The sequence below is a fragment of the Triticum urartu genome, chromosome 1A (assembly GCF_056163025.1).
Source record: "Triticum urartu cultivar PI428250 chromosome 1A, HENAU_Tu73, whole genome shotgun sequence".
Lineage (NCBI taxonomy): Eukaryota > Viridiplantae > Streptophyta > Magnoliopsida > Poales > Poaceae > Triticum > Triticum urartu.
The window spans coordinates 155,580,908-155,652,996 of record NC_141873.1 but is presented as its reverse complement, the minus strand read 5'-3'; the positions used below and the strand labels follow the sequence as shown (position 1 = coordinate 155,652,996).

The 72,089-nt window shown below is 47.4% G+C and overlaps 1 protein-coding gene, 1 long non-coding RNA gene and 1 pseudogene across 2 annotated transcripts; 2 read left to right on the top strand and 1 right to left on the bottom strand.

Moving 5' to 3' along the window:
* Positions 1-1,469: 1,469 nt before the first annotated feature.
* On the top strand, positions 1,470-3,414 carry LOC125552560 (uncharacterized). Its single transcript, XR_007303669.2, has 3 exons — positions 1,470-2,126; positions 2,770-3,007; positions 3,107-3,414. It is a non-coding gene; the product is annotated as an uncharacterized LOC125552560 (long non-coding RNA).
* Positions 3,415-36,314: 32,900 nt separating this feature from the next.
* On the bottom strand, positions 36,315-44,397 carry LOC125552549 (Protein kinase superfamily protein). The gene is made up of 5 exons (XM_048716153.2): positions 43,780-44,397; positions 43,095-43,230; positions 38,936-39,194; positions 38,623-38,755; positions 36,315-36,925 (listed from the first exon to the last, which is right to left on the bottom strand). The coding sequence occupies exons 1-5, from the start codon at positions 44,254-44,256 to the stop codon at positions 36,683-36,685; spliced, it is 1,248 nt and encodes a 415-aa protein (XP_048572110.1). The 5' UTR covers positions 44,257-44,397; the 3' UTR covers positions 36,315-36,682.
* Positions 37,014-38,616, top strand: LOC147990436 (uncharacterized; annotated as a pseudogene).
* Positions 44,398-72,089: the final 27,692 nt, after the last annotated feature.

Genomic DNA, 72,089 nt, shown 5'->3' with positions numbered 1-72,089 from the left:
GTACATCTGTTAGGGTATTTATTTCCCATAGCTTAACCATGTGCGGGGTCTGAGCTCCCATGCCTTTGACAGGACTGGGTGGAGACATCGGAGCAGATTAACTGCCCAGCCCCTCTGCCCGAAGACCCCGCAGACGCTCTCCTGACGGAGATGCGGACTCTGACTCCTTATGAGGTGCCGGAGAAGACCAAGAAGAAGGCCACGGGAACCCGAAAGAGTTCCCGGTGCCAGGTGGTATCGGACTCATCGTCCGATAACTCCGAGACGCACTCCTCCCGTGAAAACGAGGAGGAGGAAGATGAAGATTCTCCCCCTCCAGCCGGGGGAGACAAGAAAAGGAAGGCCGCCCCAACCGGGGAGGCCGAAGGGTCCAAGAAGGAAAGGACTCTCCTTCCGGACTGTTCCACCGCCGCCGCCGACGGCGAAGACGAGTGGTTACTCAGGGCCAAGCCCCTGGCGAAGTCGTAAGTATTCGGATACCAGAGTAACTCATAGCATACTTTTGTTGCACTGCTTCTCCTAACGTCGAATATGATTATGCAGTCCGCCCCAAGCCCATATCGACGTATCCTCGTCGGACGGTTCCTTGGACTCGTCGAATACGAATAGTGATACACTTCCAACCGCCTCCTCTCCTCGCCCTACGGACAATGTCGAGGTACTGTCTCAAGGGGCACCGAGCCGGGGGAGATAGTCCCGGAGGCGCCTCAAGGCGAACTTCCAGACTCCAGGCGCGAAGGGAGCAAGACTCCCAAGGGCTCCAAGTTTGGCCCCCAGCCGAACGCCGCACCGGAACCTCCAGTGGTTATGGACTCCGGCAGGCGGCCCCCTTCCAAGAGGGGCAAGCCGCCCGTGCCGGTGACATCTGTCCATCCAGAGGCACCGGACAACCTGCTGGGAGCACTTCGCGGCGCTTCCATCGACGAAGAGCACCGCACTATTATGAGTGCGGTGATCAACAGGTTCAGTCCGCCAAGAGCGGACTGACTAAAGCCTGTGACAGCCTTCTAACAGGCTTTGAGGTAAGTATTTAAAATATAGGAAAATATTACCGCATAGACAGTAGCCCCTGATGCTTTGTTTGGTGTTCACAAAGAAAAGCCGAATAGAGGATCAAATAATATCTGCAGGAGTCTAATATAAGTATGTCTAGATGCGTATGGAGACTTCGCTGCTGACCTCTGTCACACTGACTGCGGAGGTCGCTGCACTGAAGCAGAACCTCGAGCGGTCCGAGAAAGAGCTCGGTCTTGCCAAGAGGCAGCTCGAGGAGAACAAAGGTAAGTAAATGCCTTGTCTATATATATATAGAAAGAGCGAGAATAGCATTACTCTGATCCTGGAATCAAAATAGTTATTTGGATCACGGTAGCCCTAGGGCTCGATGGACTTGTTCCCGAACTCCCGAACCTACCGGTAACAGGAAAAAGCCCACCCTCCCTCGATCCCCCACCTCACGTCCAAAAAAAACCACCCCACCCCACCCGCTGCCCCGATCCCCACCTTGACCTCCCTCGATCCCCTCCCCCGAGCGCCGCCACCCTCGCTCGATCTCGCCGCCCTGCGCGCCTCCTCCAGCTGGCCGACCTATCCAAGGCGCCCCCCCGGACCTACCAGCGCGGGGTCGCTGGGCGCCGCCCACGCCACCGGGAACCTGTTGCCGCACTTCCGCCATGGCCGCACGCTCCTCCGTGGCCCAATCGTCGCCGCCGCCGGGGATCCTCGAGCACCATCATCCTGGCACGCAGTCCATGGCCGCCTCCCCATGCAGTCCCTTTCTTGCTGCCGGCAGAAATCCTGTCAATCCCTTCCTCTTGTCCTTCTCTTCCTCCAGTGATCTTTGTTGGATCCTGCTGCCGTCAACACCAGGCATCGGAACCCCGGCCCTGCACTCCATCACCGCGCCCTGTCTTCTTCTTGCTGCAGCTGCTCCACATCACGTCCGTCCACCGTCGTGATGCCCCCAACTCGTCTGCTTTCCCCAACCGCTGCTGGGTGACCTTCTCGCAAAGGCCAGCTCGACCTTCTCAAGGAAGGTTACTTCCCGAGGATCCGGCTCGCAAGGTGCACACCATCTCGTCCTAGTTGCTGCTGTGTGAAGATCCGCTGGCCTGAAGACGCAAGAGGTAGTCTTTCTAGCTAATGCTAATGCTATTTTCTTCCTCCTAATGAAGTCGACGCCTTGATTTTGATGGATAAGCAAGAACAGAGGAAGATACAGAGCATGAGTAGAACATGGACTGCTCGCACGCGCCGCCATGGACTGCTCCGCTGCCATCCCTACTGACTGAACTCATCTTAAGACTTTTATTCACAGATATAACGGACTGGTTCGTACAAGTTACCAGTATTATTACAATTATAAAACAACAAGTTGCAGGTGTCATCAGTTTGATAGTTTAATAGGCTTTTTTCTGGACAAGAATCACCCATCCCCGCGCATATCCGAATCTCTCGATCCACAACTAGCTAGTCATTAGATCTTATAGCAAGATGCCAACTTTTCTATTGTTTACCAAAAGGAAAAATAACTATGTTTAAGTGTTCCGCTGATGATCAGGGGATTGGGAGACAGACATATAAACTTGTCTTCAGAAACAGATCACAAGCAAACAAACTGAAATCTGTTTTTCTCACAGGTTAATTGGTAGTAGTCCTATTTTCAATCCCAGAGCACCTGCCTGCCTGGGTTTGGGGGACTGAGTAGTCCTGCTTCTCACAGGTTTTGTTTTGTTTATTTGTCACTTCATTTTCTCGCTATTTTTTCAGACCTATTTGCCCAGCAAAATGCTGCACTTTCGGTGCAAAACCGTCAAAGATGAACTCAACAATCTTCGAGGCGACGGCACAACCAAAAGGTACGAGGAGTGGGACCGTGTGTACCGCTATGACTACTACAACGACCTCGGTGAGCCGGACAAGGGCTATCCGCGCCCGGTTCTCGGCGGCACCCAAGAACTACCCTATCCCCGTCTTGGCAGAACTGGCCGACCCCCAACAAAAACAGGTGAGTCAAGTGCAGTGTATATGTTTGTTCTTTTTCACATGTTGACAACCATGTCACCTTGCAATTGGACTCATATCGGGGATTTGATCTTTTCGCCAGACCCTAGATTGGAGAGCAGAATTCCTCAGTACAAGATATAGGAGGCCCTCAACATCACTGTCCCGCGTGATGGTATTTATGCATCTTCCTAGTTGCTACGGCAATGCTGGATTTAATCATCCTAGGAGAGAAGAAGCAAAAAGACAATCAAAGTGTGAGAGAACACGTACAATGATGAGAGGACAAAAAATGTGTGGTGGTGAATAGCTCCACCGCATTGCCATTTGGCCCCATTTTACCCATTTAGCCAGTGTCCTCTTCAAAGTGTTAATCTTTAAAGATAATGGAACCAATTTCTTTAGTATGTACTTACAATTGCAACTCTGGGCGTCTGTGTAATGTTTGTAAACTTGTAAAGAAAATGGAAGTTCAGGGCGAAACCAGCTAGTCCATTGAACAAAAATCCAAACTTTTGAAACAAAGAGTGAGTAAAATTTGGAAAAAGTAGAACACTTACAAAACAAAAAAAATAAAATTCTTTTATGTGAGAGAGAAGTCTGAACCTTCGCTGTTAAAAGTTGACGTAAATAACTATATGGTATTTTCACACGAAGAAACTCAAGTGAAAAAAATAAAAAGAAGTAACTCAATGTTTAAAGGAATTTTTAACATTTCTAAAAACATTATAAAAATATAGAAGTCCAAATTTTATTTTAAAAAATGGCTTTTCCCCATCTTTAAGAAATCCTAGAGGTTCAAATTTATCTAACTCAGAAGTTCAATGTTTATTAAAAAAACCAAGAAGGTCAAATTGAAAACACTTACAAGTTTAAATATAAAATAATAGAGAAGGTCAAAAAACCAAGAAGTTCAAATTTAAATAGCGGAGCGGTTCGATGTTTAATATGAAACATGGATTCCTCGTTACTAAAGAATATACTAAGAAGTTCAAAATTTATAAAAATACTATAGTTCAAAATTTATAAAAAATGGATTTTCCTCTTTTCTAAAAAACCATAGAGGTTCAAATTTAAATAACGGAGATGTTGAATCTTTATTACAATACCAAGAAGGTTAAATTAAATAAACCAAGCAGTTTTAAAAGTTTATAAAAATAAATTTTCACTCTTTTCAAAAAGACCTAGAAGTTCAAATTTAAATAATTGAGCGGTTCGATATTTGTTACATAACTAGGACATTTCCCATTACCTAACTAGAAGGTCATGTATTGGAAGTATCCAGTACGTCAAGAAATGGAGACCACAATTTTTTGCGGTAATTAGTATGGCTGTGTTGATCTTCTTCATTCTGTGTTCAAGTCCATTGTGTTCTGTCTGTTTCCGCAACTCTTCCTTATGTGAATCCCATCCGCTTTGGAGAAAAATGTACTTATAATTCGGGTAGAAGCTCACGTTTTGTTAAATAATGGCACACAAAAAGGTAGCTTTTGGCAAAAACAAACACAATACACATAAAGCGTAGAAGTTCAAATGAAAAGCAAAAGCGAAAAAATTCTTACAAGCAGGGTAGTTTTTCAACACGCGTGAAAAAGTACGCAAAAAATGAAAATAGAAAACTCTTGAAATTAATAGCACGCGAAGTTCTTGTTTCAAAAATTCCGAAGTTCACGTGTACCACGTGTAGAAGAAAAATCATCATATGAAAAAAGGGAACACCTGGGCCATTTCGCCGAAAAGCAAAAAATGCATAAAATATCGTGAAAAATAAAAGCTTAAAAGGTTTGTTGAAAGAAGTTCAAGTGCTCAGTCCGGTGAAGTTCAAAAATTCTTGTCAGAGAGGTTCACCTTGTATTTCCGTATAAAAATTGAATACTATTCTTTACTCAAAATATAAAAAGGTGAAGTTCAAATTGAAATAACAGAGAAGTTCGGAGTTTATTAAAACCTAGGATTTACTTGTTCAAAAAATAAAAAACACAACACCATTTTTGCACTTTTAAAAACAACCCATAAACGAAAAAAAAAGTTGCTAGAAGTTCAAGTGCTCGGCGAGGAAAAGTTCAAAAAATTCTTGTGAGAGAGGTTCGCCGTGTATTTAGATGTCCAAAATACAAAAAAAATGTTGTTTTTTGTGTTTTAAAATAATTATCTCAAACCAGAGAGAAGTTCAAAGTGATAATAACCAGAAGTTCACGTAGTACATGGTGTGTATTTCATATAAGAAAAAAAACAATTAAAGTGAAACAAAGTGAAGTTCCAACAGACATGCCCGAGAAGTTCAACTACTTCACGCACTGCAAAAAATAGCACGTCAAAAACAGAGTGAGGTTCAAACAGACATGCTCCAGAAGTTCAACTACTTCATGCAGTGCGTTTCCGTTCGCGATGAAGGTAGAAATCATGATCTCGTCATTTTCTAATTTACTTCAAAACGACAAGAATATCATTTGTGTAAGTTCAAGTCCTCGGTCGGAGAAAGTTAAAAAATATGTTGTGAGAGAGGTTTGCACAAAGAGAATATCATTTGTGTAACACTGACGAAATTGATGGGAAAATTAAAAACAAAAATACGTCACAGAAGTTCAACGCGAAAACAGCACGAAGTTCGACTACTATAGTGAATGATTTTGAGATGAAAAACTTTTAAAATTGTCACGAGTATGAAAAAACGATCAACACGGGAAAGTTGCGTGTTTACAGCAGTTTTCCATCGTTATATCACTTGCTCAATTCCGGTGAGTGGATGGAGAACTACGAGTAGTGGATGGAGAGCTATGAGCAAAAAAATCACGTGAAAAACAGAGTGAAGTTCAGGTACACGCGCCGAGAAGCTCGAGTTCTTCACGCGGTGCATTTTCGAAGAATCTGTTTCGCGATAAAGGCAAAACGCATGATCCCGCCATTTTCGAAATTACTTGAAAACGGCTAGGAATCAGAGAAAACCATCAACATGAAAAAGTTTTGCATTTTCCGTAGCTTTTCAGCGGTATATTATTTGCCCCATTCCGATAAAGTTTGTAGAAATTACGGCGAAAATACCTTTTTCGCCATTTTCGAAACTGACTTAAAACCATAAAGAATTGGGAGAAACAATACATACCAAAAAGTTTCGCATTTGTTCAAGCTTTCCAATGCCATATCATTTGCTGCATTGGGATGAATGATTAAAAAATTAGCTTGAAAATACGAACTCAGTAGGACTTGGGCCATTTTCTAAATTACTCTTAAACCATTCAAAATTAGAAAAAAAACATTCAAGATGAAAAAGTAGCGCATTTTCATAAGCTTTCTAACGCTGTATCATATGCCTCCATTGGATTAGCCGTTTAGAAATGACATCGAAAAAACGAACTCAGCTGTTCGGTTTACGAAATTTTACGTTTTTTCAAATTACTCTTTAACCATAGGGAATTAGAGAATACTTTCAACATGTAGAAGGAGAGGTTTTGCAGCAGCTTTCCAATGCCATATTATATGCCTCATTCCGATAAACGGTTTAGAAATGCGATCAAAAATACGATTCACGTTTTTTGTGTGAAAAAAAACGGTTTTCAAAACTGCTCTTAAACCGCTTGTATTTTGCCAAAAATTTAAGTTGGGTCATGATATTGGTGTTCATAGCTTTCCAACGGTATATCGCAAGCCCCATTTGGGCAATGTTGGCGGAAGTTCAACCTAGTTCACAGGGAAGTTCAACGTACTACTAGCGGGGCAGGTCGGGTTGTGATCAGAATATTATTCTGATCCCGTGATCAGAATAGTGTTTATGTATAAAGATGCGGTTGCAAAATGATAGGATCATCATGGATGTGCCAGGGGCCACGACCGAAGTGGCGACCCTGAAGCAAGCGCTGTCCGAGGCCGAAAACAAAGCGGCCAAGAAGCGCACCGAGCGGGAAAAACAAGAGGCACGGGTGGGCGAGGTGCAGCAAGAGCTCCAGGCTCTCGTGAAGAAGCACGAGGCTTTGGAGCTTGACTCGAAGACGCAAGAGTCCGAGCTTGTCGCGGCCCTCGAGAGCACAAAGCATGCCAAGGCTAAAGCCCAAAAGGCCCTCCAGGAAATTGAGGTGATGAGGAAGATAGCAGCGGGTAAGGCATTAAATATGCAAAGCAAGCATGTGAAAGTAAATTACTTGTTACTTACCCGAGTCCGGAGCTCTCCAAGAGCATTCGCAGATTTGCCCGGCAACGTGTCGGATGCCGCGAAGTATTACCAGGCCGAGGAGGGAAGCTCGACGGAGAGGTTGTTCTGGTCTCAGTATACTGGGACCGAACACCTGATGCCTGTGAGCGACTAGCTGAAGCAACTGGTCGAGCTGCACAAGGCGGCCGAACAGGCCATGAGGGGCCTTATAGTCCAGATCTGGCCTGGCGACTCCCTTCCAAACAGCTACTTCGGCCTGGTGAGGCGGCTTGTGGATGCCTGCCCACGGCTGGAAGTCATAAAGCAGTCCGTCTGCATCGAAGGTGCACGCCGGGCTTTTGCCCGTGCGAAGGTGCACTGGGCCAAGATGGACGCCGAGAACCTGGTGAAGGAGGGGCCGCCGCAGGGCAAGGAGCATTGCCACCCCGAAATGTATTATGAGGGTGTCCTGAAGGGTTCCCGTCTTGTGGCGGACAAGTGTGCGAAGGATGTAATTTTTGAATGAACTTGCTCGTGTGATCCTGTATTATGAAAACTTGTTCATATGCGCTATGCAACGCTTGTTTGAATTTAAAATATTACCTTATGTGCGGCTGTTTATTAGATCTGAGAGATGGCCAGTCGTCAGCTTCTGCCCCCATGCCACGAGTGCTGGGGTGTTCAGGATAAATCTGAGTACTCGTTTTCCCATTGTTGGGTCCTTCGAGGGAGGTGCTCAGCACAACGAACAAGGAAATCGGACTATAATGCTTTATCACTCTCACTTAGCCATAGAAGTCTACAATTTTAAATTTTGGCGAAGCCCCTAGTATTCGGAAGGCCGAATTCAGGGCGCTATACACGCCTTAAGCCGGACAAAGCCGACTCCTCGCTCTAAGCGGCATAAGTCTTTAGGGACTCGAGACCTCTCGAACAGCGATCAGCTCTCGCCTTATCATGACAGTAAGTTTTAGCTTTCTCTACTGAGGTGCTTGCCCAGATGAACCGGGGCACAATTGCAGTAGTTCTCCCAGTGCTACCTCAGCCGATATAGCGAACGTAAGGTACCAAAACATGGGAGCCGGGCAAACCCAACTATTGACCCAAGACATGATTCGGAGCTGATGCATATAATGCTATAAGTTCGGAGTGCCGCACTGTCGAAAGTGTTCGGACTTCTCACGCCGTATTATGGGGTACGCTTAAGCCCCTGGCGTACTGGTCGTACCAGAGTGTACGGGTGCTGAATGTCATGAATGAACATATATATAAAAAGGAATAGAGAATGCGGTAATAGTCTAGTGCTATGCATTGTTTATTCAAAAAGGTGCGTCAAAGCAGAATGATACAAGTAGTGCGATAAGCAAAAAGTAGGACTATTTGACATGTCCCCTCCAAGGGCAAGCTGAGGAATGGTATTTAAAGCAAGTATTTCACTCGTTATCAGAGACCACCTGGGAGTTCCATGGTGCGACGTAGCTTTCTGCCTCCTTGGTTGTTGTATTGTGTGTCCGGCAATCGTACTGCCGGACGGGGTTTCCGGAGAGTAAAGTCCTGAAAGAGAGAAAAGAATAACAAAGCGGGAAGCCCCTAGTGCGGTTGAGCCGCTTTTTGGGGCGTGCCGTACTCGTGCCCCCCCCCACCTATGCCCATGGTATTTTTAATGCGTAATTATGTACGCGTGGCACAGATTTCGCCGTTTGGCTGGGACTGGGGTGGGGGACGCATTGCTATGCGAGCTTGGAACGTGCCAGGCGGTCTTGTTGCAGATTACTCTGGGCGCGCTTGACGGTGTCCGGGTGTTTAATCACCGGACTGGTGGATTGCCTGAAGAGACTGCTTTGTGCTTCTGCTGCGAGGGCCGCAGTGTGCTCCTCCGTGCGAAGAGAGCGCTTTGTGTTTCCATTGACTATGATGACCCCCCGAGGTCCTGGCATCTTGAGCTTGACGTAAGCATAATGCGGTACCGCATTGAATCTCGCAAATGCGGTTCGCCCGAGCAATGCATGATAGCCACTGCGGAACGGGACTATATCGAAGATTAACTCCTCGCTTCGGAAGTTATCCGGGGATCTGAAGACCAATTCCAGTGTGACTAGGCCTATGCAATGGGCCTCTACACCTGGTATGACGCCTTTGAAGGTCGTTTTTGTGGGTTTGCTCCTTGAGGGGTCTATACCCATTTTGCGCACTGTGTCCTGATAAAGCAGGTTCAGGCTGCTGCCTCCGTCCATAAGGACTCAATTGAGGTGAAATCTGTCGATGATTGGGTCTAGGACCAGTGCGGCGTATCCACCATGACGGATACTAGTGGGGTGGTCTCTGCGATCAAAGGTGATCGGACAGGAGGACCATGGGTTGAACTTTGGGGCGACTGGCTCCAACGCATATACGTCCCTTAGCGTACGCTTCCACTCCCTCTTGGGATGTGGGTTGCGTATATCATGTTCACCGTCCGCACTTGTGGGGGGAACCTCTTCTGTCCTCTGGTGTTTGGCGGCCGGGGCTCCTCCTCGTCATCGCTATGTAGCCCCTTATCTTTGTTTTCGGCATTTAACTTGCCGGCCTGCTTGAACACCCAACATTCCCTGTTGGTGTGGTTGGCTGGCTTGTCGGGGTGCCATGTATTTGGCACGAGCGATCGAGTATATGGTCCAAACTGGACGGGCCCGGAGTGCTTCTTTTGAATGGCTTTTTCCGCTGACCGGGTTTAGAGCCTCTGAATCCGGCATTGACTGTCGTATCCTCGGTATTGTCGTTGTTGATACGGCGCTTGTGTTTGTTACGACGTCACCTGCCATTGCCATCCTTGGTATCCGAAGTACCATGGTTCTTTGATATATTATTTCTGCGAGCCAGCCAGCTGTCCTCTCCCGCGCAAAAGCGGGTCATGAGTGTCGTGAGGGCTACCATAGATTTCGGCTTTTCCTGGCCAAGGTGTCGGGCGAGCCACTCGTCGCGGATGTTGTGCTTAAAAGCTGCTAGGGCCTCTGCATCCAGATAGTCGACGATTTGATTTTTCTTTGTCAGGAACCGTGTCCAGAATTGCCTGGCCGATTCCTCTGCCTACTGAATTATGTGGCTCAAGTCATCGGCATCTGGTGGTCGCACATAAGTGCCCTGGAAGTTGTCGAGGAATGCGGCTTCAAGATCTTCCCAACAGCCAATGGATTCTGCTGGCAGGCTGTTGAGCCAATGCCGAGCTGGTCCTTTGAGCTTGAGTGGGAGGTATTTGATGGTGTGTAGATCGTCACCGCGGGCCATGTGGATGTGCAGGAGGAAGTCCTCAATCCATACCGCAGGATCTATTGTGCCGTCGTATGATTCTATATTTGCGAGTTTGAAACCCTCTGGGATTTGGTGATCCATTACTTCATCTGTGAAGCATAGGGGGTGTGCGGCGCCTCTGTACTGGGCTATGTCGCGACGCAGCTTAAATGAGTCTTGTCCGCTGTGTTCGGCCCGGCCGGATTTACTTTTACTGTATCCGGTGTGACGGTTATCGTCTCGCGTAGTGGCGCGCCCTCGTGATCCGTAGATCGATCTTGCATGTTTTGCTTTGTCCTCCAATACGTCTCGCAGGTCTAGCGCGTTTCCCCGTGCCTTGACATTTTTATTTGAGTGGCGTCGGGATGCCGGCTGAGCTTTTGGCTGAAATGCCTCTTTGTCGCGGCCACGAGGTGGCCGATCGGTCGCGTCATACGCTGGAGATGTGGGTTTTAGTGCTTCCTCCTCCAGTCGGGGTAGCAACCTGCGCTTTGGGTAACTCTTGGAGGGGCGTTCGAGTTCATATTCCTCGGCCGCAAGGACTTCAGTCCATCTGTCAGCTAGCAAATCTTGATCAGCTTGAAGTTGATGTTGCTTTTTCTTAAGGCTATTTGTCGTGGCTATAAGTCGGTGCTTGAAGCGCTCTTGCTCGACGGGATCCTCAGGCACGACAAATTTGTCATCATCGAGGCTTGCCTCGTCTTCGGAGGGAGGCATGTAATTATCATCCTCCGCCTCTCCATCTGCCGCTCTCTCAGGAGGGCTGGCTTCTCCATCCTCCTGCTCTAAATCTTGCTAGAGGGGATTGTTGTCATCTTCGGCACTGTCCGAAGTGCTATTATCTCCTGTGCCGGTATCACCGCTTTTTCTTTGGCGAGACTTAGAGCGACGCCGCTGACGTCGGCGCTTGGGTTGCTTATTGGAGGGTGATACGTCCATTTTGCATCATGCTTTTATATCAATATTTATTGCATTATGGGCTGTTATTTCACTTTATGTCACAATACTTATGGCTATTATCTCTTATTTTATAAGGTTTACATGAAGAGGGAGAATGCCGGCAGCTGGAATTCTGGGCTGGAAAAGGAGCAAATATTAGAGACCTATTCTGCGCAACTCCAAAAGTCCTGAAACTCCACGGAACATCTTAAAATAAATAAAGAAAAATCCTCGCCAAAGATGAAGGCCAGGGGGCCCACACCTGCTCACGAGGGTGGGGGGCGCCCCCCCTATAGGGCGCGCCCTCCTACCTCGTGGGCCCCCTGGTGGCTCTCCGACATCCATCTTCTCCTATATGAAGTCTTTCGATGAGAAAAAAATAAGAAGGAACTTTTCGGGACGAGACTCCGCCGCCACGAGGCGGAACCTTGGCGGATCCAATCTAGAGCTCCGGTAGAGCTGTTCTGCCGGGGATACTTCCCTCCGGGAGGGGGAAATCATCACCATCGTCATCACCAACGCTCCTCTCATCGGGAGAGGGCAATCTCCATCAACATATTCACCAGCACCATCTCATATCCAAACCCTAGTTCATCTCTTGTATCCAATTCTTGTCTCAAAGTCCGGGATTGGTGCTAGTAGGTTGCTAGTAGTGTTGATTACTCCTTGTAGTTGATGCTAGTTGGTTTATTTGGTGGAAGATCATATGTTCAGATCCTATATGTATATTATTACCCCTCTGATTATGAACATGAATATGCTTTGTGAGTAATTACGTTTGTTCCTGAGGACAAGGGAGAAGTCTTGCTATTAGCAGTCATGTGAATTTGGTATTCGTTTGATATTTTGATAAGATGTATGTTGTCTAGCCTCTAGTGGTGTTATGTGAACGTCGACTACATAACACTTCACCATTATTTGGGCCTAGAGGAAGGCATTGGAAAGTAATAAGTAGATGATGGTTTGCTAGAGTGACAGAAGCTTAAACCCTAGTTTATGCGTTGCTTCATAAGGGGCTGATTTGGATCCATATGTTTCATGCTATGGTTAGGTTTACCTTAATACTTTTATTGTAGTTGTGGATGCTTGCAATAGAGGTTAATCATAAGTGGGATGCTTGTTCAAGTAAGAACAGCACCCAAGCACCGGTCCACCCACATATCAAATTATCAAAGTATCAAACGCGAATCATATGAACGTGATGAAAACTAGCTTGATGATATTCCCATGTGTCCTCGGGAGCGCTTTTCCTATTATAAGAGTTTGTTCCGGCTTGTCCTTTGCTACAAAAAGGATTGGGCCACCTTGCTGCACTTTCTTTACTTTTGTTACTTGTTGCTCGTTACAATTTATCTTATCACAAAACTATCTGTTACCACTTATTTCAGTACTTGCAGAGAATACCTTGCTGAAAACCGCTTATCATTTCCTTCTGCTCCTCGTTGGGTTCGACACTCTTACTTATCCAAAGGACTAAGATAGATCCCCTATACTTGTGGGTCATCAAGACTCTTTTCTGGCGTCGTTGCCGGAGAGTGTAGCGCCTTTGGTAGGTGGAATTTGGTAAGAAAAAATTTATATAGTGTGCTGAAATTTACTGTCACTTGTTACTATGGAAAGTAATTCTATGAGGGGCTTGTTCGGGGTATCTTCACCCCGTCCAGTAGAGCAAAGAGTTGCTCCTCAACCTACTGAACCTATTGAAAATGAAACTCCTTTTGAATTTCCTTCGAGTATGATGGAAAGACTGCTAGCTAACCCTTTTACAGGAGATGGAACAAAGCATCCTGATGAGCACTTAATATATGTGGATGAAGTTTGTGGATTATTTAAGCTTGCAGGTATACCCGATGATGTTGCTAAGAAGAAGGTCTTCCCTTTATCTTTGAAGGGAGACGCATTGATATGGTATAGGCTATGTGATGATATGAGATCGTGGGACTATAAAAGATTGAAATTGGAATTTCATCAAAAGTATTACCCTATGCATCTTGTTCACTGTGATCGCAATTATATATATAATTTCTGGCCTTGCGAAGGAGAAAGCATCGCTCAAGCTTGGGGGAGGCTTAAATCAATGTTATATTCATGCCCCAATCATGAGCTTTCAAGAGAAATGATTATTCAAAATTTATATGCTCGGCTTTCTGAAAACGATCGCACCATGCTCGATACTTCTTGTGCTGGCTCTTTTATGATGAAGACTATTGAATTCAGATGGAATTTATTGGATAGAATTAAACGCAACTCTGAAGATTGGGACCTCGACGAAGGTAAAGAGTCAGGTATGACACCTAAGTTTGATTGTGTTAAATATTTTATGGACACCGATATTTTCCGTAAGTTTAGCACTAAATATGGACTTGACTCTGAGATAGTAGCTTCTTTCTGTGAATCTTTTGCTACTTATGTTGATCTCCCTAAGGAGAAGTGGTTTAAATATCATCCTCCCATAGAAGTAAAAGTAGCTGCACCTATTAAAGTTGAATAAAAGACTGTCACTTATAATGATCCTATTGTTCCTACTTCTTATGTTGAGAAACCACCTTTCCCTGTTAGAGTAAAGGATCATGCTAAAGCTTCAACTGCAGTTCGTAAAAGCAATATTAGAACTTATACACCTCCTGAGCAAGTTAAAGTAGAACCTAATATTGCTATTGTTAAAGATCTCTTGTCTGATAGTATTGATGGGCATGTTATTCAGTTCGAAGGTGAGACTGCTAGAATTGCTAAACCTTGTGCTAAAGATAAACATAGACATGTGGTAGGCGTGCCTGTTATTTCTGTTAAAATAGGAGATCATTGTTATCATGGCTTATGTGATATGGGTGCTAGTGCTAGTGTTATACCTCATGACTTATACAAAGAAATTATGCATGATATTGCACCTGCAGAGATAGAAGATATTTATGTCACAATTAAACTTGCCAATAGAGATACTATTTCACCAATTGGAATTGTTAGATATGTTGAAGTCTTGTGTGGGAAAACTAAATATCCTGCTGATTTTCTTGTTCTTACTTCTCCGCAAGATAGCTTTTGTCCCATTATATTTGGTAGACCCTTCTTGAACACTGTTAATGCTAGGATAGACTGCGAAAAGAATGTTGTTACTATTGGCTTGGATGATATGGTTCATGAGTTTAATTTCTCTAAATTTAGTAAACAACATCGTGAGGAAGAATTACCTAGTAAGGATGAAATTATTGGTCTTGCTTCTATTGCCGTACCTCCTAGTAATCCTTTAGAACACTATTTGCTAGACCATGAAAATAATATGTTCATGAATGAAAGAAGGGAAATAGATGAAGTATTCTTTAAACGGGAACCTATTCTGCAACACAACTTGCTTGTTGAAATTTTAGGGGATCCTCCTCCACCCAAGGGTGATCCCGTGTTTGAACATAAACCTTTGCCTGATAATCTTAAATATGCTTATCTTGATGAAAAGAAGATATATCCTGTTATTATTAGTGCTAACCTTTCAGAGCATGAAGAAGAAAGATTATTGAAAACTCTGAAGAAGCATCGTGATGCTATTGGATATACTCTTGATGATCTTAAGGGCATTAGTCCCACTCTGTGTCAACATAAAATAAATTTGGAAGCAGATGCCAAACCAGTTTGTGATCCTCAACGACGTCTGAATCCTAAAATGAAAGAAGTGGTAAGAAAAGAAATACTTAAGCTTCTGGAGGCGGGTATAATCTATCTCGTTGCTGATAGTGAGTGGGTAAGTCATGTCCATTGTGTCCCTAAGAAGGGAGGTACTACTGTTGTTCCTAATGATAAAGATGAATTGATTCCACAAAGAATTATCACAGGTTATAGGATGGTAATTGATTTTCTCAAATTAAATAAAGCTACTAAGAAAGATCATTACCCCTTAACTTTTATTGATCAAATGCTAGAAATATTATGCAAACATACACACTATTGCTTTCTGGATGGTTATTCTGATTTCTCTCAAATACCTGTGTCGGCTAGAGATCAATCTAAGACTACTTTTACATGCCCTTTTGGTACTTTTGCTTATAGACGTATGCCTTTTGGTTTATGTAATGCACCTGCTACCTTTCAAAGATGCATGATGGCTATATTCTCTGACTTTTGTGAAAAGATTTGTGAGGTTTTCATGGATGACTTTTCCGTCTATGGTTCTTCTTTTGATGATTGCTTGATCAATCTTGATCGAGTTTTGCAGAGATGTGAAGAAACTAATCTTGTCTTGAATTGGGAAAAGTGCCACTTTATGGTTAATGAAGGTATTGTCTTGGGGCACAAAGTTTCTGAAAGAGGTATTGAAGTTGATAAAGCCAAGGTTGATGCTATTGAAAAGATGCCATGTCCCAAGGACATTAAAGGTATAAGAAGTTTCCTTGGTCATGCTGGATTTTATAGGAGGTTCATTAAAGACTTCTCAAAAATCTCTCGGCCTCTGACTAATTTATTGCAAAAAGATATACCATTTATCTTTGATGATGATTGTGTAGAAGCATTTGAAATACTTAAGAAAGCATTAGTCTCTGCACCTGTTGTTCAGCCACCTGATTGGAATTTACCCTTTGAAATTATGTGTGATGCTAGTGACTATGCTGTAAGTGCTGTTTTAGGGCAAAGAGTTGATAAGAAATTAAATGTTATTCATTATGCTAGTAAGACTCTAGACAATGCTCAAAGAAATTATGCTACTACTGAAAAAGAGCTTTTAGCAGTTGTATTTGCTTGTGATAAGTTCAGATCTTATATTTTTGATTCTAAAGTAACTATTCAAACTGATCATGCTGCTATTAAATACCTTATGGAAAAGAAAGATGCTAAACCTAGACTTATTAGATGGGTTCTCTTGCTACAAGAATTTGATTTGCATATTGTTGATAGAAAGGGAGCTGAGAACCCCGTTGCAGACAACTTGTCTAGGTTAGAAAATATTCTTGATGACCCACTGCCTATTAATGATAACTTTCCTGATGAAAAACTAAATGTTATAAGTACTTCTCGTAGTACTCCATGGTATGCTGATTATGCTAATTATATTGTTGCTAAGTTTATACCACCTAGCTTCACATACCAGCAAAAGAAAAAGTTTTTCTATGACTTGAGACATTACTTCTAGGATGACCCACATCTTTATAAAGACACATCTTTATAAATAAGGAGTAGATGGTGTTATTAGACGTTGTGTACCTGAGCATGAACAGGAACAGATCCTACGCAAGTGTCATTCCGAGTCTTATGGAGGACACCACGCTGGAGATAGAACCGCACATAAGGTACTGCAATCAGGTTTTTATTGGCCTACTCTCTTCAAGGATGCCTGTAAGTTTGTCTTGTCTTGTGATGAATGTCAAAGAATTGGTAATATTAGTAGACGTCAAGAAATGCCTGTGAATTATTCTCTTGTTATTGAACCGTTTGATGTTTGGGGCTTTGATTATATGGGACCTTTTCCTGCCTCTAATGGATACACACATATTCTAGTTGCTGTTGATTACGTTACTAAGTGGGTAGAAGCTATTCCAACTAGTAGTGTTGATCATAACACTTCTATTAAAATGCTTAAAGAAGTTATTTTTCCGAGGTTTGGAGTCCCTAGATATTTAATGACTGATGGTGGTTCACACTTTATTCATGGTGCCTTCCGTAAAATGCTTGCTAAATATGATGTTAATCATAGAATTGCATATCCTTATCACCCACAGTCTAGTGGTCAAATAGAGTTGAGCAATAGAGAGCTCAAATTAATTTTGCAAAAGATTGTTAATAGGTCTAGAAAGAATTGGTCTAAGAAACTTGATGATGCATTATGGGCAGATAGAACTGCATACAAAAATCCTATGGGTATGTCTCCGTATAAAATGGTTTATGGAAAAGCATGCCACTTACCTCTCGAACTAGAACATAAGGCATATTGGGATATTAAAGAGCTTAACTATGATTTCAAACTTGCCGGTGAGAAGAGGTTATTTGATATTAGCTCACTTGATGAATGGACAACCCAAGCTTATGAAAATGCCAAGTTGTTTAAAGAAAAAGTTAAAAGATGGCATGAAAAAAGGATACAAAAGTGTGAGTTTAATGTAGGTGATTATGTATTGCTATACAACTCTCGTTTAAGATTTTTTGCAGGAAAACTTCTCTCTAAATGGGAAGGCCCCTATGTTATCGAGGAGGTCTATCATTCCGGTGCCATAAAAATCAACAACTTCGAGGGCACAAATCCGAAGGTGGTAAACGGTCAAAGAATTAAACATTATATCTCAGGTAATCCCATAAATGTTGAAACCAATATTATTGAAACCGTAACCCCGGAGGAATACATAAGGGATACTTTCCGGAACGTTTCAGACTCCGAAACGGAATAGGTATGTGGTACGGTAAGTAAACCGACTCCAAAACAATTTTTAAGGCAATATTTCTCCGTTTTGGAATATTTAGAAAAATAGAAAAATAAGTAGCAGTCCAGGAAGGACACGAGGGCCCCACGAGAGTGGTGGGCGCGCCCCCTACCTCGTGAGCACCTCGTGTGCCTTCCGAACTCCGTTTTCTTGCACGATACGTATTTTGGTCGGTAAAAATTCATTATATATTCTCCCAAAGGTTTTGACTCCTGTATCACGCAAAAATCTCCTATTTTTGTTTCGAGCTGTTTTTCTGACAGATCTAGATTATCATGACGTCCCCAAGTGCTTCCAAGGACAAGTTCTTCGAGAAGGTCATCAACCCTTACCTCGCGGAGGTGCTGCGACACCCTCAAACCATTGAGATGCGTGATGGGTTGCTGCACATCCGCGATGTTGAGGGACCAAAGGGAACCAGAAGCGTGGAGACGAGGCTCGAAGCAATGGAGCAACAAATTTTCAAGTGCCAGGGGATGGTGGAGCGTGGAATCAACGCTAGCCACACGATGCTCGCGGAGTTCACTAACAACTACAAGCTGGATGCCAAGAACACTGAGGAGGCATCTTCAAGCTATATGAGAAGATCGAGCACCTCCAAGCCCAAATCTATGACCTGCAAAACCAAAATTGTGAGTATGAATATAGATTCAAAAGAATGAGTTTGGCTACAGATTCGAGGATTCCGGAGACTCGATCATCCTTCTATGATGGTGAACCTATGCCTTGGAAGATGGATGACAAGCCATCAACTATGCCAACAACACCTCCACCTTCTTCACCGACAAAGGAGATATAATCACGTGGGTATGGGCACTCCCCTTGGCAACTGCCAAGCTTGGGGGAGGTGCCCCGGTATCGTATCACCATCACAACTCCTATCTTTACCATTTTTCTTAGTTCGATCCTATTAGTAGTATCTTGATCTAGTAGAATAAAGTTTATGGCATGATCTAGTTTTGAGTTTTGCTTTATGATCTCTATTTGTAATTGAGTCCGTGAGCTATATATAATAAAGATTAGTGTTGAGTCAAGGGCTTGATTATTTTGCCATGATCTTGGGTGAATAAAAGAAAAAAGAGAAAAGGAATAAAAAGAAACAAAAAGTTCATATTGATCTTATTGAGAGTAATGAATTCACAAAGAAAGAGTATGATGATTAAAAGTTGTTGGGAGTTGGCAGACATATCTTTGGTCATTGTTGCAATTAATAGGAAGTAATAAGGAAAGAGAGGTTTTCACATATAGATATATTATCATTGACATCTTTTATGATTGGGAGCACTCATTAAAATATGACATGCTAAAGAGTTGATGTTGGGCAAGGAAGACAACGTAATGAGTTATGTCTTTCTTATATCTGAGATAAAGTATGTTGTCATGGATCCTCTAACTTGTTGAGCTTGCCTTTCCCCCTCATGCTAGCCAAATTCTCAGCACCAAGTAGAAATACTACTTGTGCTTCCAAATATCCAAACCAGTTTGCCATGAGAGTCCACCATATCTACCTATGGATTGAGTAAGATCCTTCAAGTAAGTTATCATCGGTGCAAAGCAATAAAAATTGCTCTAAATATGTATGATTGATTGGTGTGGGAGAAATAAGCTTTATACGATCTTGTGATGTGGAAGTAATAAAAGCAACGGACTGCATAATAAAGGTTCATATCACAAGGGGCAATATAAAGTGGCATTCTTTCGCATTGAGATTTTATGCATCCAACCATAAAAGCGCATGGCAACCTCTGCTTCCCTCTGCGAAGGGCCTATCCTTTATCATTATCTTCTACCTTATGCAAGAGTCATGGTGATCTTCACCTTTTCTTTTTCATTTTATCCTTTGGCAAGCTCAGCATGTTGGAAAGAACATGATATATATATATATATATATATATATATATATATATATATCTAATTGGATGTAGGGGAGCATGAACCATTATTGTTGACATTACCCTTGAGGTAAAAGGTTGTGGGGCAAAATTATAAGCCCCTATCTTTCTCTGTGTCCGATTAAAATTCCGTAACCACAAGTATTGCGTGAGTGTTAGCAATTATGGAGGACTAAATGATAGTTGAGTATGTGGACTTGCTTTTTAGCTCTGACATAGACTCTTTCTGATGTTATGATAAATTGCAATTGCTTCAATGACTAAGATTATAGTTTGTCGGAGCCCAATAAGGTTTATGATTTATACAATTATACTTTTGCATTGTGAATAGATCATCACTTGAACATAAGTAATCATATGACAAAATGTATATATGTTGCTGTTATGAGAATAATCATGATGCCTTCATGTCCGTATTTTATTTTTATCGACGCCTCTACCTCTAAACATGAGGACATATTTATTGTTATCGGCTTTTCGCTTGAGGACAAGCGAGGTCTAAGCTTGGGGGAGTTGATATGTCCATTTTGCATCATGCTTTTATATCGATATTTATTGCATTATGGGCTGTTATTTCACTTTATGTCACAATACTTATGGCTATTCTCTCTTATTTTACAAGGTTTGCATGAAGAGGGAGAATGACGGCAGCTGGAATTCTGGGATGGAAAAGGAGCAAATATTAGAGACCTATTATGCGCAACTCCAAAAGTCCTGAAACTCCACGGAACGTCTTAAAATAAATAAAGAAAAATCCTCGCCAAAGATGAAGGCCAGGGGGCCCACACCCTGCTCAAGAGGGTGGGGGCGCCCCCCCTAGGGCGCGCCCCCTACCTCGTGGGCCCCCTGGTGGCTCTCCGACATCCATCTTCTCCTATATGAAGTCTTTCGATGAGAAAAAAATAAGAAGGAACTTTTCGGGACGAGACTCCGCCGCCACGAGGCGGAACCTTGGTAGATCCAATCTAGAGCTCCGGCAGAGCTGTTCTGCCGGGGATACTTCCCTCCGGGAGGGGGAAATCATCACCATCGTCATCACCAACGCTCCTCTCATCGGGAGAGGGCAATCTCCATCAACATCTTCACCAGCACCATCTCATCTCCAAACCCTAGTTCATCTCTTGTATCCAATTCTTGTCTCAAAGTCCGGGATTGGTGCTAGTAGGTTGCTAGTAGTGTTGATTACTCCTTGTAGTTGATGCTAGTTGGTTTATTTGGTGGAAGATCATATGTTCAGATCCTATATGCATATTATTACCCCTCTGATTATGAACATCAATATGCTTTGTGAGTAATTATGTTTGTTCCTGAGGACAAGGGAGAAGTCTTGCTATTAGTAGTCATGTGAATTTGGTATTCGTTTGATATTTTGATAAGATGTATGTTGTCTAGCCTCTAGTGGTGTTATGTGAACGTCGACTACATAACACTTCACCATTATTTGGGCCTAGAGGAAGGCATTGGAAAGTAATAAGTAGATGATGGTTTGCTAGAGTGACAGAAGCTTAAATCCTAGTTTATGCGTTGCTTCGTAAGGGGCTGATTTGGATCCATATGTTTCATGCTATGGTTAGGTTTACCTTAATACTTTTGTTGTAGTTGCGGATGCTTGCAATAGAGGTTAATCATAAATGGGATGCTTGTTCAACTAAGAACAGCACCCAAGCACCGGTCCACCCACATATCAAATTATCAAAGTATCGAACGCGAATCATATGAACGTGATGAAAACTAGCTTGATGATATTCCCATGTGTCCTCGGGAGCGCTTTTCCTATTATAAGAGTTTGTTCCGGCTTGTCCTTTGCTACAAAAAGGATTGGGCCACCTTGTTGCACTTTATTTACCTTTGTTACTTGTTGCTCGTTACAATTTATCTTATCACAAAACTATCTGTTACCACTTATTTCAGTACTTGCAGAGAATACCTTGCTGAAAACCGCTTATCATTTCCTTCTGCTCCTCGTTGGGTTCGACACTCTTACTTATCGAAAGGACTAAGATAGATCCCCTATACTTGTGGGTCATTAGAGGGGTCATCCTCCGCTGTCCCGTCGCCATTGCCTTCTTTGGGTGTGTCCATCATGTATATATCATATGATGAGGTGGCTGTCCAGTGCCCTGTGGGCAGTGGTTCCTATTCGTCTCCTGCATCGTCGTCCATACCGTCGATGTCTTTGGAGTCGAAGTCGAGCGTGTCGATCAAATCGTCGACAGTGGCTACTAAGTGGTGGTGGGTGGGCGGCGAATTTCTTCGTCATCCGTATCCCAATCCTACCGGACATAGTTCGGCCAGGACTCTCCAGACAAGGAGAGAGACCTTAATGAGTTCAGTATGTCGCCGAAGGGCGAGTGCTGAAAGATATCCGCGGAGGTGAACTCCATGATCGGCGCCCAGTCGGATTCGATAGGCACGGGCGCAGGCGGTTCGGAGTCCGTGGCCGGGGAAGAATCTGGCAGTTCGGTGTCACGGCTCCCGTGAAGGGTAAGGTCGATACTTGGCTCGATCGCCGCTGAGGATGCGGCCTCTGTGGCGGGGTCTATCCACCCATCCATGGATGGCGCAATTGGCTCCGAATTGAGGGTCGGAGCGGTTGCCGGTGCGATCTCCTGAACACTGTCCCATGGTAGAGCTAAATCATGCTCATCATGACTGTGTGGCGCACTCGGCAGGGGCTCGAATCCGTCGAAGATCAAGTCTCCGCGGATATCGTCCGTGTAGTTTAAGCTTCCAAACCTGACCTGGTGGCCAGGGGCGTAACTCTTGATCTGCTCCAGATGGCCAAGCGAGTTGGCCCGCAGTGCGAAGCCGCCAAATACAAAGATATGTCTGGGGAGAAAAGTCTCACCCTGGACTGCATCGCTATCGATGATTGAAGGAGCCATCAAGCCTAATGATGACGACACAGAGGAACTCTCAATGAAAGCACCAATGTCGGTGTCAAAACCGGTGGATCTCGGGTAGGGGGTCCCGAACTATGCGTCTAGGCGGATGGTAACAGGAGGCAGGGGACACGATGTTTACCCAGGTTCGGGCCCTCTTGATGGAGGTAAAACCCTACGTCCTGCTTGATTGTTCTTGATGATATGAGTAGCACAAGAGTTGATCTACCACGAGATCAGAGAGGCTAAACCCTAGAAGCTAGCCTATGGTATGATTGTTGTTGGTCCTACGGACTAAACCCTCCGGTTTATATACACACCGGAGGGGGCCAGGGTTACACAGAGTCGGTTACAAGGAAGGAGATCTACATATCCGTATTGCCAAGCTTGCCTTCCACGCCAAGGAGAGTCCCATCCGGACACGGGATGAAGTCTTCAATCTTGTATCTTCATAGTCCAACAGTTCGGCCAAAGAATATAATCCGGCTGTCCGGATACCCCCTAATCCAGGACTCCCTCAATCGTGCTCATGACCATGTGGAGGATTTGGCATGTTTGCAATGAAATCACGCACAAGAAGAAGCCACCTCCCACTAAAGCTTCATGGTGTTTCCTACAGTGGTACGTCAATTTGTTGCTTATGCCTCCAGCAACACCCCTGCGGTGGTATGATGAAAGGAAAGATGGTAGTGACTGCTCTGCGGTCACATCCGTATGTTCAGGCTGCGCCCAAGGAGGAGAGGAGGTGGACCACACCGGCGCCAGGGCGAACGAAGCTCAACACAGATGGTAGCTTTGTCCCGGCATTGGGCTCGGCAGGAGGAGGCATGATCCTTCGGGATAAGAGGGGAGAGATAATATATAGTGCATGCAGGGAAATTCGTGCATGCGATAATGCACTTGCAGTAGAGCTAGCGGCATGCAAGGAGGGTCTGGAGTTAGCCCTGCACCGGACAGAGTTGCCAATCACGGTGAAGATGGACTGTGTGGAGGCGGTGACTATGATCACATCACATTCAGAGGACCGCTCGGTGCACCATAGCACCATTGAGGAGATTAGAAGGCTGGCGGCATCTGCAGGAAGGGTGATCTCTTTTACTCTTTGTTGTCGTTCACAAAATAAGCCTAGTCATGAGCTTGCCACGTATGGCCATAGAACTCCCCGAACCGCTGTTTGGTTCCATTCGGGGATAGACTCTATTGTAAGCTTGGCCACGGCTGAGAAGCCACCTTGAGGAATGATAATCTTCCTTTTTCTCACAAAAAAAGAAACAATCGGTGCTTTTTTTTGCATCACTTTGTCATGTCATGCTTTTGTTTAGCAGCGGCTCTGCTCGGGCTTTAGAATTTCAAAAAAAATATTAAATGCTAGGTTAATCATATACTAAAAGTGCATATTTGAGTTCTAATTCTTTTTAGTGAAATTTGAGTTCTAATTCTATCATACATGATTGTTTTGGAGGTTATATGGAGCCTAGAATTACTCGGACCAGCTAGCGTGGTGTGTTGACCACTGCCACGTCCGCAAGATAACTGATGTGAATAATGATATTTATATCTATTACCTACATATAAAGCAAGGTGACATTCTTAGTTTCGTCTCGCTTAGATAATTTTATTAGTTTCAAACGCCTCACCCGGCCTGGTCCACCACGCATGTTTTGCAGAAAAGTCCCTGGCCTTTCTTAGAACCAACCCGCGGTACACTTTTGTCCTATTGAGCGTTTCTTCATTTTTCTTCTGCATGTTTCCTTCCTTCTCTTGTATCTGCAACGGCCAGGAGATCGATTCGAACACAAGAACGGAAACTACAACTATAATAAGCACCGCCCCCGACCCAATCTATAGAATCAGTTACTAATGTCGCGGCCCTGTAGCAGCTGGCGCCTCGCCCCAAGCTCAGGACAAATCGAGGGACGACAAAGACGCCGTATCTCTGCGACGGCCGCCTCGCCCCGGTCTAGCAACAGACCGAGAGACGATGAGGACATCGTGGCCCTGCGTCGGCCGCTTCGCCTTGAGCTCACAACATACACATACTAAGCTATGACAAGGACGTCATGGCCATGAGGCTTGAGAGCGGTACATTCTTTTTTTTGAAAAAAATATCTTTATTCATTTTCAATAACAATTACATCGTTTATGAGGTGGGGTACAATTTCACTCAAAGGATCCTCAAACCAGTCAAAAGTTGAAGAAAATTTAGTTAACTTAGCAAGTTCATGGGCAACTTTATTTGCTTCCCTATTACAATGCTCGAATCTAGTATATGGGAAAATCACAAGCCAAAAGGTAACAATCGTCAAACATTGCCGCCGTTGTACTCGTCGTCCGTCCTCCATTGTTTATGATTTCAATGACCTCCAGGTTATCTGAGTTAATAACAATATGGTTGCAGCTGTCCTTTCAGCAATGGATAGACCATATCTGAGCGTCAAAGCTTCCGCTGTCAGAACATTCGTGCACCAATCAATTCTCCAATTCCCCCCTGCAATGAGTTTTCCTTTATCATCCCTCAAAACAGCGCCGGTTGTGCCCCTAAGTAGGTTATGATCAAAAGAGGCATCCACATTAAGTTTTACAAACTCCCTTGGAGGTAGTATCCATCCATCTCTTTTTATAGTAGTTTTCGGTGATATGGTCATAACATAGTTTAACGTGATAGCATGAATCTCCATAGAAATCTGGTTGACGTCTTGGGTTTTCTCTTTATGAACTAATTTTCATCTCTTCCATCATAAATACCACATTGTATTTACAATCATTTCACCAACATTCCGACTACCCAAGATAGTCAGCTCATTTTCACTTATAGAGACCAAATCGTACCTTCGATGGCCATCACTGAGAGCAATCGGGCCGGCGCCCGAGGTTGTCACGCATGTGCTGGTCAGAGACGAGATCTGGATTTAGCCAATATCCAAAAATAAATAAATTGAGACACATATACAAAATTGTTTTTCTAGGGGTACATATACAACATTGTTAAAAGAAGCAACTGAGAGTACGGGCCAGACCCCATGTTCCCTCGTAGCTGGCCCACTTCAGCTCGGTGTGTGCTTGCTTTTGCTTCCTACACGTCTACCAAAGAATGAAGGGATATTCAGATACCTTTTGAGCTTATATCTTTCTAAGGTTTGAGCTCTCTCTGGGAGGGAATGATTGGTCAAATAGTAATTTGATAGTATGAGATTGATTTATCATCAAACGTCCACTGTTATTTTATTTTATTTTGAAATGGAACACTCGGATTCCATACTTCACACCGGCTCAACAAAATCGCTGGCCATCATAACACTTATATGGTCTGGGGGTGCTTCGGTTATTAGCTAACAGACACCTAACCAAGTGCAAGTAAAGATGTAACTAAAGGATAACGGCTGGCCCTCTTTGATTTGTCGTGAAGGAAAAAATAACGCTTCGGGATAACGGCTGGCCTGGCATCCTAGCACTGCTAGCCTCCGACGCGATGGGTGGAGGCAGGGGCGGAGCCAGGATTTAGGTATAAGGGGTGCCAAGCCAAATCATGCAATGCAAAAAAAAAGTTCCCTGGTATAGTAATGTTTTGTTTCAGCACTATTAAAACATAGCTAAATTTATTTTAAATTTGCCTCCACAACTGCCAATAAGATCAAAATATAAATAATTTCATCGAAAGATAACCTAGTTGCTAGGTAATTCTCTATCTATGAATATTATCATGGAAACAGAACATCTCCTACCACACTTGGATTGGTAACTTCCACGTTAGCCTTATTAACAATTTCAATGGGTTGAGATCTCGAAATAACATACCTAAAAACTGATTTAATTTTTATAGAGTGTGGCCGCGTTTTTGTCTTCATTACCACATCATATATCAAGCAATCAAAGGAAATTAAAATTGAATTAGCATTGCAGATCACACCATCAAAATAATTAAAACTGAATGTGCAATCTCAACAGATATAAAGTGAGAATTTAGAGGGATTAGTAGACACTCGGTAGTGCTAACCTTGAAGCTGAACGGCTAGAGAATTGACAGAGTGTATATGTATGATGATTTGCCTGTCGCGCAGCTGGTGTCCCCTAATTTAATCGACTTCACGAGGACGAAGGGCAGGAGGCGCCGGCCGCTGATAGTGCTAATGGCCTCAGATCACACGTTAATCATGTCTGGGCCTTTTTTTAAGGAAATGGCAGAGGGCTAGCAGGCTATGATCATGCGTGGGCTCTCTTATGGGCCTTTTTCTTTTCAGATTTTATAATCTGGTTGCTAATTACTCGTAGGTTCCTGAATATTTGTCGATCGTTAGGGGGGGGGCAGGCCCCTGCTCCCCCCCCCCCCCCACACACACCCGGGTCTTCGCCACTGGGTGGAGGGGCCGGACGAAAGCTTTGCGTCTCGAAGCTGGCAGTGGTGATGCATGCGGGTGTCACATTCCTTTTGGGGCGCCGTCTTGGTCCTTTCCCTCACCGTTGGCACTCTGGGTGAAAACCTTCGTTCACTTTGGCAAATGTGGCAGCGATGACATATGGAGTCGTTATCTTCTTGAGGGTGTCAGTCCTGAGTGTGAGTGGTTATCGATCGATTGTGGCGGTGAATCACATGCACTTCTCCTCGACGGCACTCTATCGGCGTTGGTAATGCACTCTTGCGCCTTTTTTGCGTCTTAGGAATGTTGTGTTGTGTCGTCTTTTTTTCTGGTCGGCTTTTGAGGATTTCCTCGACACATGTACCCTTTTTGGACTGACTGGCTTTATTTAATATTGTAGAAGGACAAGATATGGGCTGTGCAATCTCGATGTATTGATCGGTGCACCAGGCACGTATATATAAGTACAGAGGTGGGCCACAACCTCAACTATACAAAGGAAACAGGAGGTGGACCCTACACACAAATATACACGTACACAATATACTCAAACCCCCACCCCCCCGGCAGTCGAAGCGGCGCCAGTGACGCAAAGACTGGAACGGAACTCCTCGAAGGTAGAAGTCGGCAGTCCCTTCGTCATCACATCGGTGAACTGCTGTGCAGTCGGCACATGGAGAACCTGAATACGTCCAAGAGCCACCTGCTCGCGCACAAAGTGAATGTCCATCTCAATGTGTTTAGTCCGGCGATGATGAACGGAGTTGGCGGAGAGGTACACCGCAGAAACGTTGTCGCAGTAGACAACCGTAGCCTGGGAGACGTCGTGATGCAGCTCCTGAAGTAACTGTCGTAGCCAGGTGCACTCTGCAACAGCGTTGGCCACAGCTCGGTACTCAGCCTCCGTGTTGGAGCGCGAAACCGTGGGTTGTCGCTTGGACAACCACGAGACAAGTGAAGGACCGAGGTAGACGCAGTAGCCAGAGGTGGATCTACGAGTATCGGGGCAGCCAGCCCAGTCTGCATCGGAGTAGGCCACCATCTCCGGAGAAGTAGACGCCGTGAGTGTCAATCCGAGGGACATCGTGCCGCGGATGTAACGAAGAATCCGCTTCACGAGAGTCCAATGGGAGTCACGAGGGGCGTGCATGTGGAGACACACCTGCTGAACAGCATACTGAAGATCCGGTCTGGTGAGAGTCAAATACTGAAGAGCGCCGACGATAGACCGGTAGAAAGGAGCATCCGACGCCGGCGAGCCCTCAAGAGCAGAGCCCTTGGCCTTCGTGTCAACAGGAGTAGCAACAGGGTGACAGTTGAGCATGCCAGCACGTTCAAGAAGCTCATGTGCATACTTCTGCTGATGAAGAAAGAAACCATCCGGGCGCCGAACGACCTCAATGCCAAGGAAATAATGTAGAGCACCCAAGTCCTTAATAGCAATCTCATCACGCAGCCGGAGGGTAATCTGCTGAAGAAGAGCTGCGGAGGAGGCCGTCAGGATGATGTCATCGACGTAGAGAAGCAAATATGCAGTCGTGTCACCATGGCGATAGACAAACAGTGAGGCATCCGAGCGAGTGACGCTGAAGCCCAGTGTCTGAAGAAACCCGGTGATCCGCTGGTACCAGGCGCGGGGTGCCTGCTTGAGCCCGTAAAGAGAGCGGGACAGCAGACACACATGGCCAGGAAGGGAGGCGTCGACGAAACCGGTGGGTTGCTCACAATACACCTGCTCCTCAAGATGGCCATGGAGAAAGGCGTTGGAGACATCCATCTGGTGAACAGGCCAGCCGCGGGACACGGCAAGCTGGAGGACAGTGCGGATCGTGCTCGGTTTTACAACCGGGGCAAACGTCTCAGTGAAGTCCACTCCAGCGCGCTGGCGAAAACCACGGACTACCCAGCGAGCCTTGTAGCGCTCGAGAGTACCATCCGAGCGGGTCTTATGGCGAAAGACCCACTTGCCGGTGATGACGTTGGCGCGAGGAGGCCAGGGAACCAGTGTCCAGGTGCGGTTCCGTAGAAGAGCATCGAACTCTTCCTGCATCGCTGCAAGCCAGTGAGGATCACGGAGGGCGGCGCGAACGGACGCGGGAAGAGGCGACGGCTCCACGGTGGAGGCTGCGAGGACATATTCGTCGCTCGAGTACCGGAGGCTCGGACGATGAACGTCGGTACGAGCCCGTGTAACTGGGCCAGCCGGCGCCGTCGGAGCCACCGGCGAGGCAGCCGGCGAAGCGGCCGGTGTCGGGGCCGGCGAGCCAGCCGGCATCGGAGCCGGCGAGGAGGCCGGTGTCAGGGCCGGCGAGGTTGCCGGCGTCGAAGCCGCCGAAGAGGCCGGTGTCGGAGCCGGCGAGGAGGCCGGCGTCAAGGCGGCTGAAGAAGCGGATGAGCCAGCAGCGCCCGACCCCGCAGCGCCCGAGTCGGGGGCGGCGGGTGAAGAAGGGACGCTAGCTGCGCCGAGAGGGTCGGCCGAGGAGGCCGAGGGGGCCGGCGCCGGCGTGAGGGCGCGAGGACCGCCAAAGCCCAGAGGCGGTCCACGGGCCGAACGAGACCGTCCGCCTAACGGAGTCGCCGAAGAGCCGCCGGTGGCCGGCGGTGACGAGGCGACAGGAGGTACCTGCTGCTGAAACGGAAACACCATCTCATCAAAGTAAACGTGTCGGGAGGTGAAAACACGATGGGAGACGGGATCATAGCAGCGGTAGCCCTTAGTGTTAGGTGGGTAGCCGAGAAAGATGCAGGCGACTGAGCGGGGTGCAAGCTTATGAGGCGCAGTAGCGGCGATGCTAGGGTAGCAAAGGAAGCCGAAGATGCGAAGTCCATCATAAGAGGGGGGTGCACCGAAGAGAAGATGATGAGGTGTAAAGTTCCCGCGAGTACGACATGGGCGGATGTTGATGAGGAGAGACGCGGTGGCGAGAGCGTCAGGCCAAAAGTGCGGAGGCACATTAGCATGAAAGAGGAGAGTCCTAACGCAGTCATTGAGAGTGCGAAGGATGCGCTCAGCGCGACCGTTCTGCTGCGAGGTGAACGGGCAAGTGAGACGAAAAATCGTGCCATGTGTGATGAGAAGATTACGAACAGCGAGGTTGTCAAACTCCTTCCCGTTGTCTGTCTGCAACGCGAGAATGGGACGACCAAACTGCGTGAGAACATAGGAGTAGAAAGCGGCGAGAGTGGATATAACATCCAACTTGCGGCGCAACGGGAAGGTCCACACATAATGCGAAAAATCATCAAGTATGACAAGATAATAAAGAAAGCCCGTATTACTGGCAACAGGAGAGGTCCAAACATCACTATGAATTAACTCAAACGGGTACGATGCAACAAAAGAAGAAGCCCTAAATGGAAGACGAGCATGTTTGCCGAGGCGACACGCATGACACGAGTGATCCTCGTTCTTATTACACGTGAAAGAAAAACTCCGAAGTATGTGAAGAAGAGTGGCAGGATTAGGATGACCCAAGCGAGCATGCCAAAGATCCACTCCAGTGGCAAGAGCGACAGGGGCGGCGAAAGTGGTGGAGGTGGCGGAGTGAACCGGGTAGAGCTCGTCGGGGCTGTCACATCGGTGGAGCACCATCCGCGTGCGAGCGTCCTTAACAGAAAAACCACATGCATCGAATTCAACGGTAACCGGATTTTCACGTGTAAGAGAACGAACAGAAACAAGATTTTTGATAAGTTCACGAGAAACTAGGACATTAGACATGGATATTGGAGTGGAGTTAGACGGAAAATATGCGTGACCTATATGGGTGATAGGGAGAGAGGAGCCGTCACCGACGGTGATGCGGTTGGAAGTATGGACAGGATAGGAGGTGTGGAGGTTACCGGGATAGGCCGCCATGTGGGCGGTGGCTCCGGTGTCCATGTACCAGTCGCCACCGCCGGTGTAGCTGGATGGGGAGGAAGCGGTGTGAAGAGCCGCCAGAAGGGCCGGGTCCCACGGCGCCGGCGGAAGAGGTGGCGCGGCCGTCAGGGGCAGCAGCGGTGGCCCACCTGGCTGCGGCTGTTGGCCGTAGGGCGTCGCGTAGTGCGCGGCGTAGAACGCCTGGTGCGGCTGTGGCCGGGCGCCGAGAATGCCCGGGCAGGGGCCCGAGGAACTGGCATGGAGTAGGCGTGCACAACGCCGATCCATGGGTTCTGGCCGGCGTACCACGAGGCCGGCTGATAAGCCTGCTGCGGTGGGCGGGGTGCTCCTCCCTGAGCGCCTGCGCCCCCCTGCTTGCGGCCACCACGACGACCGCCGCGACGACCCCCCCATTGGCCGCCGGCTGGGGCGGCGGGAAGGGGGCGGCCGGGGCGGGCAGGAAACCTGGCGGGAAGGCGGGCGCCGCCGACTGTGGTGGCGTCGGGCGCGGCGGTGGCGGGGCTGGACCCCCGCGGGTGCCGGCGACGAGGGCGGTGTGGGTCGCGCGAGTCCGCGCCACCCGCATCTGGCGCTCCTCCAACTTGAGGTACGCGACCACCTTAGCGAAGGTAGGCTCCGGGATGAGGGTGAGGTTGGAGGCGGCGTTCCCAAAATCCTCGTTGAGGCCGCCGGAGAGGGTGCTGATGAGGAGCTCGTCGCCGATCTTCTCCCCGAGATCACTAAGCTCATCGGCGAGCTTCTTGAGGCGCATGCAAAAATCATCGATGGATGAGTCAAGTTGCTGGCACCCGTAAAACTCACCATAGAGCAGGACCTTGCGCTGCAGCCGGTTGTCGGTGAAGAGGCCGTTGAGCTTGGTCCAAACCGCGTGTGCGTCGTCGTCGTCATCCACCAACGTGTGGAAGAGGTCGGTGAAGATGGTGAGGTAGAACCAGCGGATGATGGTGGCGTCAAGAATCATCCACTCCTCGTCATGGATCATGAGGGCCGAGTCCAAGGTGCCGTCAACGTGGCCATGAAGGAGGTACTCGCGAAACACCAGCGAAAAATACCGCTTCCAAGCGGAGTAGGAGGCGGTGGATTGATCAAGTTTCACCGGAACGCGCTCGTGGATGTTGAGGTTGCGGACGAGAGTGCATCGGGACCGGCGAATAGGTTGAAGACGGTGGAGGAGGAGGAACTCATGACTAGGGGTAGGGTTGCGAGGAGCGACGTGGCGCGGGCAGTGCAGAAAGAGACGCGGCGTGGCGATGCGTGTGATGCGGCGCGGCGTGACAGGGACGAAGCGGCGTTGCAGGTGCGGCCTGGCAACGGTTTTTGGCGAGAGCAGCGGGACTAGCGGCTGGAGCGAGGCGGGCGGGACTAGCGGCTGGAGCAAGGACTAGTGGCTGGAGCGAGGCGGCAGGTCAGAAGCGGCGGGACAGGAGCGGCATGGCGATGGAGCTAGCTGGCGGCAGGAGCGAGGTCGGGCGGCTAGAGCGATGGAGCAGGCAACGCGGGATGGTGCGGCGGTGGTGAGATGGAGCGGAAGCGAAGCGGCGGCGGCGGCTTAGGGTTTAGGATCGTGCTGCGATAGATACCATGTAGAAGGACAAGATATGGGCTGTGCAATCTTGATGTATTGATCGGTGCACCAGGCACGTATATATAAGTACAGAGGTGGGCCACAATCTCAACTATACAAAAGAAACAGGAGATGGGCCCTACACACAAATATATACGTACACAATATATTCAACAAATATAAAGCAGGGCGAGAGGCTATTTTGAGAATAAAAAGCTGACCCCCCCCCTCCCCCCGGTCTTCGTCACTGGGTGGAGGGGCCGAACGAAAGCTTTGTGTCTCGAAGCTGGCGGTGGTGATGCATGCGGGTGTCACATTCCTCTTGAGGCGCCGTCTTGGTCCTTTTCCTTGCTGTTGGCACTCTGGGTGAAAACCTTCGTTCTCTTTGGCAAATGCGGCAGCGACGACATATGGAGTTGTTATCTTTTTGAGGGTGTCGTCAATGAGTGTGAGTGGTTATCGATTTATTGTGGCGGTGAATCATATGTGCTTCTCCTCGACGGCACTTTAAGGGCGTTTGGTAATGCACTCTTGTGCCTTTTTTGTGTTTTAGGAATGTTGTGTTGTGTCGTCTTTTTTTCTGGCCAGCTTTTGAGGATTTTCTCGACACCATGTATTCTTTTTGAACCGAGTGGCTTTATTTAATATAAAGCAGGGCGAGAGGCTGTTTTGAGAATAAAAAGGATAAACGCCTGACGTTGTAAAGATTAGACGGAAATGAAAACATGATAACATTACAAACTACGATCCACAACATTAGCCTCTATTTTTTTTTGTTTCCTGGACTAAAGTATGTTAAGGTGTGATCAGTACTCTGTTTCATTAACCCGGATAAAATCGAGGGTGGTTGTTTTTAACACGTGTTTTCTCTCAAGAATATAAAAGGGTTCCTAACAATCTTGAAAATGGGCAAAGGGTTCCGCATTCAACTCTATCCGGCCGGCTAAGCTCTGGCATCAACCTCTGTTTGTGACACTGTTGCACGCAACTGATGTACGAGCCGTGTTGGCAACTTAAGTCTACGTCGGCGCTGCATATTCCTCCGGAATAATTATTCAGGTTTCACCGGTCAGAACACTGACCAGCCGTTCGTTGCTGTTCTTCACCGGTCAGAACACTGACCAACCGTTCGTTGCTGTTCCTGATATACTAGTTGTAGGCTGAACTGCAAATATCTGTTCCTCAACCAGTTATATGATCGACACATTAATCATGTGAACCTCCCGTCAAAAAGGCGAAAAACCGCATAAATAAGTTCCCAACTTACAGGTCGTTGCAACAACAAAAGGAAAATAGATTGGTGTTCGGAACTTGGAATACACCTGAACAGAAACATCATGATGCCTTTTAGAAGCACTTTTTTTTTCCTTATCACATAGTGCATGATAGAAATTAAAGTTCCTCTGAACCAGATTGACTTGGAAGCTTAAAGAGCACTGAGACTAGCCGACTAGCCACAATGAGAATAACTTCAGTAGTAATATCGAGTCCAACTCAGCAAATTTGTTTATGTGGCAGTAAGTTAATGAGAAGAGAGGTAGTTTGAGTAACTTAGCTAGTTAGACTACCCACAGTGAAAGTAACATAGGTGATAACATCACACATCTCTAGACAAAACAGATGATGTGACGAGTAATTAATGAGGAAAAAGAGGCATGTGGTAATATAGCTAGTTACTGTAATATCACACATACCAAGACAAGATTAGTTTATGACCTAATAAATGAAGTGTTGCATGACACATATGTTACTCTTCACTATAGAGGTACTCCCTCCGGTCTTTTTTAGTTTGCATATTAGATTTATCTGAAGTCAAGCCTCGTAAAGTTTGACCAATTTTATATAAAAAACACTAACATTCACAATGTGAAATCAATACTAGTAAATGCATCATGATTTAAAGTTTCATGTTGTATAACTTTATCATGGTAGATGTTGATATTTTTTCATATAAATATGGTCAAACTTTGTAGATTTTGACTTCAGACAATTCTTATATGCAGAATAAAAAGGACCGGAGGGAGTAGTAACATTAGACTAGTAGTAACATATGCATGTTATTAGTTTAAGTTACTACTCATTATGACTAGTATTACTGTAACATCACATGTCCCAATGCAATATGAGTCTATAACCTAATAAATGAAGCTTTGCATGACACCACGCTTGTGTTACTACCCACTATGAAGGTAGTAACATAGTCTAGGGATGTACTTGTTATCGCAAATGAATAAAGTTTTTATGTTTCTTTTCAGAAAAAACATAGTCTAGGAATATGTGTATGTTACTAGTGTATGTTACTCTCTATGAGTAGTCAGTCAGACATGATAATGATAACTACTCTCTTTGTTCCATAATATAGTGCATATAGATTTTTGAAGAGTCAAACCGTTGTGAAGAAAAACATTTACATCTAGAATGCCAAACATATATCATTAGATTCATTATAAGATGTAATTTCATATATTTTTTATGTATTTGGTATTTTCTATAAACTTGATTAGAGTTTGATTTGTCAAAAAAAAACACAATACGCACTACATTATACTCCCTCCGTCCCAAAATTCGTGCCTTAGATTTGTCTGAATATGGATGTATCTAATACTGAAACGTGACTTGATATATCCGTATTTAGACAAATCTAAAACAAGAATTTTGGATCAGAGAGAGTAGAACGGAGAAATATTCCAGTATATAGGGAAACAACTGAAATCAGCCAACCGGCCTCAGGCCATGCGCCCGTCGCACACGCTGGCAACATGCGTCCCACGTTGGCCCCGTTGTTGAAGCGGTAGCGTTCCAACCTTATCCAACTGCGAAGTGACCTTCTTCACAAGTTTCTCTCCAGTGCCTCTCCCCCTTCTCCATCTTTCTCTGGCGACAAAGCTCACTTCCCCTCCGTTCCGCTCGTTTGAGTAGCGCAGCAAGGTTTTTGTGTGCGCCACAGGGTTGCGAGCAGTTGCGTTGCCGCAATCTTCCCCGGCCATGGCTACTAGCTCGCCCCGACGATGCTACACGTGCTCCTAATTGCTGTCGACCTCACGACCACGCCGCAGCCCCTCCCTCTCCTCACCACCGTTGTGACTAGCTGACGGCGAAGCTGGGACCGGCACCCAACAACGTTACCACTGGCAGATGTGGATGCTAGGACCGTGTCTCTGCGATGATGGAACTTGCAACAGGGAGTACTGCGACCAGCAACACGGGATGTTGGAATCATCAGCGGGCGTGTTGCCACCGTGATAAACATGTTACGACCGGTAGATGTGGATGCTAGGACCGTGTCTCTGCGATGCTGGAACTTGCAACAGGGAGTACTGCGACCGGCAGCACGGGATGTTGGAACCAGCAGCGGGGCGTGTTGCAACCGGAACAAACATGTGCTGGAATCGGCAGACTATACCGCGTGCTGGAAGCTAGAACCCTAGGTCAGCAATGCTGGAACCCTGGGTCATCGATGTTGGAACATAGGCCAGGGAAGCTGGAAATCCGGGCCACTGATGTTGGAAGCCATATCAACGAATCTAAAACACACAAGCCGACGATGGTGCAAACTCGACGCCGGTGCTGCAAACCGGCCACCATGATGCTGCAAACCAGCCGCCACAAAGCGATGCTGGAGTCCCATGGGCTCACCTCCAAGGACGAGCCACACAAGGCCACGACCATAGTGCTTCAGAGAGGGGCGAGCAGCACCGTCAACAAGCATCTACTACACGGCAGGAGGCTTGTCCTCGCTCGTGGGCCATGTGTTGTAGAGAGGTGGATGAGGAGGAACGAGCGATCCTAGGCGTTGATGTGCTTTTGATCTGACAGCTCGCCCACCGATCTGCACTTGACCGGCGCAGAGGGATGCCCCAGAGTATATAACAGCTCAACGGTATGAGTTCCAGAAACTAGTACTATACATTACACATACAGAACACAGCGGAAGCACTGCTACGCGTCATCGCCGAGATCAGTGTTCTTAGCCTAGGATATTAGACATTGAGTAACATGCTTCCGAGACACCTAACACACAAGTCAAGCCAAAATAAAATAAAAATAAGCATCACATGGAAATTTCGCCAGCCCATAACAACACTGCAACGTAATGATGAACTTCTCACCACCTAACATCATCATTACCGGCACATGACTTAGAACCTCCCTTCAAACTCAAAACTAGTTTTCGGGACCATCAGACTGAATCCATGCTTAAATTATAAACCTACCTGCTTACCAGGCACCTTCCAGAACGAGAACGCCACCAGAAGTGGAAGATATCATGTACAGTAATAAAGAAGCATACACATCGCATCATCTCAGCAACCACTGCCCACTGTTAGTTTCTGGATAGAAATCCCAGAAAAATAGCCGTCACACTCGGTTTCCTAGTCGAGTGGCCTTGATGCTTGGGCATTTGAGTTGCACGGTTTGGAACTCGAACGATTCTTGACAAGTGGAACCAACGATTGGACGACATCGGCCATCAGTGGCCTATAGTCAGCCTCCGGTTGAACGCACATGGCAGCGATAGCAGCCACTTGAACAGCATCTTTCAATGAATATTGACCTTCCAGTGATGGATCCAGGATCTGCACAACCTTTTCTCGATCAGTGAGCATAGGTAATGCCTGCATCAATGCAACAAGTGAAGGGTTAGGTGTATGCAAAGTTCAGACATGGAGAAAAAAATTCATGAAACCATGACCTTTTACTACCAAGAACAATAATAGGAAGATGGATCCAAATTAAGACAAGTGATGTCGTGACTAACAAGCACATGAAAATCATAGCGCAGATGAAATTACATAATCAGAGTGTATGTACATTTTTAGAGTACGTAATAGGCCTGATGGGCCTGGGCTGGCGGTATAGCCCGTTAGTCTTAGGGTTAATTACAGATAAGGATCGCTTGCTTAGGGGTCAAGTAAGCCTTGCTGGGGAGTCAAGTAAACCTCTCTATATAAGGGGAGGAGATGTATCAATCTAATCAAGCAAGAATTAAGAAGGAAACCCCTTCCCTCTTGCCCGGTCGTGGGCAAAAGGGCCCCCGGCCGGCCCTCTCGCGCCCTCCTTCTAGCAGCCACATAACAATCTGGTATCAGCTTTCCCGGATTCGATCATGTCCAGCCCTCCACCGAGTTCTTCCCACCCGCCGCCGCCGCACACCTACCCGCCGCCACCAGCGTCTTCATCGGCGCTGCTGCCCCATACAGCAGGCGCGCCGGCATTGGGCGTGCTGGCGTCCTCAGGGGCGATTGCGCCATCTACCCCGGCACCGTCCGCCCTCGTCCTCACCCCGGAGCAGATGACAGCCACAATCCTGGAATTACGGCAGGCCGTGGCGGGCATCAGGGCCTTCCTCGTCGGGCCCTATGCGCCCCAGCCGCATCCCCAGCAGCCACCTCCTCCGCCGCCACACCAACAGCAGCTACCCCCGCCGCCGCCGCCCTCGGACGCGACCACGGCGCCGGTCATCTCGTACTAGTATGGGATGCCCTACGACGGGACTGCGACGACCTCGTTCCCATTAGCGCCGCCGCCGTCCCAGGGCGTCCCCATCCAGCCGTCCACTCTTCTCTGTGCGGCCCCGACCAACAGCCGTCTGGCGGGAAGAAGGCATGGTGTCACCGACAGGAGCGCACCGTGTAGCACCACTGCATTCCGCCGCCGGCCGCCGCGAGGGCGCCTCTGTTGGTCGCTCTTGCGACCACTTCCAGGTGGCCATACACATGCACTCCTTTTGTCCAGATGGTGTCCATGGGATCCAGGTAGCTGTACACGTGCACGTCTGACGTGCAGATGGTGTCCACTTTATGTTCAAGGGTCCAAAATAAAGCGTCCCAGTCCATTTCAGGTTGAGAGTAATAAAACAAGCCGAGATGTAAAAAGCTTGTTTTTAGGTGTTAGGTTTGTGTTGCGTCGAGTCATGGTTATAAGTTGGTTAGGTTGCAGCTCGAGGACAAACTGCATGTCCAGGTGGGGTGTAGTGTTAGAGTACGTAATGGGCCTAATGGGCCTGGGCTGGCGGTATAGCCCGTTAGTCTTAGGGTTAATTAGAGATAAGGGTCGCTTGCTTAGGGGTCAAGTAAGCCTTGCTGGGGAGTCAAGTAAACCTCTCTATATAAGGGGAGGAGATGTATCAATACGTACTCTAACATACATATTTTTAGAGGAAGGCACTTTTATTTATGTAGACTATGGTATCTATAGTTCTATACATTATTCAATTAATGTTATGCTTCAAAATTGCAGAAACAAAATAGAAATAAAGGCCACAACTATCTGAAACTCAATTTTTCAGCTTATGTTATGCTTAGTTGCTTACCCAGTTAACTAGAACACCTTCCCCAGGAGGCCTCTTCATATCAACTGGTACCCTGCCAGTAAGCAATTCCAGAAGCACAACCCCGTAACTGTACACATCTGATTTGGTTGTCAAATGCCCAGTTAATGCATATCTACAGATTTCCAGCAGGTGCACAGTATTAGACATAATAGTCGGATTGCACATGTCAGTACCAAATTTAAGTTCCTGCATGATGGACTTTGCATGCTCAGGAGAAAAAAAAGTTAACGTAAGGACTGCAAATCAAAGTTATTTCTTTTCCGAAGCAAATCAAAGGTATATCTAGTCTTACTCTGGTGCGACATAGCCCTGCGTGCCTAAAACTCGAGTTGACACATGACCACCAGCTCTATCAGATCCAAGCTTGGCCAAACCGAAGTCTGAGACTCTTGCATGGAAGTCCTTGTCCAAGAGAATGTTGCTGCTCTTGAAGTCCCTGTGTATAACAGGTGGAGTAACGCGCTCGTGGAGATACTCCAGACCTTTTGCTGCTTCAAGAGCTATTCTCATTCGTGTCGGCCAGTCCAATTTTGAGATGCCACCACAGGAACCTACATTGATAGCTTTAACATTGTCAATCGACGATAACAACAGGCTTAAGGAATAGTGCCGATTAATACTTATCCATTACACTAACATTTCCATATCAATCTTAAAAAATGGCATTTCAGAAACTGCCAACTAGACGCATGCATAAAAGAGTGCCAACGCATACTAACAAAGCAAGAGCGTACGATATAGAGAAAAAGCCCCCTATGCCACAAATAACTCTCAAGCTCCTGATTACCAATGAACAAGTCCTTTGTTCCTTCCAAGCCACCAGTTTTCATTTCATTCATCACTTCTATTCTATGACATCTATCTGACCATTACGACCTTGAGTTATAGGGTGTATAAATAAGTACCATCGCACAGGGGCAACATGGTGACCATTGCTGGCATTGAGGGAAGAAAATATAAATCTGGCGGCAAGGAAGGAACAGGAAAGTATTCAGTGGCAAAGGGACTGGTGCATCTGTGTGTGTAACTGGTAGTACATATCGCCTTGCACATTTCTAAATTATAATATCAAGAATTATCCTAAGTTGATAACACGCCATATATACAGACTTACAAATATCTTTTGAAAATGCTAATTTACCTTCAAAAGGCACCTCGACAAAGTCCATATACAAAATGCTAAATGATTTGATGACCAAACTGGAAAGCTCATTTGACAGAATGGCATCAGTCCCAGACCAAACACAAGATAAACAACTTCACAATTTTCTAAGAAATGGTTTTTTTATTCAGGACACGGTCCATTCTTTCCTGATTAAAGATGCAAGCTAAACGATAGGACAAGCAAGCTCTTATCTTGAAGAAAGAAGTTGGCCTTGAAACCTATTTGTTTCACTAGTAGTTCCTACTCTCTTCTACTACTAATAAATAAACTGACACCAGCAGACGGTAAGCATGTTTTCTTTCACAAAGATACGAAGCCAATAGCATTGATATTAGATACTACACTTAAATCTCATCTTGTAACATGTAAATGGCTCCAATTTAGTTAAGAAGCTGCATGAATAATTTCTGGGGGGTATAGGACCTCATGAATAAATGCTATATGTGCACTACAGAAGGCGTGACACTACTAACATTGTACCTATACTCAAATTCGTGAGGTACCTACTAACCTTGCTGAGATCCATTACATTTACCAATTAATCAACAACCTAGAGACAGAAACAACGATTAATTGGTTGGGGCATCAAATGACAGCATGTATGTTGGGAACTAGATATACCTTTGTGCTTATTCTTCATAGTTTGAAAATACGATTGATTTTATTTCAGACTGAAACTTTGAAGTAGATGATTATCTAGGTTTGACAGTTAGGTATTATGAACTGTTTGGTTTGAGGAACCGGATGGTGAATTGATCATGCAATCCTAGGTGTCCTTTGAGTAAATGGATATTCAAGTTGTTAACCGAGGACGGTGTTTGGCAATCGCTATTGCGAAACAAATATTTGGGACACAAACAACTTACTTCGGTTGAAGCCAAGCCAACGGACTCACACTTCTGTAAGAGTCTAATGAAGGTGAAGAAAGTTTTTTCGCAATTTGCATCGTTTAAGGTAGAGAATGGGGAACCGGTGCATTTATGGGAACATAAATGGATTGGGGACATGCCCTTATCAGCTATGTACCCAAGATTATTTAATATTGTCCGTCATAAGGATGCCACGGTAGACGCTGTTTTCAGGGTGTAGAATACTTTGGTTGATTTTCGACATGCACTGCTTGGACAGCATTTAATTGATTGGAATGAGATCGTCCTCAAAGTAGTGGAGCTTCAATAACTCAGGGACAAGACTTGTTTAGGTAGGATCTTCAGACCACAGAAGTGTTTTCTGTTTACTCCATGTATTCAGCTTTAATGGATAAGCGAGTCAGATTTAGAACAAAATGGTTATGGCGTCTCAAACTTCCTCTTAAAATTAAACTGTTCCTATTGTATTTATGCACGAGCATAGTCCTTACTAAGGACAGTTTAATAAAGCGTGAGTGGCAGGCGGACACACATTGTAGTTTTTGCAGGAAACTATCCAACACCTTTTCTTTGATTGTGTGTTGGCTAGTGCAGCGTGTTGTCCTGTATAACATCACACCACCTTGTGGTTTTCTCGTATTTTTAGGTCATGGTTGCCGCTGGGGGGTTGATAAGTCATGAAAACCACTCATTTTGGTGGGGGCAGCAGCGTTATTTTGGTCCGTTTGGCTATGCAGGAATGATGTTCTTTTTGACAAAAAGAAAGTTCTCTTACATGCAGGTGCTACTCTCATGCACCAATTGGTTGAGGTCATGGGCATTATTACAAAAGGAGCAGTGCAAGGATTTGATGGAGGTTGGCGCCAAGTGGCTCGAACGGATTACCACAGAATTTATGTCCCGATTTGGATGACGTATCAGTGACAGATTTCTTAGTTTATAGAGTAGTCTTGCTTGGTGAGTTATTATCTGGATCTTTTGGTCTCTCCCTTTTTGGTTGAGATCATTTTTCTTGATGTAATAAACATTTTAATAAGTTTGACTGCATGCAATATTTGGCTGATGCAGAAGCCGGGGGTAATAAACGCTTCCATCGTCTTCTAAAAAAAATCCTAGCCCCTTGTTTGGCTTGAGGAATGGAATGGTTGGTCCATCCATTACCGCATCTAACTACATAGATTTAGTTATAAATGTGTGATTAGGTCATGCCACCAATTTCGAGGGACCAACCATGATAGACCAACCAACCCATGATGGATTGGTGTTCCTGAAAACCAAATAGCCCCGATAATGTACCAACTCTATTCCTCACGAAGGCTCGGTGAAGCTGTAAACAATTTATCCCACATTAGCATTATGTGAAAAATGCTTTCCATGATCTTTACCACACATTCAAGCATCAAACGATTACAATGATACTAAAGGAGTATTTCCATAACCTCTAGTCATAATATTAATAGAAAAAGAATCTACTTTACAACCTTCAACTCTTACTGAAGTTCACTTTACAACCTTAAACTCCTAAATTGTTTTTTTAACCTCTAAGGATGAAATCTGTGAACTCTACAACCTCGGTCCCGACTCAGGTGGTTTCATGCTGACTTAGATGCCATGTGGAGTACAACCTGGACTACTTATCCACACCACTGGACTACCGTATCAGAAAATTGCATTAAATACCTAATTTTCTCTAAATAGCAGCCTGAATAGCAAGGTGAGAAGTTCTTTATGCAGTTGGCTGACATGGCAGTCTGATGACGTGGATGAGTTGTCCAGGTTGTCCGTTACGTGGCATCATATTAAGGCGAAACCACCTGAGACTGGACCGAGGTTGTAAAGGAATAGATTTGGTAGTTGGAGGTTAAAAATAATCCATTTAAGAGTTGAAGGTAATAATGTGAATTTCGGCAAGAGTTGAAGGTTGTAAAGCGGACTATTTACATAAAAATATTTAACTTCCCATAACATTTGTCAAATGCTGAAAAGTCATATAAATCAAACTTAGACAATTCACCTTTTGTTGTTTAATGCTAACTTCCCCTCCTTGTAGTCACATATAATCTTTGCTTCTACAGGAAGACAAAATCATTATGTCTATTTCTTTCCTCCTCCAACTAGTACACGGGGTTCTGGACATGCATCACAACAAAACATTCCCAACCTAATACTGCCAGTATTAATCCTTAAACCAATGAACTCAGTTAGGTCCCTACATGTACTAGCTCTGGAATTCGAAGATTATGCCAACCAAAGCCAATGCAAACTAACACTAGGGATATAGATCCCGCCCAAATAAGACCCATACTCTGTTGTTTCAATGTTGTGGGACTTGAGTAACAATGTCAAACACCTTTCATGATCTGTGCACATCAAATGGACAAGCACATACATATTTGATGTAATAAAGATGGCCATACCTCCATTTGGGTAAAGATGCTCCTGGAGACACCCATTAGCCATGAACTCATACACCAGTAGCCGGTGTCCACCCTCTGAGCAATGGCCAATCAAGCCTAACAAATAAGATGATCGAAGCCGACTCAACAGCTCAACCTACATAAAGATCGCATCAGAATAAACATCACCAAATTTCCAAATTTACCAGCCACACAACTAATTAATTGATAAGGATTTAGTAAGTCAAATAGCACCAACCTCTAGCTAAAATTCAAAATATTACAACCTGACATATAGTCAAGACTACAAGCAGTCAAGCCTTCGGACTAAGCTCTTCATATATCTGGTTTGATTCCGTAAACAAAATAGATTTGAAGCCAATACAACTAAGAAACCAACAAATAGCTGAAAGCCTGAAAGCTTCCAGAAAAATGACACCAAAAATCTCCAACAATCTAGCTGAACTAAAAAACATCTGTCCTTCACCACCATATGATTCATAAATGTCTTTCACAAAGGGCAAGCCAAAATAAACCCCACAGCGACCCCATTTCCGCTCAGCAAACACCGTGATTTCTCCATTCAGGCCGCACAAACTTGGCCGTGGTGGAATGGCCACTTGAAGAACCAGCATTTACCATTAGCACTAGGTACTCGAAATGCACAATTCGTACCACTACAACGTTACGGCCCAGACCAGCTCACCTCCATCTCAAACTCCTCCTCGCCCTGCTTCCCGGGGCGGTCCATGAGCTTGACCGCGACCTTCCTCCCGTCGGGGAGCAGCCCGCGGTAGACGGCCCCGAAGCTCCCCTGCCCCACCATATGCGCCCGCCCGAAGCCGCCCGTCGCCGCGTGCAGTTGCCTGTAGCCAAACACCTGCACGCCCCTCTCGGCGCCGACCACCAGCGCCCCAGCCGCGGCCCCATCGCTGGCGGAGTTGCTGGACGGGCTCTCCTTCCCCTGCGTGGGGATCACGGGAGCCGGCAGGGGCAGCGGGGGAGGGGAGGAGGAGCGCTTGGGGAGTGGGTGCGAGTTGAGGCGGCGGGAGACCTTGCGGGTGATGTAGCAGTAGTAAGCAAAGGCGGCGATGAGAGAGAGGAGCGAGAGCGCAGCGAGGGAGACGATGACAATGAGCGCCACCGACTCCTCGCGCTTGTAATCGTCGCCGCCGCTCGACATTGGCGCGGGGGCTCGGCGGAAGGAACCCTAGGTCTGAGGGGTTGGGGAGAAGGGGAGTGGTGATTTGGGGAGGTCGACGAGGGTTTTGGGGGGTTTGGGAGTGGCGGAGCGGAATGGAGACTGTGGAGTGGAGCTGCGTGGCGGCGGAAAGCTCTCCTTTTCTTTATGCGCGGAAACCGAGGTTCGAGACAGTGGGAAATGGTGGGGCCATATAGCCAGTGAGAGAGAGCTCTCCTTACCTATTTTTTTAGAAAGAAGGCGCCGCCCAGCAGTCATGATCCAAACCAACTACAAAGCGAAACAAAAACGTGCCAAAACAAGAATAAAAGGGGTGCAAGCTCGTAGGCGGATACATAGCGGTGCGGCGCTAGTAAAGGCTAAGTGTCCATGATAGCTCTCGAGGTAGCAGAGGTGCCATGTACATGTCTGGCATCTGCGCCTTATAATGCGCGTCCTTCTGACGAGATCCTCCACGAGTCATTTGTCCCATCGCTTTGCCAGAAGCTTCCATTACTGCAGGAAAGACACCATTTTATATAACATATCAGCCGGATGTCTGATAAAAACTCCCTCTATTAGCGCTTTATTTCGAGTGGTCCAAAGAAACCATGCTAGGGCCCCAAATCCTAGCCATGTCATCCTTTTATCCCTCCCACAAGTGGCGGCCGCAAGCCGGTAAAAATCTGAGAACCCACTTGGTTTCACGTGGAACTAGTTGTCGATCGGACTGCACTCCACATAAGTCTAACCATAATACAACGGAACAGGATATGATCCCGATCTTCACTTTCGCCACACCACACACATCTGCCATCTCCCGGGCCATGTCATTTTTGGATCTGATCCCCGCTTGCGATTCTGTTACGGGCGACTTGGCATAAGAAGATCTTAATTTTGGATGGCAATCGCGCTCCCCACAACCCCTACAAGTCGCATGGGGTCACAGTTTTCAAAATCTCCTTGTACAATGATCCTGTGAAGAATTGACCGGACGACTCAAGTCGCCAAACGACCTCATCCTTTCTGTGACTCAAGTTATACCCTCTCAGCTTATTCCGTAGCTCTTCCCACTCGGGATTCTCTGCGTTTCCTAATGGACGCCGAAAACGTGGAGACCACTGTCCCTGCCGCCAACACTCTGCCACTTTTGCATTTTGGTTTTCCGCAATCACAAATAGGGCCGGAAAACCGTCCGGCAGCCGTCTATCCTCGCACCAAATGTCCAACCAGAAGCACCTAGCCTTGCCATTGTGCATATTAATCTTAGTTCCAAGCCTAAGAAGAGGCTGGACTTTCTTAACATCCCTCGCGGATTGTGACATTTTAGCATTTCTCCCAAATTCCACCCCTCCTTCCTCCAGGTACTTTCGTCTGAATATATCTAACCAAAGGCCACCCCGGCCGGTTAGAATTTTCCATGTCCACTTAGTCATGAGACACCAGTTCATTATTTTGGAGTTGATCACCCCAATCCCACCTCTCTCCTTAGGCTCACAGATGTTCTCCCAACTAACCATATGGTTCCTCTGTTTCCCATTCTCTTTTGCCCAGGAAAAGCGGGATCGAACTATATTTAGTTTCGCATGGATTCCGTCCTGGAGGAGGTAGAAACCCATAACAAACATTGGGATGTTTGTTAGGCAGTCCTTTATTAGTACCAAGCGCCCACCAGAGGCTAGAAACTTGCCTTGCCACAGCTCCACTCGCGTCGCTGTTTTGTCTACTACCGGTTGTAATTCCTCCATGGTTAAGGATCTCGCGGATTACAGGCATACCCAGGCACTTCATCGGGATGGATCCCAATTCGCAATTCATCATGTGGGCAGCCCGAAACTGCGACTCTAGATCTCCCCCCGTTATTATCGCCTCACTTTTTCTCAAAGTTGATTTTTAAACCTGACATCCCCTCAAAACACATCAGGATAAATTTGAGATTCACTATCTCCCTTTCCGAGTTCTTGATGAATATTAATGTGTCATCCGCATATTGGAGTGCGTTATCCCTCCCGGAATTATGTTTGCTGCCACCCCTGTAATATGACCTGCCGCCTTGGCATGGTGAAGAATGGATGCCAGCGCATCCGCCAATATATTAAATAAAAGTGGGGATATCGGGTCACCTTGCCGTACCCCCTGCTTATTCCTAAAGAATGGGTCTATCTCCCCATTGATATTGACTGTCGTCTGGCCCCCTTGAATTAATTGTCGCATCCAGCTAATCCAAAGGGGGTCAAAACCCTTCGCTCTCATCACCTACTCTATAAAATCCCATCTTACTCTATCATATGCCTTCTCAAAGTCAATCTTAAGGATGAACACCTCTTCCTTAATAGATTTGATTTCATGTAGGACCTCATGAAGTACCGCAATGTCGTCCAAAATGCTCCTCCCACGGATGAAGACAGTTTGATTTTGATCAATGATCTTGTTAGCCAGGGGAGACAGACGCGTCGCAAACCCCTTTGCGAGAAGGCGAAAGCTCACATTGATTAGGGTGATCGGCCGGAATTGATGAATATTGTCCGCGCCCTGGACTTTTGGCAAGAGGGCCAACACCCCATAGTTTAGTCGCTTCACATCAATCAAACCACGAGTGAAATCATGAACTATTTGGAAGAATTGGGGACCCACTAAGTTCCAAAACTTCTTATAGAACGTTACCGGAAAACCATCGGGTCCGGGTGCCGTGTCACCCTTCATTGCTTTTAGATTCGCCGTTATTTTAGATAGCGAAAAAGGGCGGATTAGTTCCAAATTGTCCTGCCTGGACACCCTCCCCTCAGGTCCCCGGCCCATCGCAACTACGCTACCCGATGTGGATCCCAGCAACTGCCTATAGAACCCGTCTATATGCGTCCTAAGCTCCTCCTCTCCAACAAATGTTCTGTCTCCCTCTCGAAGGCACCTAATCATGCGTCGCCTACGGCGCCCATTGGCGATCGCATGAACATAATATGTGCTAGCATCACCTTTAAGTATCCACCTTTGTTGTCCTCTCTACTTCCAATACATCTCTTGCAGCCCACACGGAGCGGGTGGCACCCGGGCGACCAGTTCAGCAAAGCTGGACCCGAAGGATGGGCCAAGGGGACGGCCCGCAAGGCCCACCACGACCTCCTCGGCCCCAATGTCAGGCCCACCACGCTCCCCCAGCCCACACGGAGCGGGTGGCACCCGGGCGACCAGTTCAGCAAAGCTGGACCCGAAGGATGGGCCAAGGGGACGGCCCGCAAGGCCCACCACGACCTCCTCGGCCCCAATGTCAGGCCCACCACGCTCCCCCGCAGGCCCACCCAGAAGAGGGAGTGGGGGAAAATTCTTCTCCGAGAACTCCGGCGGCGCCGGCGGCGAGGCCGAACCGCCTCCCTCCCTGAACTTCGATGCACCTTGATCCCCAGACACCACCCCCTCCCTGAGATCTGCCAGGGTTGGGGCACCCTGATCCGCCCGCATCCCGCGACCCCTGACCACGCCTGGAGACATCGGCGACCACGAGATCCCCCCACCTCTCGCCGCCCGGCCACGCAACCAGCTCGAGTGGCAGAACTTAAGGCGTCGTACCTGTTTCCACCCCTCCGATACAGCCTCACGCCCCTCCGGAGTTCTCCTCTCCCGGCACTCCCTACCTGCCGCCTGCAGCGCGGATCCCCCTGTCGGCTCCCCCGACTCGGGCACCCCGCCTCCGCCTTCCTCTGACCCGGAGATAGCCCCCCTGGCTGCCGAAGACGCAAGATGCTGGCGCCCATGGCGGCATCGTGTGACCGAACGTAGACCTCCATCGTCACTCCCCTCGCCATCAGATTCCTCTCTGAGCACCAAAAAGCGCCCACCTTCCCACGCCCCCCATGGCCGCGGGGCCGCAGCCCCGGCGCGGCGGCCACTCCACCCCGCAAGTCGACCACCGGGTTCGGCCTTCCAACAGCGGACATGGCCAGTGCGGGCGCATCGCAGGAGCTCGCATCTTCAACGGTCATATCGCACTCTTCACCTGCCTGTGTCGTATCTCTCCCAGCTCCCATGCTTTTGCTAGCACCTGATAAATGGCCGACCCTCGCTATATTTATTTTTCGAGGGAAAACAAGGACTTTAAAAAAATTGAAACAAAGGGAAAACATGGGATTATATGCATCAGTCTATAATTTTTTATTGTTTCATGCTATTATCATACCACTTTTACATATTTCTTGGCAACAATTTATTTTATTTCTATTTGTACTAACCTATTTAACCCAATACTAAAGGCCAGTTCCCGTTTTCTATTGTTTTGGGGTTTTTAGGTAAAACTTCACGGAGCCGTAATGACCTGAAAATTTATGTGGATTTTTTATTGAATATACCTAAATGTATGGCGCAAGAATCAAAGCAAGATGGGCCTCACAAGACACTAGGGCATGCCTACCCCCCAGGGCGTGGGGAGCTGGCTTGTGGCTCAACCGTAAGTCAGTTGGAGCTCTCATTCAGCCGCAAGAAAGCTAATTATGATTAAAAATAGTGTGAAAATTTCAGCCTGATCGGATTTACGAAACTTTGGCTACTTAAGAAATAGTGTTCGACCAAAAAACGGAACTGAACACAGGAAGAAATCCTGGAGAAAAGAGGAGGAGAGATCCAATCTCGGAGCAGCTCCCGCCCTTTGCGGGACATGGAGGCCAAGGACCAGAGCAGGAACCCTTCTCTCATCTAGGGGAGTCCAAGCAAGAAGAAGGAGGAGTGGGCCTCTCCCCCTCCCCTCTCTCCCGGTGGCGTTGGAGGGCTGCCCGGGGAACCATCGTGGCGGCGATCTACTCCAACAACTTTGCGGCCGTTATCAACAACTTTCTTCCTCTCTGTGCAGCGGTGTATACTCTCTCACCCCATTGTAATCTCTACTTGAACATGGTCTGAGTATTATCTAATGATGTGTTGCACCTCTATTATGTTTGAGTAGTTTATTTTTGTCCTATGGGTTAACTGTGGCATGGTATGGTTGATATGAGTTGTATGTTATTATGGTGATGTCCTATGGTGCTCGCAGTGTCATGCAAGCGTGTGGGATTCCCGCTATAGGGGGCTGCAATATGTTAATGTTTTGCTTATAGTGGGATGCGGGGGTGACTGAAGGCTAAACCCGAGTTCGTGAGTTGTTGCATATGAGGTTAAAGTGGACTTCTGAATTAATGCCATGGTTAGGTTTTACCTTAATGAATCTTATGTAGTTTTTTTATGGAAGGAATCTGGGGTAGTTGTGGAGGCTTGCTAGAGTTCTAATCATAAGAATATATGATCCAAGTATGGAAAGCATGTTAGCTTAGGTCTCTCCCTCATAAGTATGATGAGTATCACTATCGTGTCATATCTAATTGCCTAGGAACAATCCTTTTCTCATTGTTTTCCAAAACTTTCTTCTTTATTGTACATTTATTTAAACAACAACTAACTCTTTATTATCTTGCAAAGCTATCTTTTTATTCCAGCAAACTAGTTTTACTTCATGTTCTAGGTAAAGAAACCATTAAGTGTGTGTACAGTTGTATTAGTGGTGATAGAACTTGAGAGAATATTAATTCTACCTTTAACTCCACATTGGGTTCGACACTCTTATTTACCAAAAAGGCTACAACTGATCCCCTATACTTGTGGGTTATCAGCAGGCCAACCTGAAAGTGCAACTAATCCCCGGGTGGTTTTGGTAATTCATAACAACATATATCTCATTGAATTAATGTCCATTCAAGATAAATTTTTCAGGATGTTCAGTGATTGGCATGGCATGGACTAGAGACGTGGACCCCTCAAAATGATAAGGACAAGTATTAGCAAAAGCCCAAGACTCTACTTTTTTGTTTAAGTGATCCAAGATCACATTGAGTCCATAGGAAAGCCAATACTATTAAAAGAGGATGAGGTGGTGTTGCTTAATGATCTTGTTCCTCAATGCTTAGCGATATTGCTCCATAATCCCCAGCCACTTTCTCCATCCAAATATGTCCAAACCCTAATTTCCAACTCGGCCCCACCGATACTTCTCATCCGAAGCCACCGAGTTCATCTGGACTTAGCCATAGTCAAAAACCCTAACAATTTGGTGTTGGGGAACATAGCATGCAATTTCAAAAAAATTCCTATGATCATGCAAGATCTATCTAGGAGATGCATAACAACGAGAGGGGGAGAGTGTGTCCACGTACCCTCATAGACCGAAAGCGTAAGCGTTAGGTTAACGCAGTTAATGTAGTCGAACGTCTTCACGATCCAACCGATCTAGTACCAAACGTACGACACCTCCGAGTTCAACACACGTTTAGGTCGATGACGTCCCTTGAACTCTTGATCCAGCTGAGGGTCAAGGGAGAGTTTCGTCAGCATGATGGCGTGGCGATGGTGATGGTGATGCGATCCTCGCAGGGCTTCACCTAAGCACTACGACGCTATGACCGGAGGAGTAAACTGTGGAGGGGGGCACCGCCCACGGCTAAGAGAACATTTGATGTGCTATGGGGTGCCCCCTGCCCCCATATATAAATGAGGGGAGGAGGAGGCCGACCACCAAGGGGGCTCGCCATGGGGGAGTCCTACTAGGACTCCACTCCTAGTAGGATTCACCCCCCCTTTCCTTTCTTACCGGAGGGGAAAGGGAAGGAGAGGAAGAGGGAAAGGGGGGCGCCGCCCCCTTCCCTAGTCCAATTCGGACTCCCATGGGGGCACCCCTTGCGGGCTCCCCTCTCTCTCCACTAAGGCCCATGTAGGCCCAATACTTCCCCGAGGGGTTCCGGTAACCCCTCGGTACTCTAGTAAAATACCCGAACCACTCGAAACCATTCTGGTGTCTGAAGACTACCTTACAATATATGAATCTTTACCTCTCAACCATTTCGAGACTCCTCGTCATGTCTGTGATCTCATCCGGGACTCCGAACAAACTTCGGTCATCAAAAACACATAACTCATAATACAAATCATCATGGAACGTTAAGCGTGCGGACCCTACGGGTTCGAGAACTATGTATACATGACCAAGACACATCTCCGGTCAATAACCAATAGAGGAACCTGGATGCTCATAGTGGTTCCTACATATTCTACGAAGATCTTTATCAGTCAAACCGCAATAACACCATACGTTATTCCCTTTGTCATCGGTATGTTACTTGCCCGAGATTCGATCGTCGGTATCATCATACCTAGTTCAATCTCGTTACCGACAAGTCACTTTTTACTCGTTCCATAATGCATCATCCCGTAACTAACTCATTAGTCACATTTCTTGCAAGGCTTATAGTGATGTGCATTACCGAGAGGGCCCAGAGATACCTCTCTGATACTCGGAGTGACAAATCCTAATCTCGATTTATGCCAACCCAACAAACACCTTTGGAGACACATGTAGAGCATCTTTATAATCACCCAGTTACGTTGTGACTTTTGATAGCACACAAGGTGTTCCTCCGATATTCGGGAGTTGCATAATCTCATAGTCAGAGGAATATGTATAAGTCAAGAAGAAAGCAATAGCAATAAAACTTAACGATCATTATGCTAAGCTAACGGATGGGTCTTGTCCATCACATCATTCTCTAATGATGTGATCCCGTTCATCAAATGACAACACATGTCTATGGTCAGGAAACTTTAACCATCTTTGATCAACGAGCTAGTCAAGTAGAGGCATACTAGGGACACTCTGTTTTGTCTATGCATTCACACATGTACTAAGTTTCCGGTTAATACAATTCTAGCATGAATAATAAACATTTATCATGATATAAGGAAATATAATAACAAGTTTATTATTGCCTCTAGGGCATATTTCCTTCAGTCTCCCACTTGAACTAGAGTCAATAATCTAGATTACATAGTAATGATTCTAACACCCATGGAGTCTTGGTGCTGATCATGTTTTGCTCGTGGAAGAGGCTTAGTCAACGGGTCTGCAACATTCAGATCCGTATGTATTTTGCAAATCTCTATGTCTCCTTCCTTGAATTGATCGCAGATGGAGTTGAAACGTCTCTTGATGTGTTTGGTTCTCTTGTGAAATCTAGATTCCTTCGCTAAGGCAATTGCTCCAGTATTTGTCAGCGTTCTGGGAACGGGGGTCCCCAGACTTGCCTGCCTACGGCCTGCGGCGTGGCTCAAGTGGGGCCCCAGCGCGGCCCATCTTCATCAGCTCAAGCTCAAGACCCTCGCGAGGGGCCAAGCCTCGCGGGGCGGACGACCGGAAGCTTCCTCAGAGGCAGCCTCATCAGGCAGACTCGCGAGGAGGCGGAGAGATCAAGGCAGGGGTGCCTCACAAGGAGCCCATGATGCAAGCCATGACGATCGAGACCAGGCGGGCGCCGGCCTGCGTAGTGTGCTTGTTTCCCCTTTGGTGCAAAGGTTACCATTCTGGTGCAACGAGACCAAGACTAGCAGAGCGGCAGGACAGAGATCACCGTGGAGCCCAAGACGGCGTCATCACCAGTACTTTTGGCAGCCGAAGACCACCTTTGGTCAGGATAACTTGTACTAGATGTTCCCCTTAAAAATGGCCAATTGTTGGCGCCCTTCCCGCTCATTATTTGGGGAGAGGCCCAGGGCCTCTATAAATAGAGCTAGCTGAAAGATCGTGGATGTCGCCTAGAGGGGGGGTGAATAGGCGTTTTAAAATAATTACGGTTTAGGCTTGAACAAATGCGGAATAAACCTAGCGGTTAATTTGTCAAGCACAAAACCTACAACAACTAGGCTCACCTATGTGCACCAACGACTTATGCTAAGCAAGATAGACTACTAGGTGATAGCAAGATATATGATAAGAAACAATATGTCTATCACAAAGTAAAGTGCATAAGTAAAGAGCTCGGGTAAGAGATAACCGAGGCACGCGGAGACGACGATGTATCCCGAAGTTCACACCCTTGTGGATGCTAATCTCCATTTGGAGCGGTGTGGAGGCACAATGCTCCCCAAGAAGCCACTAGGGCCACCGTAATCTCCTCACGCCCTCGCACAATGCAAGATGCTGTGATTCCACTAAGGGACCCTTGAGGGCGGTCACCGAACCCGTACAAATGGCAACCCTTGGGGGCGGTCACCGAACCCGTACACTTTGGCAACCCTTGGGGCGGTCACCGGTACCCGTCAAATTGCTCGGGGCGATCTCCACAACCTAATTGGAGACCCCGACGCTTGCCCGGAGCTTTACACCACAATGATTGAGCTCCGAACAACACCAACCGTCTAGGGCGCCAAGGCACCCAAGAGGAACAAGCTCTAGGGCGCCCAAACACCCAAGAGTAATAAGCTTCTCAAACTTCACTTCCACGTATCACCGTGGAGAACTCAAACCGATGCACCAAATGCAATGGCAAGGGCACACGGAGTGCCCAAGTCCTTCTCTCTCAAATCCCACCGGAGCAACTAATGATAGGGAGGAAAATGAGAGGAAGAACAAGAAGGAGAACACCAAGAACTCCAAGATCTAGATCCAAGGGGTTCCCCTCACATAGAGGAGAAAGTGATTGGTGGAAATGTGGATCTAGATCTCCTCTCTCTCTCTTCCCTCAAAAACTAGCAAGAATCCATGGAGGGATTGAGAGTTAGCAAGCTCAAAGAAGGTCAACAATGGGGGCAAAAACGAGCTCAAGAGATAAGGTTCATTGGGGAAGAAGACCCCCTTTTATAGGTGGGGAAAAATCCAACCGTTATGCTCACAGCCCGCACAGAGCGGTACTACCGCTAGGGCGGAAGTACCCCTTTGAAAAACAACAGCGAGGAGGCAAAAGGCCAGAAGAACCGCCGGAGCGGTACTACCGCTCGTCCTCACGGTACTACCGCTCGACCTCACGGTACTACCGCAAATGGTAGCGGTACTACTGCTTGCGAGCAGTACTAAAAAATACATCCGGGCCTACCACCGCAAGACTTGGGACGAGTTTTTGGTCCGGAGCGATACTACCGCTGTAGGAGCCACGGTAGTACTGCTCTGGAGCGATAGTAAAAAAACAAGTGAAGAAAAGATACCAAATGAATAACTCATCACTTGGAGGATATCCATAATAGATACATCGAGGAATGAGATATCCGATGATACACACTAAATAAAAGATATCAACCCCCCCAAAGAGAGGATGGTTCCAAACAAACCAAGCTCTCTACAAAGTTTCATGATAGCACAAAGTACCCAAAAGAAACGACTTGCCTTCCACCGACACACACTTGATAAGGATCACAAGATGAGTGTTTTATAGAAAATAGGATAGCTCCCCCAAGACTAGTGCATTATAGAGAAATTGCATTTGAATACAAAATGCATGATGTGGGATCACCACTTTCACTATATCTAGAAAACACTAGACAAGATCAAGAAATAAACAAGATCCACAAGTGGTATGGAAGACAAAGGGAGTTGATACAATCCTTGGCAAGAGAAAAGACAAATAAAAAGCAAAAGCCAATGTAAATATGATCAATAAATTCTACCACAAAATTGAGTACCAATTGTCAAACGACAAGAAGTAAATGGAAATAATTCCCGGTAGTAGATAGCAAGGATATTCGACATCATCTTCACACCAACCAAAAAGGAAATTGCAACTTGTAGAGCTAACATGCCACCTAGGAACAAGATAATTTACAATATCAACTCTAGATGACAATATCTCAAATGTTCACATTTTCTAGGCTAGTAATATACACATAGCATATTACTCCCCCATAATGTGATACCAATTAAAGATAGACAAGAGGCAATTAAAGGATCCAACAAGAGATAATTAATGGACTACTTAGAATTTGAATTTCACATGAGAAGACATACCACATAGCGACTAGATAATCTTGTAATATCAATACTAGATGGTATTCCTCATGTACACACATTTATAGGATTGTGAGGTGCACAAAGTACATCACTCCCCCACAATGGGATATTCCATTAATCTCTCACAAGAGCCAACTAAGATATGACCAAGATGCACAAAGGCTCAACGAACGACACACATGTACATGATGTGCAAACCAACACACACATACTTGATTGATCAAGATAATCAAGTTGGAAGCACAACATATACAAACACATGCAAGAACGAAACCAAACATGCAAAGGGGCAAGTAACTATCAATGTAGACACTTTAAGCACGAGTTACCGCAAGGAGAAACATTGGATATAAGATAGAAACTTGATAATCCGAATGACTTGGCTTGAGACAATAAGAATGATGAAGTCCCCTTAATTCTTCATAATGTAGCCCAAGTCTCCAATGACCTCCAATATCACCTATTGATCAAGTTTGAGCTTGTTGGTCCCCAACCAAGTTGGGTCCTAAGAGGTTAGTCACAATAGGCTTGGCTACCCAAATGGTTCTTTTCTTGACACCACTTTGAGCACCAACAAATTTGGCAAACACATTGCCAACATTATCCTTCCCAAGAGAATAGATATCATCAATAATAATTGGGTTGGATAAGTTACCACTAGTGCATGAAGAGGTGAGGTGACCTTTCTCGCGACATAGGTAGCAACGTCTACTCTTCACTTTCTTCTCACTTGATTTCTCAACTTGAGAAGCATAAGCTTGAGTCTTCTTGGGAAGAGGCTTTTCTTCAACTTGAGGTTGAGCATGAGAATGAACTTGTGGCCGCTTCCCTTGTTGCTTGTCACTAATGGGTTTCTTCTTCAATGGGCAAGATCTAACATGATGCCCTTCAATTTTGCACTTGAAGCAAATAATCTTGGCCGAATTCTTGACTTGTTCTTGGCCCTTCTTCTTGATCATCTTGGACTTCTTCTTATTGGAGTTGAATCCAAGTCCACCTTTGTCATTGGGGGATTTTTGCACACTCAAGATATTGTTGAGTGTGGATTTCCCTTCATGACTCTTTTCCAAGTCTTTCTTCAAAGAAGTGACTTGGGCCTTGAGCTCTTTGATTTCCTCTACATGGTTAGTCTCAACACAAGTACTAGAGGAAGTATAAGATTCATCGTTAGAGCAACAAGGCAAGGAAAGCAATTCATCACAAGATGTACCAATGTTATGCGTGGATGAATCGCGAGGACTAGCACAAGGCAATATAGCATTTTGAATAAAAGTAGTGCTAGTATCCACATGAGGTTCACTAAATGTTACCTTAGCAAGAATGGCCTCATGAGCTAACTTTAGCACATTATGGGATACTAGAAGATCATAATGAGAGCTTGTGATCTTTACATGATTTTCTTCCAACATCCCATAATTGCTAGATAGCAACTCAAGTTGATCCCTTAGCTCAACATTCTCCTTCAAAATGGATGCTTCACAAGAGATAGAGTTAGTAGCACAAGCATCATCATTAACAACAAGAGGAGAGGACACCTTGGAAAGCTCTTTTGAATACGAAGCTTTAAGTTGAGCATGAGACTCGGTGAGTTTGATGAGCTCACTCTTAATGACCCTTGAGCCATTTTCGAGGTGCTCAAATTCCTCAAGGAGTTTAGCATGTGCAACTTCAAGCTCCTCATTTTTAATTTCAAAATCATTGGCCACCTCAAGAGCTCTATCACGAGATTCCCTCACTCTAGATAATTCTAGAGCAAAAGTTTCCTCAAGATATTCCTTGGTGGTTTGTTCAAGTTCGAGAGCTTGGGAGAGGTCCGCGATCTCATTAGCGTAATCACGCTCATGACCTTCCATTTTATCAATGGTGACCTCATGCTCCTCAAGACAAGATTCCAACTCATCAATATATTTCTTGCCCTCAATGGTAATGGACATGACTTCCATGAAGTTGGAACGAGCAATTTTATTTTTATTAAGAGCTTTAAAAACCATTTCCCCCTTAATTTTTAAGGAGGCAACATTATCATTCTCTTCATCATTATCCTTATCATCATTAGCATCAACATCATCATCAAGAGACATATTGGGTTTCAAAGTAGGAGATATCTTTGAAGCCTTAGCCATAAGGCAAAAAGCAATAGATGATGATGTAGGATCCCTTGAAGCACCATTTAAAACCACATCTTGTTCCATGGAGTGTTGGGTTTCCTCTACATTGTTAGCACCACAACTCGAGGAAATACAAGCATTTTTATCATGGCAACAAGATATAGCAAGCATATCATCATGAGATTTAGTCAAACAATTTCTACAATATATGCACGGACTATCAACACAAGCATGTGAAACATGTATGGTGCTCGAAGTGTTAAAGTTCAAAGAAGAAGCATTGCAATAAGATAGTGATGGAGGATCATCCACAATAAGCATACTATCATCATTGCAATGACCAACACTACTCACCATATCATTACCTTGTGTCAAACCACATGTAGGTGAAGTAGAAGAAGTTGAGAAGACTATACGGCCGGATGTGGAGGGAGAACAATCATCCCCACAAAACTTGGACACACCATATTTATCTTGAAGCTTTGTCCACAACTCATGAGCATCCCGGAACGGCATGAGTTGAAATATAACTACATTGCTCAAAGCATCGAAAAGCACATTAGAAGCTTGAGCATTGAGATAAGAGTTTCTCTCATCCTCTAAAGATAATCTTTGGGGATCCTTTGGAGGAGAAAAAACCATATCTACAATTCGCTCTAAATTTGGGTCCATGACCCTAAAGAGATTAAGCATGCGAATTACCCAAACATCAAAATTTGTGCCATCAAAACTAAGAGTGTCAGAGAATCCTAATCCTCTAGTCGACATCTTTACTCTCTAGGCGGTTAAGCCTAACAAAGAGAGACGAGGCTCTGATACCAATTGAAAGATCGTGGATGTCGCCTAGAGGGGGGGGTGAATAGGCGTTTTAAAATAATTACGGTTTAGGCTTGAACAAATACGGAATAAACCTAGCGGTTAATTTGTCAAGCACAAAACCTACAACAACTAGGCTCACCTATGTGCACCAACAACTTATGCTAAGCAAGATAGACTACTAGGTGATAGCAAGATATATGATAAGAAACAATATGTCTATCACAAAGTAAAGTGCATAAGTAAAGAGCTCGGGTAAGAGATAACCGAGGCACGCGGAGACGATGATGTATCCCGAAGTTCACACCCTTGCGGATGCTAATCTCCGTTTGGAGCGGTGTGGAGACACAATGCTCCCCAAGAAGCCACTAGGGCCACCGTAATCTCCTCACGCCCTCGCACAATGCAAGATGCCGTGATTCCACTAAGGGACCCTTGAGGGCGGTCACCGAACCCGTAAAAATGGCAACCCTTGGGGGCGGTCACCGAACCCGTACACTTTGGCAACCCTTGGGGGCGGTCACCGGTACCCGCCAAATTGCTCGGGGCGATCTCCACAACCTAATTGGAGACCCCGACGCTTGCCCGGAGCTTTACACCACAATGATTGAGCTCCGAACAACACCAACCGTCTAGGGCGCCAAGGCACCCAAGAGGAACAAGCTCTAGGGCGCCCAAACACCCAAGAGTAATAAGCTTCTCAAACTTCACTTCCACGTATCACCGTGGAGAACTCAAACCGATGCACCAAATGCAATGGCAAGGGCACACGGAGTGCCCAAGTCCTTCTCTCTCAAATCCCACCGGAGCAACTAATGCTAGGGAGGAAAATGAGAGGAAGAACAAGAAGGAGAACACCAAGAACTCCAAGATCTAGATCCAAGGGGTTCCCCTCACATATAGGAGAAAGTGATTGGTGGAAATGTGGATCTAGATCTCCTCTCTCTCTCTTCCCTCAAAACTAGCAAGAATCCATGGAGGGATTGAGAGTTAGCAAGCTCAAAGAAGGTCAACAATGGGGGCAAAAACAAGCTCAAGAGATAAGGTTCATTGGGGAAGAAGACCCCCTTTTATAGGTGGGGAAAAAAATCCAACCGTTATGCTCACAGCCCGCACAGAGCGGTACTACCACTAGGGCGGAAGTACCCCTTTGAAAAACAACAGCGAGGAGGCAAAAGGCCAGAAGAACCGCCGGAGCGGTACTACCGCTCGTCCTCACGGTACTACCGCTCGACCTCATGGTACTACCGCAAATGGTAGCGGTACTACTGCTTGCGAGCGGTACTAAAAAATACATCCGGGCCTACCACCACAAGACTTGGGACGAGTTTTTGGTCCGGAGCGGTACTACCGCTGTAGGAGCCACGGTAGTACTGCTCTGGAGCGGTAGTAAAAAATTACATCCGCTCCAATTCGCGGTAGTACCGCTGCAGCCTTTTCAGAACACCAAAACTGCCACAACTTTTGCAAACGGACTCCGAATTCGATGAAACCAAGTTTGTTGGAAAGCTAGCGACAAGGGCTAACACAATCTTCAAAGAAATATCAATAAGAAGCAAATGAGAAAAGGCCCATAAGAAAATGGTGAGAACCCTTCCTCGGAAAAGACCGGTAAAACCTCCAACACCGAAAACATCATAGAAGACGCATGCGAACTCCGTTTTCGATGAAACCAAGCTTGTCATCAAGATGACCATAAGCTCTAAGACTCACAAAGAGAACCAAACAAGAACCAAGAAACATGATGCAAGGATGCAATGGTTTGAGCTCTCGACGAACGATACGATCAAGCTACTCACTTGAGAGCCCCCCTTGATAGTACGGCTATCGATCCTATAACCCGATCTCCCAACTACCACCATGAGACCGGTAAAATAGAAAACCTATCAAGGGAAAACCTTTGCCTTGCACATGATCCACTTGAGTTAGATGATGACGATCTTGTCCTCCTCAAGATGGACCACCTTTCTTGATTGCGTTGGGTCGATGAAGACTAGATGATTGCTCCCCCATACTCCACTATGGGTGAGCCACTCTTCGGCACATCTTCACAAGTCCATTGACACCACAATGGATGGCAAGCTTCAAGCACTTGATCTCTTCATGATTCTCCACTTGAAATTGCGCACGACAATCTTGATGACGATCACCACTTGATGTCATCCTTCCCATGGGTTGTATGATATCATCCTCTTGACGCAAGCCCATGGACACGTACCTAACCCCACATAGACTCTCACATAGACCATGGGTTAGTACACAAAGTGCAATGGACAATGCTTACCATACCATGGGATCACTTGATCCCTCTCGGTACATCTTCTACTCTTTGTGAGTTGATCAACTTGATTCACTCTTGACTTAGTCTTGATCAACCTTGAATCTTTCCAACTCTCTTCGTTTGGATGATGTCTTGAAGGTAAACATGAATGATCACACAATCTTATTCTTCAAGACATGCTTGCAATAAGCTCAACTCTCAAATGACCAATCTTGGATAATTCCTTGAATAGCACCTTGGTCGACACAAACTCTCCTTGAAACCAACACATGTACTCCCAGAAAAGCCTATGGACAAAACCTTCAAATGTAACTCAAGGAAAGCATTAGTCCAGAGAGATTGTCATCAATTACCAAAACCAAACATGGGGGCACCGCATGTTCTTTCACTAGCCACCACAGAGTAGAAAAAAGACAAGGAGGGATCGATAAAGAGATATATATATATATAGAGAGAGAGGCGACTGAACCCGCCCAAGCAGTTCATCGCACCAGCTCAAGAACACCTCTCGCGAGGCTGTTCTTCCCTTGTACTGTTCATCATCAGCCCCCGAGGCAATCCACCACACCACACACTGGATTAGGGTATTACACCACAACGGTGGCCCGAACCAGTATAAACCTTGTGTCCCTTGTGTTGTTCGTTGTTTCCAGCTTAGATCACGCGAGGAGATTGGACACAGATCGGTAGGGGAGAGATCTCCGCGCGCACCCCAGTGTTCAAACCTCAAGGGTTTGCCGGAACCCGAAATTCGACATTTGGCGTGCCAGATAGGGGTGCGCCAGAATCTTTCTTCCGCTGTTCGCGTACGATCTTCCGTCGTGTCCACGGCTGACGCTCGTCGGGCTCGCGCCGAGCGCCGGGCTGCTCTCGCCACCCGCGTCGCCCAGACGGCGCCCGTCGGTGGACATCCTCGTCGTTCCCCGTCGCCTACCACCAACGCCGCCACCGGCCCGACGAGGAACGAGTAGCATGCCTCCTCCCAGCATCCTTCGGTGCGGCGGGAGGGCCGCACCGCCACACCGTCGCTGACTCCAGCCGCTTCGTCGTCCCACGCCCGTCGCGCCCCCACGGACGCGCACGCCACGCTGCTCCTGGCAAGAGAGTTCTTGCACTACTGCCCCATCGATGACCTCTACGAGGACTGGCTCGCCCGCATCACCGAGCTCATCAGCGCCGCAGGGGGCTCCCTCTTGTCGTCCCTCTCGCTGCCTCGCCCTTCATTCCGCGCAAGAGGCGGGGATCAGGAGGCGCCTCCACCACCTCCTCCCCAAGAAGGTGCCCTGGCTCCAAGGCGCGCAGCCCCAGGGCGAGACCCTCCGCGTCCGGCGTCTGCGCAGCAAGAAAGGAGCTGCCAAGAGATCCCCCGTCCCAAGAAGGTGCTCGCGCGCTCCCAGCACCGGCGCGCCAAGATCGCGTCCCTGCACCTCCACGCCAAGACCACGCGCTGCTCCAAGCAGCGGCGCACGGTAATCCCCAGGAACAAGCCCAGCACCAGCAAAAGGCACCGGTGGCCACGGCAGGCTGCCGCGCCCTCACTCCCGAGCTACGCGGCGTCGCATGGCCAGGCAAATTCAATCCTGACCTGCCCCCTCGCTACGATGGCACGACGGACCCCGCGGAGTTCCTACAGCTCTACGAGCTATGCATCGAAGCCGCCAATGGAGACGAAAGGGTCATGGCGAACTGGTTCCCATGGCGCTCAAGGACGGGGCCCGCACCTGGCTCCTGAACCTGGCTCCTGGCACAATCTCCTCTTGGGACGAGATGCGCACTCGCTTCATCGCCAACTTCCAGGGCACTCGCGACCGGCCCCCGACCGTGAGCGATCTGCGCCGCATCAAGCAGTAGCAAGGGGAAACCCTGCAGAAATACATCCAATGCTTCAACAACGCTCGCCTCAAGATCCCCAAGGTGACTGAAGAAGCCATCATCTTGGCCTTCTCCGATGGCGTATGCAGCATCAAGATGAAGGAGGAGCTAGCAATCCATGAAGACCTGTGCATATCCCTAGAGCTGTTCAACTTGGCGACCAAGTGCGCCAGGGCTGAGGAAGGGCACCTTTCCCTCCTCGAACTACCGGCTGCCGACCCAGAAGATAAGAAGCCCAAGGCCAAGGACGTGAAGCGCAAGGGGGCTGTCATGCTTGCACCGGAGCCAGACACCAAGCAAGGCAGGGATCAGCCTGAGTCATCCAAGGGCAGCCGGTACTGCGTGTACCACGACCTCCACACCCACAACACCAACGAATGTCAAGAGCTCAGGGCCGTGAGAGATGGACGTGTCGGCCGATGCCCCGAGCGCAATGACAGGGGCTATGGCCGAGGAGGAGGAGGAAGAGGTGGCGGACGATGGGAAGACCGTGGCCCTCGGCAAGGGTGGCATGACCGACCTCGCGAGGATCGCTGGCAGGACCAGCCTCGCGAGGGAGGCTACAGAGATCAGCCTCGTGAGGATCGCCCGTACGGCAACGCATGCCTTCCTCCTCTGCCGCCACCGCCAAGGAGGAACGAAGACCAACATCAAGACGAGGGGGCCGGGGGCTTCCAGGAGCCGCGCACAATCGCTTACATCTTGGGTGGCGCGCAGGCCCCAGCCTCACAGCGCATTTTCAAGCAGTTTGCTCGTGAGGTGAATGCAGTCCTCCCCAAGCTTGAGGCCACGCGCCCTCTCAGGTGGTCTGCGTGCGCTATCATGTTCAGCTCAGTGGATCAGCTCAAGTGCGCGGCAACGGCCGGAGTCCTCCCGATGCTTTGCTCCCCAGTCATCAGCAACGTACAGGTCACCAGGACCCTAATTGACGGCGGAGCAGGACTCAATGTCCTGTCCGTCGAGACGTTCGACAATCTCCAAGTGACGTATGATCAGCTCCAGCCGACCAAGCCCTTCTCAGGAGTCACTGATGGTTCCACTGTTCCCATAGGGCAGGTTCGCCTTCCAGTCACCTTCGGACAGCGCAACAACTACCGCATCGAGCTCATCGACTTCGACGTCGCCCACATCCGTCTGCCATACAACGCCATCCTCGCGTACCCGGCCCTGGCCAAGTTCATGGCAGTGACTCACCATGGGTACAATGTCCTCAAGATGCCAGGAAGTGGTGGAGTCATCACCATACCCTGTGAAGAAAGGGACGCAGTGTGTTCACTTGAGCGCACGTTCCAAGCCGCAGCAATCGAAGACCTGGACCACAGGAACGAAAGGCTTCCCGAGGCGACCCTTAAGAAGAAGAAGGTTTCGCCTGACCCAAGCCATAAGGAGGTAGGCGCCTCCGGAGGTGTTGTGTCAGGATCTGCGCCCAATCAGGGAGCGCCACCCTCTCTCGCATAGGAAGGCGCGCCCAACGCCCTCCTCGGGCAGGGCTCGGGGGCTCTTTCTTGGAGAGCCACCGACTTTGCCAAGGTTGCGAGGGAGGCGCTCGGGCACCACTTGGAGGGGTGCTTCCAGGTATGTTTCCCTCAGGAAGATACAAGGCAAGGAAGACCAAACCCTCAGGAGTTCATCGCAAGAAACACCCAGGAGCTACAGGAGTCGAGAGTCATGTGCGGCAGCTGCCACTTGCCCACCGTAGCCCCACATCCAGGCGAGGATGGTGGGCTGCGCGTCTGCATCGACGTGCCAGGGCTCAACCGAGCCGCGTCTCAGGAGCGCCTCTGGCCTTCACGCGTGGGGCGTTGCGAGGGTCCACCTCACAACTACGTCCGCATGCCTTTCGGCCTGCCAAACACGGTCGCCGCTCATCAACGCCTGCTGAGGAGCATTTTGGAGGCTCAGGAGGTCAGGCATCGTGCGGTCCTGGCGGAGATGGAGATGGCTCTCGGAGACCCACCTGTGCCCCCGGAGCCTCCCGAGGCTCCTGGGCCTGGGGGCTCGTGAGGATCGACGTCTTCATCACACATCGCCCGCTTCTTCAACATCACTCCATCTTCAACGGCACTAGGTGACACCTTTCTAAGTTCCATTCTTAGCTGGGAGCCCACATGGCCGCATCGTTCCCAGGCCGCGTGGGTCCGTCCCTGCGGCATGTATCCGTTTTGCTTATGCTCTTCACTTACCTTGTTGGGGGCGCCCCTCGGGCTGCATCATCCCCGAGCTGCTTGGGCCTGGCCCAACGGCGTTTGCTTTTCTCACGTCTATTTAAATGAATTTCCTCCCGCGTGCTTAACACGCCCGACCTAATCGCCTGCTCGATTGACGCCTACCTATGGAGCTGCTCGCTCTGGCACGACATTTGCGCACGGGTCCGTCCCTGCAACACCGATAAACCTGAGTAGTCGAGCTGTGGCTGCGGCAGCCCCGCAAGGCGCCACCTCACCAGGCCCTCAGTGCCCCAATCACTTCCCTGGAGCGACAAAGGTTGGCTGGCAACCGTAACAACAGGTCTTATTTCTCTTCATGATTGGTGTGCAGGACCTACTCCAGGAGCAACGTCAGGGACGTCGCGAGCCGCCTCACCCTCTCTCCGGCGCGGACGCTTGCACGTTAAAAGGGGGGTACCTGAGCATCGCGACTCATGGGCTCCTACTGGCTCTCCAGCCCTCACCCCTGGCCTTAACCCACGGCATCGCGACCTGTCATACCAGTGGCGGCTGAGCTCGCTCGAGGGCCGGGACCCGAGGACGTAGAGCATTAAGGAAAGTGCGGGGGAGTGGGAAGAAGCTCGCGAGGACCTAGCCCAGCAGTGCCTCAGCTGCCACCGCTCGGGCCAGGCGCTTCATCGAGGAACTACACCAGACTCAAGAGATAAGTCACGCCCTTACAGGAGTTGAACCAACACAGCGCAAAAACCCTCGCCCAGTGCGGCTCTGTCATGGCGACGTTGCCTTCCTTTCTTGCCCAGCGAGGGCTGCTTGAGCGCTAAAGGGGACCTCCCAAGCATCGTGACTCGGGGGCTCTTACCGGACCTCGGGCCGCTCACCTCCTGGCCTTGACCATGGCATCACGACCTGGCATACCAGCGACGGCTGAAGCCTGCCTGGGGACTGGGACCTGTCAGCGTAGAGCGCCAAGTCCTTGTGAGGATAGAAAGGGGGAGCCGAGCCGAGACAGGACAAGCACCTCGCATTGATTCATATTAAGGATATAATATTCATAAAAGACATGGCAGACGCCTTACATGCCCCCGCAGGGTGTTGCTTCGTTTCCTCGCAGGGAACAAGAGTACTAATCCTAAGGAACGCTAATCGCCTGCACCGCCACAAGGGACGCCATCATCAACAGTGGGCTGCCCAACGTCGACGCCAACCCCATCCAGACCAGTGGCATCGGCGGCTGGATGCAGCTGCCCCGCTCCGAGCATGGCGCGAGCTCGGGGGCTCGTAGCTGTTGTCGCTCGTCTCCGGAGTCGCGAGGAGCTTGGGGGAGCCGCTGGATTCCCCAGCTCCTCCGCTGCCGTCTGAGGAGCTGCTGGAGGGCCGATGGGCGGGCCGGGTCCTTGCCGGTTCGTCACCCCTGCTGCTCTCCCTGGGGCAGCACTCCAGCCGGCGTCCTTCATCATCGAAGACCTTGAAGAACATCAGGGAGGCGTCGTTGTATTCAAGATGAATCACGAGGGCACCTACCGTCCGGCAGACCCGGGTGATTTCGCCCCAGCCCCGAGTCATGAAGACCTTGCCCGGAGCGACGACCGCGACCTTCGCTCCAGTCACAAGGGTACCACAGTCAGCGTGCTACAGCTAGAGCTCCAGAGCCCCGCTCGGCGGCATCTCGAAGGCAAAGGAGGGGGAAGGCGAATCCAAGAGTTCGGAGGCATGGCGGCGTGGAGCACGAGCTCGCGAGAGGAGCGCTCGACGTGGACTCCAGGAGGAACGACACGCACCACCGTGACTCACCGGCGTCGACAGCGGCACCGTCGATGTCGCTCGATGCCTTCTCCCCTAGGACCCACGACGCGGGCATACAAGGGTAGCGGATACCCAGGCGGCGGCCGCTCGTACCAGGGCCTCGGTGCCTCCTACTGAGCACCCTCTTCTTGGTGGCAGAGGACCAGCCGCTTCTTCAGCGGAAGTGGGTCAGGACCCTCTCGTGGGGCCTTTCCCTTCTGCAGAAAACCGGCGGATTGGTGCCATTGGCGTAAGGAGAAGCAAGAACGAAGAAGAAGAAGGAAAGGAGCGGAAGCAAGGGATGGACTGAAGGGACTCGCGCAGCCCCGTACTTATAGCCGGAGGAGGCCAACCGTCGAGCACCACGATCGCAGGTAATCATGACCGATTTCTCTGCATGCAGGGACATGTCAAGTCGTGCGGTTGCCGAGGCATCGTGGGGAAGCGCAGACGCCCACGTCCAATCAATCGCCACGCGGCGCCCAAGGCCGCAGGCTATTAGGGCCCGCAGCGCTTCGCGCTTGCCCCTTCGCTTCCCTGCTAGGCCAAGCCCGGGAGCGCCTTGGGCCCGGGGGCTACTGTCGGCGTTCTGGGAATGAGGGTCCCTAGACTTGCCTGCCTGCGGCCTGCGGCGTGGCTCAAGTGGGGGCCCAGCGCGGCTCATCTTCATCAGCTCAAGCTCAAGACCCTCGCGAGGGGCCAAGCCTCGCGGGGTGGACGACCGGAAGCTTCCTCAGAGGCAGCCTCATCAGGCAGGCTCGCGAGGAGGCAGAGAGATCAAGGCAGGGGTGCCTCACGAGGAGCCCGTGACGCAAGCCATGACGATCGAGACCAGGCGGGCGCCGGCCTGTGCAGTGCCCTTGTTTCCCCTTTGGTGCAACGGGGGCAAGCAGAGGCCAAGGCATCGGGCAAAGGTTACCATTCCAGTGCAACGAGACCAAGACCAGCAGAGCGGCAGGACGGAGGTCACCGTGGAGCCCAAGACGGCGTCATCACCAGTACTTTTGGCAGCCGAAGACCACCTTTGGTCAGGATAACTTGTACTAGATGTTCCCCTTCAAAATGGCCAATTGTTGGCGCCCTTCCCGCTCATTATTTGGGGAGAGGCCCAGGGCCTCTATAAATAGAGCTAGCCACCACAGAGTAGAAAAAAGACAAGGAGGGATCGAAAAGAGAGATAGAGAGAGAGAGAGGCGACTGAACCCGCCCAAGCAGTTCATCGCACTAGCTCAAGAACACCTCTCGCGAGGCTGTTCTTCCTTTGTACTGTTCATCATCAGCCCCCGAGGCAATCCACCACACCACACATTGGAGTAGGGTATTACACCACAACGGTGGCCCGAACCAGTATAAACCTTGTGTCCCTTGTGTTGTTCGTTGTTTCCAGCTTAGATCACGCGAGGAGATTGGACGCAGATCGGTAGGGGAGAGATCTCCGCGCGCACCCCAGTGTTCGAACCTCAAGGGTCTGCCGGAACCCGAAATCCGACAGTATTGTCACAAAAGATTTTCATTGGACCTGATGCACTAGGTATTACACCTAGATTGGATATGAACTCCTTCATCCAGACTCCTTCATTTGCTGCTTCCGAAGAAGCTATGTACTCTGCTTCACATGTAGATCCCACCATGACGCTCTGCTTGGAACTGCGCCAACTGACAGCTCCACCATTCAATATATATATATGTATCCGGTTTGCGACTTAGAGTCATCCAGATCAGTGTCAAAGCTTGCATCGACGTAACCATTTATGACAAGCTCTTTGTCACCTCCATAAACGAGAAACATATCCTTGGCCCTTTTCAGGTACTTCAGGATGTTCTTGACCGCTGTCTAGTGATCCACTCCTGGATTACTTTGGTACCTCCCTACCAGACTTATGGCAAGGCACACATCAGGTCTGGTACACATCATTGCATACCTGATAGAACCTATGGCTGAGGCATAGAGAATGACTTTCATTTTCTCTCTATCTTCTGCAGTGGTCGGGCATTGAGTTTGACTCAACTTCACACCTTGTAACACAGGCAAGAACCCTTTCTTTGACTGATCCATTCTTCAAAACTTTATCAAGGTATGTGCTTTGTGAAAGTCCAATTAAGCGTCTTGATCTATCTCTATAGATCTTGATACCTAATATATAAGCAACTTCACCGAGGTCTTTCATTAAAAAATTATTATTCAAGTATCCTTTCATGCTATCCAGAAATTATGTATTATTTCCAATCAACAATATGTCATCCACATATAATATTAGAAATGCTACAGAGCTCCCACTCACTTTCTTGTAAATACAGGCTTCTCCAAAAGTCTGTATAAAACCATATTCTTTGATCAGACTATCAAAGCGTATATTCCAACTCCGAGAGGCTTGCACCAGTCCATAAATGGATTGCTGGAGCTTGCACACTTTGTTAGCACCTTTAGAATCGACAAAACCTCCTGGTTGAATCATATACAACTCTTCTTTAAGAAATCCATCAAGGAATGCGGTTTTGACATCCATTTGCCAAATTTCATAATCATAAAATGCGGAAATTGCTAACATGATTCGGACAGACTTAAGCATCACTACGGGTGAGAAAGTCTCATCATAGTCAACTCCTTGAACTTGTCAAAAACCTTTCTCAACAAGTTGACCTTTGTAGACAATAGCATTACCGTCAGCGTCAGTCTTCTTCTTGAAGATCCATTTATTCTCTATGGCTTGTCGATCATCGGGAAAGTCAACCAAAGTCCACACTTTGTTCTCATACATGGATCACATCTCATATTTCATGGCTTCGAGCCATTTCGCGGAGTCTGGGCTCATCATCACTTCCTCATAGTTTGTAGGTTTGTCATGGTCTAGTAACATGACTTCCAGAACAGGATTACCGTACCACTCTGGTGCGGACCGTACTTTGGTTGACCTATCAGGTTCGGTAGTAACTTGGTCTGAAGTGTCATGATCATCATCATTAGCTTCCTCACTAATTGGTGTAGGCATCACTGGAACTGATTTCTGTGATGAGCCATTTTCCAATTCGAGAGAAGGTACAACTACCTCATCAAGTTATACTTTCCTCCCACTCACTTCTTTCGAGAGAAACTCCTTCTCTAGAAAGGATCCATTCTTAGCAACGAATATCTTGCCTTTTGATCTGTGATAGAAGGTGTACCCAATAGTTTCTTTTGGGTATCCTATGAAGACACATTTCTCCGATTTGGGTTTGAGCTTATCAGGCTGAAGCTTTTTCACATAAGCATCGCAACCCCATACTTTAAGAAACGACAGCTTAGGTTTCTTGCTAAACCACAGTTCATATGGTGTCGTCTCAACGGATTTAGATGGTGCCCTATTTAACGTGAATGCAACCGTCTCTAAAACATAACCCCAAAACGATAGTGGTAAATCGGTAAGAGACATCATGGATCGCACCATATCTAATAAAGTACGGTTACGACGTTCGGACACACCATTACGCTGTGGTGTTCCAGGTGGCATTAGTTGCGAACCTATCCCACATTAAATTTGGGTTGAATACTCTACCCTCAAAAATTGTTGCGATCCCCTATACTTGTGGTTTATCAACGTACGGCAGTGAGCATCATGAAATTGGTGATGGAGGAAGGTTGACGATGACGATGGCGACGGATTCCCCTCTCCCGAGCCATGAATGGACTCCAGATCAGCCCTCTCGAGAGAGATTAGGGCTTGGCAGCGGCTCCGTATCGTAAAACGCGATGAATCCTTCTCTCTGATTTTTTTCTCCCTGAATCTGAATATATAGAGTTGGAGTTGAGGTCGGTGGAGCCTCAGGGGGCCCACGAGACAGGGGGCGCGCCCCCATCCTCGTCGACATGGGTGTGGGCCCCTTGACGTTGATTCTTTCGCCAATACTTTTTATATATTCCAAAAATATTCTCCGTGAAGTTTCAGGTCATTCCGAGAACTTTTATTTCTCCACATAAATAACACCATGGCAATTCTGCTGAAAACATCGTCAGTCCGGGTTAGTTCCATTCAAACCATGCAAGTTAGAGTCCAAAACAAGGTCAAAAGTGTTTGGAAAAGTAGATACGATGGAGACGTATCACACATCATAAGAAGCCTTGCAAGCAAAGTAACTAATGAGTTAGTTATAGGATGATGTATTATGGAACGAGTAAAGAGACTTGCCGGTAACGAGATTGAACTAGGTATGAAGATATCGACGATCGAATCTCGGCAAGTAACATACCAATGACAAAGGGAATAACGTGTGTTGTCATAATGGTTCGACCGATAAAGATCTTCGTAGAATATGTAGGATCCAATATGAGCATCCAGGTTCCGCTATTGGTTATTGACCGGAGAGGTGTCTCGGTCATGTCTACATAGTTCTCGAACCCGTAGGGTCCGCACGCTTAACGTTCGATGATGATAGAGTATTATATGAGTTATGTGATTTGATGACCGAATGTTGTTCAGAGTACTGGATGAGATCACAGACATGACGAGTCTCGAAATGGTTGAGAGGTAAAGATTGATATATAGGACGATGGTATTCGGACACCGAAGTGTTCCGAAGGGTATCGGGTACTTATCGGGTCACCGGAAGGTGTTTCGGGTACCCCCGACAATCCTATGGGCCATATGGGCCTTGTGAAGGAACACACCAGCCCACAAGGGGCTGGTGCGCCCTATAAGGCTATAGGAGGAGGATAAGGAAAGGGGGAACAGAAAGGGAAGTGTGGATTAGGATTCCCACTTCTTTCCCTCACCCCTCTTTCCTTCCCCTTCATGCATACATGGAAAGGGGGCACAGAGCAAGGCAGGGCCCTAGGGGGCGGCGGCCAACCCTAGGGCGCCCCTGTCTGCCTCTCCTCCCCTCCCACCTTTATATATATATATATGTATATATATATATATGTGTGTGTGGGGGGGGGGAGGGGCGCCTCACAAGCACACACCAACAATTGTTAGCCGTGTGCGATGCCCCCTCCACAGTTTACGTCCTGCGGTCATATCTTCATAGTCCTTAGGCGAAGCCATGCGCGGATCGCTTCACCATCACCATCATCACACTGTCGTGCTGACGGAACTCATCTTCTTCCTCGACACCTTTGCTGGATCAAGAGGACGAGGGACGTCATCAAGCTGAACGTGTGCAGAACTCGGAGGTGTCGTATGTTCGGTGCTTGATTGGTCGGATCTAGAATAAGTTCGACTACATCAACCGCGTTGTCAAACGCTTCCTCTTTCGGTCTATGAGGGTACGTGGACACACTCTCCCCCTCTCGTTGCTATGCATCTCCTAGATAGATCTTGCGTGGGCATAGGAAATTTTTGAAATTGCATGCTACGTTGCCCAACAGGGGCATCCGAGCCAGGTCTATGCGTACATGATATGCACAAGTAGAACACAAAGAGTTGTGGGCGGTGATCGTCATACTGCTTACCACCAATGTCTTATTTTGATTCGGCGGTATTGTTGGATGAAGCGGCCCGGACCAACCTTACATGACCACGTTCATGAGACCGGTTCCACCGCTAGACATGCAACTAGTTTTGCATAAAGGTGGCTGGCGGGCGTTTGTTTCTCCTACTTTAGTTGAATCAAATTTGACTACGGCCAGTCCTTGTTGAAGGTTAAAACAACAAACTTGATAAATTACCGTTGTGGTTTTGATGCGTAGGTAAGAACGTTTCTTGCTAGAAGCCCGTATAAGCCACGTAAAACTTGCAACAACAAAGTATAGGACGTCTAACTTGTTTTTGTAGGGCATGTTGTGATGAGATATGGTCAAGACATGATGTGATATACATTATTGTATGAGATGATCATGTTTTGTAAAAGTTACTGGCAACCGGCAGGAGCCTTATGCTTGTCTCTTTATTGTATGAAATGAAAACGCCATGTAATTGCTTTACTTTATCACTATGCGTTAGCGATAGTTGTAGAAGCAATAGTTGGCGAGACGACCATGATGCTACGATGGAGATCAAGGTGTCAAGCCAATGACGATGGAGATCATCACGATGCTTTGGAGATGGAGATCC

Bases quoted from the DNA above. Each gene is read 5' to 3' on its own strand.
- LOC125552549 (XM_048716153.2), bottom strand. From the start codon at position 44,256: ATGTCGAGCGGCGGCGACGATTACAAGCGCGAGGAGTCGGTGGCGCTC. The intron at 38,756-38,935 runs GTAAGACTAGAT...GGAAATCTGTAG, and splicing joins CAGGGCTATGTCGCACCAGA to ATATGCATTAACTGGGCATT. The intron at 36,926-38,622 runs GTAAGCAACTAA...GCATTGATGCAG, and splicing joins AAGGTGTTCTAGTTAACTGG to GCATTACCTATGCTCACTGA.